We start from the raw sequence: 72089 nt of genomic DNA on the forward strand, positions 1-72089 counted from the left end.
CTACAACAAATTCTTAGGCTAGGAGGATACAAGAAGAATGAGTCTCATTTGAGCATGCAAGGCCCAAGATGAACTTCATATAGGCCAAGGAAGATATAAAGACCTAGCCTAGGACTCTTAGCTTGTAAATACTAGATTAAGATTTATTTTATTGGGCTTTGTATTTTAGGCACAATAGAATAGGGTTTTCTTTTGGGCCATGTATTGGACCTTAGACGAAATTTGGCTTTAGAAATAATTTGGACCAAAAAGAGAATTGGGCCTTGAATTAGGCTTTAGTTGGAGCATATGAGCTAGAGAGATCTAAAAGCTTCAAGCTTGCTCTCCAAGGCTTCAAAGTGAACGTCCCATGGCAAGGAGGGTGTGTCTTGTTTAGGAGGCAAGTCATACCTCCCACATGCTCCTTTTTTGGCTCCAAAAATCAACTTGCTAGACTCCTTTTTCCCTTATCTTTTTGGAGACTCATGTCCAAACTATACCATGAACCAGGTACAAGTACACACAATACATAGTAAGCAGCCACCAAATGTAAGACCTAGGAAATTCATACAAATAATAATTAATAAAGTATAAGAAATGATGGGTCGAGAATACCCTAAGGGAGTTCCTTGATAAACCATAGACAAGAAATATTGTTAGCTTAAGTGGTTTAGAGCACTTGATTATGTTGAGAGGACTTGGATTCAAGTTCTGTGTATGTCATTAGTATGTTTATTTAATTATGTTTTATTTTACAAATATATTGTGAATGCGGAAGCATGATTTAAGCTCGTATGAATGGGTGAATTGACATGAATAATGTGATGGTTTGTTGGTCTGCATGTGTTTGATGGGTTGGAAGGATGTGGGTTCGAATCTTGGCTAAAGAAAGTAGACCCTTTATATTTTTATATTTTGTTAAGTGATGGAAAAATCTAGAAACTGTAGAAATTCCCTAAGAAACCAGAGAGGTGTCAGTTTGGGTGCAGTAATCAAAAGTAATGACCAATAAACTCTAAATTTAAGTTAATTTCGTTTTTATTATTTGTATTATTTATTTTGGGCTGAATTTGTGGGTGAGGGAGAAGAGGGGGTGAGAAAACAAAGAGTCATGGAGTGTGGTAAGTTGGGTGCTGAGAATTGTTATCCAGAGAGGGAATTGGAGTGGAAGCAAGCAAGAATCCATTAGAAATTGGTTGAAGCTAGGAAACCAGGTAAGGGGAGGCTGAACTTTTGTGTTTTGTTTTGTTTGCTTCCGAGTGATCATTGTATGTGTTTGGTAGTGGGCTTCCACGTGTTAATAGTTAAGTGTTTGAGGGTACCTTATGCTTAATGTTCTGTGGTGAATGTTGTTTTCGTTGGTGCTTGCATAATATGTTGTTGTTTTGCAGTCTGCGTGAGGTTTTGATTGAGAAAGAAATTATGCAGAATTCATTTTGGTAGCCTAGCATAATTCACGTGCAGCCTTGTGAGGTGTGCGTGTGTATTGGTATTATCCATGATAAAGTTGGGGAGTTGATTACAAACTTTTTTTACGACGCCATTCGTTGGGGTGGTGTTAACATCTTTCAATAATTTAAAAAGCAAATCAAACATTAGTATTCTTCCTTTCTCCTAATGGTGGTGTGAAGAAAAGAAATAGAGTAGTGTTGATAGCTTTATAAAGTCAGTTTAGACTAGAAAATAATTGTGGTAGTGTTATACAAGAGATGAAATTGTTATACTACTTTTCTGGTGAGATTATTATACATCCAAAATTTTATGTGTACTTTGAAAAAAATTGGAGATATAAAATACCATAATTGTTAGATAGGTGGTCAGGTATAGGAGGCTAAGAATGATTTTATGAAACCATATGATACTAGATGAATATGGTGGAATGATGTAATGGTATATTATTTCAAAATATAATATAGCTTGAAACTTTGTATTGAAATCGGTGCATGTAAATTACGTTTAATAAATGTAAGCTAGAGCAAATATGTAATTGGAGTATTTAGGGTTGTTAAAAGAATAAATTTAGAGGAAGGAAATAAAAGATTTTTTCTTTCAGAAATAGGCAATGGATTACAGTGTTGAGGGCTAGGAACTCTAATTGATAAACTTTTGGAAACAGGTGGATATGCGATCCCATTTAACCAAATATAAAATGTTCATATTAATTGATAAGTGGACTAATTTAAAAGGATTTAATTATAGGTGTTCAGTTTATATAGGATAAAATGGGAAGGGTTTTAATTAGGAAATTAAAGCGTAAAAGTGGATAGAGTTGAGAAATTGGTATGAGTGCAGTGGGATTCTTATTCCAAAGTGCAGTAAATGTTTTTTATATATATTATTTTATAATTGTATAATGTTGATAAAATATTATATAAATATAAAAGTTAAAAGGTTTAATTTATTATTTTAGTGGTTACGGTTATGAATATGATTATTACATGCATTTGGGTATTTAAATACTTTACATGTTTTATTTATCAAGTTTAGGTAGTACGATATAGGTATCTTAAATATCCTAAATATAAAAGGTTGGAGTTTTATTTTGGTTTGACAACTAATGGGTGTATCAATAACCCCTTTACTAAATGGCAAGGAAAGGTCAAGTTATGGTTTTTATGTAAACAAAAAAAAAAGGGAATTGGGGTATAGTTTTTAATTCTATTTCTATTAGCAATATTACATTGATGATATATTAGATAATAATTTATATGGACTTTCAGTAAACTTTTGGTAGTTTACGTATTCTTGGGTTGTTATATTAAAGACAATAAAGTATAAAATTTTGAATTAATATATTATTTTACGATCATATAATAATATAAGGTGATTTAGGTATTGTGGGCTAGGCAGTTGGCAGCCTAATTTTGGCCTGACGGCACTTAGGCAGCGCCAGGCGATAGTGCAGGACATGGGTCCATTGTAAATGAATTTGCATGGATGGGTTTGATGGCTTGGTCAAGGATATGCTGGATTAGTTACGAGCGGGGAGGTTGATAACGGAGATGAGAGATGCGTAATTGATGTGGGCGGGGAGGTCCGTATCTGTTGTACTCTTGTGTGGGGATACGAGTGGGGAGGTTCGTATGTTCCATGCTCACACTTGAGGCTACTATGAGCGAAGAGGTTCATAGTAGGTGTTCACGCATGTTGGACTACGAGCAGGCAGGTTCGTAGAGTTGGACTACGAGCGAGGAGGTCCGTAGAGCTGGACCACGAGCGGGTAGATTTGTGGAAGCATGATAATCCCTAAGGACCAAGGTTGTGAATGGATCTTTCTCATATAGGTTATGAGATTGGGGTGTAATGTTATAAAGAAGTCAATAAACTAAAATTGGCTAAGATAGATTGGGTGAGGGTCAATTCTTATTATTTTATTGATTGTATTATTTTTCTTTCTCAGCTCACCCTTTTTGTTTGTGTTTGGCAATGATCGCGTGACTTGTCACGCAAGAGCAGATGTGAATCCAGGTGAGAACGCAGATGCATAGTGACATAGCGGGGCATTTTTCTCTATATTTTATTTTCATGCACTTTGTAATAAATTTTATAATGCCTTTTCTCTATTATGAACATGTAGAAAAGATGGAATAGTGTGATTGAACTACCGTAAGATAAGTTTTAAATTTTCCCGCACTTGGGGAACTTTATATAATGTTTTAATTCCAAAAGAAATTTTATGATATATGCTTTATCTAGTAATATCCATCTAGGGTGTTACACCAAAAACCTCCAAGGTCGCTTACTCTATGCTAAGGAACCCCTTAGTACACAGTAAGCGACCATCAACAATCTCCAAGGCTGTTTACTCCATACTAAGGAACCCTTTAGTACACAGTAAGTAGCCATCAACAATCTCCAAGGTCGCTTACTCTGTACTAAGGAACCCCTTAGTACATAGTAAGCAGCCATCAACAATCCCCAAGGCCGCTTACTCTATACTAAGGAACCCCTTAGTACACAGTAAGCAACTATCAACAATCCTCAAGGCCGCTTACTCTATACTAAGGAACCCCTTAGTAAACAATAAGTGACCATCAACACTTATATATTATTCACCCTACATTGAGGAATACACCAGTACGCAGTAGGCAGCCTCAAACATCCAACCATATCCAGTCAACTAACTAGGCGGCCCAAGAGTATCTGGCCCTGAAAACCCACATACATGCTTACTGGATACTGTATACATAGGATCTCCCATAAAGTATGATGTATCTTTCCCTATGGACTCGTAAGCTGCCTATTGGCAACCATCGAGGGTTCTTCTTGTAATTTCACCCACTGACACTAAATCCAGAAACAACTAAAAGAGGTATTATGGGCCCAAAAGCCCATTTCAAGTAGGACTCATAGGTAAAAAAGTATAAATAAGACATTCTTCTATATGTTGATTATGCATTAAAATATTCTCTAAATCCCTGACATCACTAGTGCTAACTTAAGTATCAGAGTGTTTTTTGCAGGCAACCCTACGCCATCATCGGAGGTTCACCGGAGTATGAAAAGACTAGTCAACACTGAGTACCAGAGCGACTAAGGAGATTTGGGAACTACAATTTGGTCTTATAAGAACAACTCCTTTGTAACATTTTAGTCTATAAATAGAAGGCTTAAGATATGTAGTTTTCAGCTTGAATTTTAGTAGAGAGTTGGTGCCAAAATGTCTGCACATCTTCTCTCCATTGAGCTCACTCTAGAGTAGCCTCCTTGATAATCTATTCTAGCTTCCTTTCTTGAGAGTTAATCTCACCTCTCTTAAGAATACTTTCACTTACACCTAACCAAACACCTTAAGCTTTCTTCCTTCAAGCTTCCACATCCAACATCAACCATGGAGCCTTCATTCTTCATGCTAGCTTCCATGGAGTCAAGAAGAAGTCATCACCTTCTAGAAAATTTTGATCATTTCTTGCTCTGCAACATGTTTCTTCTCATTTGATAACCCTTTGGGTTCTACTTCTTTATTCTTTATCTTTTTATTAATTAACTATTTAACACTTCACAAAGTAGTAGCATTTATCTCATTGTGTTGTTGCGGCTTGACCTAATCAACCTTTGACTCTTCCTTAATAATACGCATTACTGAAACAAAATTTGCATCCTCCCTTCCTCTTTATTTCTTCTCTTATGAGGTAGAATATACTTATGCCTCACTTTTTCCACTAATGGTATTTTTCGTTGTTGCCTTACAGTTTGCTTAGAATCACAACTCTCTACCTCTTGTCATTCAATATGGAATTTCTTAGGTTGTACTAAATTTGGTTTGACTACATAATATGTTGTGACATTGGATTGTTGTGCTTCCATAGTTTCTACGTTGTAATTATTTTCAACTTCATGCGTTGTCTCTATTTGTTTCACCAAAATAGCCAATGCTTCAACTTGATTTGTCAATGGATTTAATTATCAATTTGCCCTTATTCATCCATAATTTGCACTAGCTGAACTTCAACCATTGGTTGATACTATTGGAAACTTATCAAATATTTTAGAAATCAATTTTGAAGCAGTAGAGGGTATTTAGTTCATCAATGCTCTTCCACTTGATGCACCCACAAACATTTGATCCTTGATTTGCTTACCATCATAAAAACATGGAATTAAGAGAGACTCACTGATTTGATGTTTGGGACAATCCAATAGGTTAAATCCGAACCACTATTGTGATAAGCATTCTTCTGGCAATTGCTCAATGTTGGTGATGTCTTTCCTACCTATAATGACTTTCGATGCTAGAAAACACTAGGAAACAAACCTTTCTTGCAAATAATTCCAACTACTCATAGGAATTTGTTGATGATACAACCATTCTTTACCATAACCACATAATGAAAAGGGGAATAATCTCAAACAAATATCTTCTTCTGAAGTTGTTGGGCCCCTTAAATTTACATAGGAAAAAATTGTAAATTCTTTAAGGTGTAAGTGTGGATTCTCGTGCAACATCACACTAAATTTTGGAAGGAACTAAATCCATCTGGATTTGAGAGTGAAATTGGGAGTATTATTCATATAAGAAACCTAGATCGAAGAAGATTGACTCTTGGACTTTCTTCAACCAACTCCTTTAAAGTTTTCTCCCTTAAATCTACTTGATCAGTCATTATTTCCCTTTACTCACTTACGTTTATGTACCCATCTTGATTGTTGTTTAGTGCTTAATTGTCTACTATTAATGCATTTTCATATATTGGGCTTCATTGGGCTAGTAATTTTGATTTTTGCTAATTGAGTTTTAATTTGTCTAATTTTTATTCTTAATTAATTTCAAGTTTTGTTGTGAAGCATTTTTGGGCTTAGACGTTTATTTAAGTCCCATTTCCACATCACCATTTGGGCCATAATGGCTGTTTTGTAATTTTGTAGCATATAGTGGTAGTTTTTGTAATTCTGCTGACTAGAATGACATTTTTGTAATTCTACACTTGTGTGGTAATGTGACCACACGTTTTCTAGGGTTTTAAGGTTCAGAAACATAAGCTCTTGTTTTCTGCACTTGGTTTTACAATTTTGGAGACTCCCTTAGAGACCCATTGAAGGAACTACCATTTGTTCATGTTTTTCTTCATATTGGAGCACTACTCAACCTAGGGTTTGATATTCTGGTTTGACTATTCTCATTTTTTTAGTTAGTTTTTGACTTTCCATGAAGCTTTTTCGTTATGCATTGCTTTGTTCCTTCATTTCTATGCTTGCTAATTTCTATTAATGACTTTTTGAAGATAATGCAATGAAGCTTGGAGGTTTTTGTTTTTGTAATTGCTATTTTCATTTATGTTATATCTTCACCATTGAATCTGTGTTTTGATTATATGCTCGTTTTGTTTATGCTTAATAATCAAATTCGGTGTATGAGTTCTAGGTTGGGTTGTGTTCATGGTTAATAAATGTAGTTGGAATGTTACACATTAATAGGTGTATGTACTGCTTAATTTTGTATTGAAGCTGGTCGTAATCTTCGCTTAGTGGATTATGTTTTAGTGGATTGAGATTGGAACAAAATGAATTATTTTCTTGACCTACAATAAGTGGATTGTATTTGTTTGAAGAAGTCAATGCGTTTTTTATATACAAAGTTTTGAAAATCTGAAGTTGTTTTTAAATCTACCAAACCAACCCCTCCCCCCCTTTTCTGTTTGCAATCGAAACCTTTGATTGAATACATTGGTCACTAGGAGACGACCTTGGGTTAACTCCTGAGTACTATAGTTAAACTATTCTATTTGGTTCGATACGACCTCGATTACTACCATATTTGGTTCAAAAATTTCAACAACAAAGATGAAAAATAGTTATACAACACAATATAATTCACAAGCAAATTATCTAAAATTGCCATATCCCTAGCAATGACGTCATTTGATAAAGCCTTTTTAGTCTCACGAGACTCTAGTCAAAACCAATATTTCCACTAAAATGTAATATAGAATCAACCTTGACTATCAAACATGGAGACAACAATATGGAGACACAAATGATTGTAAACCAGTTGTAGTTGCGATATAACACTAAACTAAAACACAAAAATCCTAACATTGTTATGCAATAAATGTCTTAAAACTAGAAACTATTAAATTTTGCTTGAAATGATTTAAACAATGAATGGAATGATGGAACTAATGTTTATATTTACTACCAATCACTAGAACACGTAAACTAATACTTAAAATCAATTAACAAGCACTACAATAGAAAGTTGCAAATTGTTCGATAAAATGCATGAATGATGTTGACATGCTCTCTATTTACAATAAAATTGGATGGAACATATCTTAAACACTTAAAGACAACTACAATATGGCTACAAAACTTATTAGGAACTAAAGGAATAAAAAATCACAACGAAACTAGAAAATCATAAGTTTTATGCAAAGATAGTGTAGTATGACATCAAACTTTTAGGGATTAAATAATCACTGCAACATTAGTTTTATTTGTCTTCTATTGAATCTAGAACTATAATTCAAATCATTAGTGTATATTGTGTCTAAAAGTAATAGATAGAATTTGAAATCAAAAATATGTTTTTATTTCCTTCTATATAAATTTCTTATTTTTCTTTTTTAATCTAGTTGTATTTTGGTTAAGTTGTATTTTCTTCCATATAAGTTTCTTCTATTTCTTCTATATAAGTTTTAAAAAGGAGATATGGTTTTCTTGGCAATTTTAACTGCCGTTAAATACTAGATAAAATTTTCTTAAAATTAATTTAAAGATGATTAAAATCGAATCTAATAATTTTAATGACGGTTATTGTAAGGTCCAATTATTTTCTGCCCCTTTTATTTTGAGGGCTATCCCGATCTATTGGACCTAAGAGCTGGCCCAAAGGGGGTTCAGACCTAATCTGCCCTAACCCCACTCACTCCTTCCACTTTTAGAAATCTGCCCCCTTCCTTTCCCCTAAAGCTGCTGAGAACTTGCTCTGCTAGGGTTAGGTTTCCGCCGCTGCTAAGTTCGCCCAAACTCGTTTCGCGCCAAGTAAGTTGTTCCTTAACCCATACTTTTTCTCCTTGGGCTGGTTTTCGTAGTTCCTAGTGGGGGGTTCACAATAGTGACCTCATTTCCATTCCGTGTCACTGTTCACAACTCTCAACACTACTCTCGAAGCGGATGTGTTCGTGGGGTAAGCGTCGAGATCCCTTGCTAGCTTATTTCCAGGTAAGGAAAGCTAGGATTCATGCTTTAAATCACTTTTTGCATGCTTTTGGTTCTGTTACGTGTTTTTAGTGATGGTGTGTTGATTATGATAGTGGGAAAATACTTTGGATGTTGTTATGAATGAGTTACTAGTTGAATATGCGTAGAACAGTGGGGAGAACTAATATACTCGCCCAAGCGAGCTCATCTCGCTCAGGCGAGAATAGCGGGAACTCGCCCAGGTTTCTGCTTGAGCGCTCGCCCAGGCGAGGGGCTGTATTTTTCAGCGACGAACTGTCTCGCCCAGGCGAGACCGCCTCGCTTAAGTGAGAGTTCGCAAATCTTTCCAGGGGTACTGTCGCAGTCTCGCCTAAGCGAGGGTCTGCAGCTTGAGTGAGAGCACTCCTCTCACCTGAGCGAGGACTCCCAGCTTGAGCGAGACCTAGCTTGGGTTATTGCTACTTTTCATTTCATGGATGTTATTTGTTGTTTGATTGGTTGATTCATTGATGTATTATATAAAGGGACTGGATATGCATTACTATGTATGTTATGGGTGGGAACTAATGAGTTGGTAATGAGTTTGGCATGAGATAGAATTGATGGTTGGCTATTTATATGAAATGACATGTTAATGGTATGCATAGAAACTTCATAATTGGTTGATAAGGTATAAGTAAGGTTTGAATAGGACGTAATCCCATGACCCTTGTAGCGGGGGCTCATGGTGGTGCCTTATCATATGGACATAATTCTGTGGGCCCTCTTAGGGGGAGTCCACGGTGGTGCCTCATCCATTGGACTTAATTCCATGAACCTCGAGGTGAGAGTTCATGGTGGTGCCTCAACATCAGGACGAAATTCCACGAGGGTAACGTGGTGGTGCCTCAAGGCCAAGACGTAATTCCACGAAGGCCACGTGGTGCTGCCTCATGTAAGGGTGTAATTCCGCGAAGGCCTCGTGGTGATGCCTCACTGTTAGGACATAATTCCAATGTCTTGTGGTGGTGCCTCCTAATGCGTATCCGGATAGTCTAGTCTTGAAGTTTTGAATGGTTTGCTATATCATGTGTAGTTCCCATTCTTTATGCTTGATTATGTGATTGAATGTTGAGTGTTATGATGTAAAAATCTTATGCACTAGCTTACCCTTTCGCTTGTTGTATGGTTGTGTGGTTTTCCTCCTTTGCGATGATCATCAATTTTATTGATGTGAGCATATGTGAGAACCCGTGGCAGTGGTAATGACAATAGGGATGCTACAACTTGATGGCTATGGACGGGTGTGGGGCTCACTATAGATGCCGCAGCTGAAGGAGTTTTATTATTTAGATTTCTCTGTTCTGGACATAAATTTGTCTTATTATTGATCCATTGTACTTATGTTAGGTAGTGTGGTGCCTCTTTCCTTTTGTTATGAATATGGTTGGGGTACTGTGTACCTTCATATCCAATTTTTCAAATTCTCAAGATAATTATATATGTGGCGTTTTATTAAATTGATTTTATCTATTTAATTGGGACGTTACGGTTATTCCAACGATTATATTAAATCGAAACTATGATACTTTTGTGGCACCAAATTTTATGTCAATGAATTTAACTGCCACTAAACAATCAATTTAAATAATGTTAAAAATTAATTTTTTTTAGTGTTAATTCCTCTTGAAAAAAGGTAACATAATATTGCTGCATGGTATATCCAACAAATTGTTTAAAATTATGATATATAGGACATCCTAATGTCTCATAGCAATTTAAAATATAATATTTCAACTAATCTTAAAAACGCTCTGAACTTTTATTTCAATTTAAATCGAGTTCATGAGATCATTCACATAAACATAGTTTTCTTAATTCTTTTGGGCTTAAATACTAATTTTGTCTTTATGTTTATTGAGCTTATTGAATTTAGTCTCAATACATGTTTTTATTTAATTTGGTCTCAATTTTCGTCAATTAAACAATTAACACTTAGTGACTAGTGTTTGTCACGTGTCAGTTCATGATTTTTTAAATTTTAATAATTTTTTTATATTTTTTTAGTTTAAAAAAATGTCCTCGTGTCAAGCCAACATTGTGTCACATGTTAAGGTCAGGTCACGCGTTAGGGTTAATACTTTATATTGAATTTGATTCCTATATTTGTTATTATTTTTCAATTTAGTCTCGATTACTTTTTTAAATTGGACAAATTTGTCTCTCTCCAAATTGAGACCAAATTTAATTTTTAAATAATTGTTATACTAATACTTTCACTAAAATCACATTTTTATTAAATACTTTTGGTTTAAGGTTTCAGTTGGTTTAAAATTATAATGAAAACTTTAGGAGTGGAGACTAATATCATTGATTTAAAATTTTAATAGGTTAAAAATCACATAAAGTAATGATGTTACTCTCACTTTTTAACCTCTTAAAATTTTAAAAATCACATGTGATTTCTAACATCTTAAAATTTGAAACCAATGGTGATACTCCCCACTTTAAAAATTTTCATTCAAATTTCAAGGCAACTTTATACCTAATAAAAGTTTGAATTTTAATAAAAATATGGGTATACATTTATATAAAAATTAAATGTGATCTCAATTTGGAGAGGGACAAAATTGCTCCGTTTAAAAAAAATGGGACTAAATTGAACAAAAACAACGAGTATATGAACCAAATTGAACATAAAACATTGACCATGAGTGGGACATTGATCCTGACACATGGCACGATGTTGACTTGACAAGTGGACATTTATTTTAAAATTTTAAAAGAATTAAAATTAAATGTAAAAAATTAAAAAATTAAACAAAAAAAAATAAAAAAAGAACATGTGGCAGATATTTTTCACTTTTCATTAATTATTTAAAGGGTGTTACTGAGAAGAATCAAATTAAACAAAATTCACAAAAATTGGGACTAAATTGAAAAAACAATTAAGATTAAATTAAATAAATTTAAGGCTTAATACCTAATTTGGTCCTCTAATTTTATTCGAAATTTAAAAAAGACCCCTAATTTTTTATTTGTTCAATTTAGTCCTACAATGTTTTAAAAATGTTCAATTTGGTTGTTTCCGTTAGATTATGTTAACGCGTCGTGTCCGTACAATTCCACGTGTCATGTTGCTAAAACATGACAGTGCTTGTTTTCGATTTAGTCTCCTTATTTATAATTTTGATTCAATTTGGTCATTTTTTTTTAAATGAAGCAATTTGGTCCCTTTCCAATTTGAAACCAAATTAGTAATCAAACTTAATTACAACTTATATAAACATGTTAAAATATTTTAAAAATTTATATCAAATTACTCCACCTAAATATTCAAATTATTTTAATTCTTATATTTTTACATTAAAAAAATACTTAAATTTATAATTTTTTTAAAATATTAAAAATGTAAATGTAAAGTGACATTTGTAATTTTTAATTGTTTAATGTGCCAAATATTTTTAATGTGACAAGTGTCACTTTATATTTACATTTTTAATAATTTTAAAATATTATAAGTTTAAATAGGAATTTTTTTATGTAAAAATGTAAAAAAATAATAATTTGGATATTTAGATGGAGTGATTTGATATATAATTCTTAAAAAAAATTAACATGTATATATATAAATAAATAAATATATATATATATATATATATTTATATATAAATTGTAATTAAGTTTAATTACTAATTTGATATCGAATTTGAGATGGACCAAATTGCTTCATTTTTTTAAAAAAAGGACCTAATTGAATCAAAATTATAGATAAGGGGACTAAATTGAAAAAAAAAAACACACTGTCAAGTGAGAATAACATAACACGTCACACTGTACTAACACGACTTTAACGCCAATCTAACGGAAAGGACCAAATTGAATAGTTTTAAAAAATTGGAAGACTAAATTGAACAAATAAAAAATTTAGAAGTATTTTTAAAAATTCAAATAAAATTAGAGGACCAAATTAGATATTAAGCTAATTTAATGAAAACAGAGATCAAATTAGTATTTAAGTTTTTTTATTTATTTATTTTACGTGTGTCATTTGTTAGACAAAATATTTGTGATACCGTACATTAAATGTGAACCTCTCTTTTAAAAAGGTTTCGACAGGTTGTAAGAGACTAACCATCCTATTATACCTAACACTTTAAGAATTCCTATTTATAAATATTGAGAAAGATCTACTATACAAGTTATTATCCAATTAACTAAAGCCTAACCAAAACACGAATGCTTTTAAGGGTTATGGGGTTCTTGCTTTCGTAATAGCATATATTAGATCTCTTGGTAGCTTTTGTTTCCCTTGAATGAATGCGGAAAAAAATATAATGCGCTAACAACATATTACATGGGTTCAACTATGTGTGGACTCTTTTCAACCCAACCATAGGTTTCGTGGCCAAAATGTTCAAGCACTAAACTTACTTTTGTTCATGCTATTCTATCTTTAACGAACTCACTTTACTTTTAAGAAGTGAATTATCACCATTCTCCAACCATTAATGCGACGAAATTTTCCCATCAACCTTGGATTTCACGTATCCAAAACAAGTTGGTTTTCAAAACCTTATCGTTGGAACGCACAAACTCAAATTTAGTATACGTATATCAATTATTTTGAATCAATATATGCAACTGAAAAATTTAAACCGAATTAATTAAAATAATTTAATTTTTAATCGAGTATGTTATTGTAGAGACAATAACAAATTATTACCGGACTCAAATTTCATCTTACCTCAATCTTTGAACCTCTCGGATGGATGCTCTTCAGTCCTATTTGTCATGTCTTCGCATCTTGACACATGGTCGAACATTTGGGGATTACCTGCAGAGAAAAGTTTCGACGATCAAGTCAGTAAGGACTCTCAAAGTCAAATCTCAATCTTAAGCACTAATGAAATGTGAACCTTTAATTACTAGTGTTCACTCTTATTTATAGAACATTAATCATATTTTTCTTGGTTTAGGTTATGGGATAGGACTCTATTGGGCTCGCATGGGCCTCATTAAGCCTAGGCCCTACATTCAACACTTTGTCCCGCTGGTTTAACTATTTTATTCAAAGTTAAGGTAGGCGATGCTACCTATTACGGGAAGACCGTGCATTTCACGAATATGTTTGTTATGTAAGTGTTATTGTGACGCTTAGTGTTCTTTTGAGTTTAATGAGTATTTATTAGTTAGTGGTCTTTAGGATTAGCGACTTTGATAGGTTAGCGGTCTTTCCTAAGTTAGAGGTCTGATTTGAATATTATGACATAACGACTAACTTAGGTAAAGGTCCATGGAGGTCGATTTAGCCACTATGGTACATCAGCCCCTAGCCTTTAGCAAGATTTGCTATGCTAAGGGCTTTTTGTAAGTGTTTTCATTTTTGCAAAGAAAAATCCTCTTTCTTTGGTGTACCCTTCTAGGGTATGGTAGCCCCCTAACCTCATGGAGTTGAGGAGACGCACAAGTTATAACAAAGATGGGACAAGAATGCTAGAGGTCACGTTAGGATAACTTAAAAAGACATTTTATTTATGATATTTATGAATGTGCGATGCATGATTTGGGCAAGAAAATCTGGGGTGGAATTTAACTCTATAAATAGGAGTTTGGGCTGATGTGTGGTTCACTTTTCATTTTCTTGATTTGAGAGTTTTTATTGTCTCCGCCAATTTTTTTGTGTCTGACAATTATTAGCATTGTGTCATCATCTGCTTTTTAAGATATGTTTGATATCGATTCTATCTTTGGTACAGGTAGTATGGATAATGATTCGATGAGTGATTTGAGTGGCTCCGTATCTAGTGAGAGGGGGATTCACATGGAGGTTGTCCTAGATGTGAGGGATGATCCTGCGGAAGAGGTTGCTAAGAGTAATTTACCAGCTAAGATGGGATATGATTGGCTGGCTATAAACGTGAGAAATCAATATTCGATATTTAGGTAGTCCCGGCTACTAGAGTCATTGTTTGAGTGGAATATAGCACCTGATATTGTTTCTCTAGAGCGAGTTAGCACCATTGATTGTGTGTGTCATGGACAATAACAAGCTAAGGAAGGATTCTCTTATATGTATATGTGACAATGTTCGTAGTTGCGCGTTCTACTACCCTTTAATGATTGCACTATGGGGGTACTACGCCTTCTCAATGTTGCACCAACCCAACTGCAACCCAATAGTTGTGGGTATCTATAAGCATTTAGACTGTTGTGCTAGTCGCTGTATCTTCAACCCTCTCGTGAGTGTTTCCTCTATTTTTCTGATACTTGATCGAAAAATCTGATCACCTGGCTATCTGTAGTTAGCCGATCGAGTATAAGCATTTTGGACGTTTTCTCGCAATCATTCAGGCATTTCAAAGATAGCTTCTTTAAGGTTGTCGTGAAGTAGTGATGAAGGATTGACCCCAAACAAGGATGGAGGCACATGCTTAGGAAGACTAAGCATGTTTAGAAAGGAACTTCACTCATCCTTCATCCCTTTCATCTGTGTTTTTTATTTTTGATTCCCTAAGTTGACTTAGTTGAATCAAATTTAGTTGACTTGTTGACCTTTGACTAGGTTTGACTTGTTGACTATAGTTGACTTGACTTAAGCCAACATGCTAATCTATGTTTATTTGCTTTGTAGGTTAATTAGGAGTACGAAAGCAATGCTAGGTGGCGCATGGTGATTGGGGAGCATAAATGATGTGGAGGAGAGAGTAAAGCAAAGGCATAAAGCATAAAGAAAAAGGCATAAAGCAAGTGTACCTATGTACCTTTGGTGTCCTTTGATTTTAGCACACTTTGGCCACTTTTTGGAGACATATGAGACACATTCTTTGTCTCCTTTTGTGCTAGAACGAAATTAGCCTTGCACACACCATAGTTATTATCTCTTTTGTCTCTCATTTTTATAACCTTATTTGACCTAGTTTTTAGAAGCTCGGGTTAGGTTTTTGTAGAGAAATCCTTAGGTTTCTTTTATTTGCTTAGAGGCCCCTAAACTCTTCTATATAAGGGGTGCTCCTAGACATGTAAAAGGGTTGAACATTTTGAAGTAAAAACACTCTTGTGTCTCAACCATTTGTGAGAGTTTCCTCCATAGGGAGTGAATACTTTTAAGCCTTATCTTGCATAGCGAGTGGCGGTACACATCCACTCATCTTCAAGGTTGCCATGGCTTCTAGCCTAGCCTTGTAGTGACATACTTCTCACATTTTTACCATTTCTTTCCTTTCCATCTTATGTTCTCTTCTTCCTTTATTTGTTCTTGGTTTTCTATGGTTTATGTGCTTTCCATTTCTTTTTTGTTTTGAATCAATCCATCATCTTCTTCTCTTGAGCTTTGTGAAAGCAAACTTCACATCTAGATAGCTTGCTATCTTAATGTCTAGTGGGGATTTCACTTAGCTTTCTTAATAAACTCACACTATATTCAATCATCTTAAAAAGGAACAAGATAGTCCTTCACCATTTTGTATCTATAGACTAGCTTATCTTGAATATGGTATTTTTCATGTGCTAACCTTGTCTTGTTGTAGCTATCTTTATATGCTTCAAATCCACTTCCATTACACACAAAAACAGTGCTGGCAGAAAACGTGATGATTTTAAAACATTAAACTGCACCAGCTTAGTGGTCCAAAAATTACGTTTTTGGTGTCAAAAGAAAGCTCTTTGAGTCTGGTTTCTAGAAGAAAAAAAAAGAACGAACGCATTTGGGGTTCTGTGGAGAAAGTTATGATCAAATTAGTGAGCAAAGGTCAGATCTATCAAGAATATGTGAATCATCGTTTTCAGGTTCTGGTGTGGCAGTTTGGCTACGGTTTTGGTACCTTTTTAAGCTCCTAAATGTGGTTGGATAACATGTCTTTGGATGCTTAGTCTTTGAGCCTCAAATCCATGAGTTTTTATGAATGATAGCTACATGTTTGTGTCTTTGTGTATGTCATGTTGAGTCTTTAAATGTTCCTAACTTTTGCTTGAGTCATATGTCATATGTTAACTTGAAGTTTTCTTATTCTTGTTTTTCCAAGTATTTGAATCTTGCTTTCACTTTATGTCTTGCTTGATGTATGCTCCGTGAAATTGATTTTGGCCTAAAACTTGAGGAACTAAGTGCCCAAGCCACATAAAACTCTTTCTCACCATTTATGAAACTAGTTGTCAAAGAAGAAAAATTTGTGCCAATTTTTCCCTAAAAACCGAGAGCAACCTTGCTCCTTTGTGAACTAAAAGTGTGTTTTTCACTAGGTGTTATGCTACTAGTTTTCATACTTGAGAATTGGGTGATATTGGCTAATTAGTTCCATGCTTTAACTTGGTTATGATCTTTCTTGGTGTATGCATGATTTAAGACTTGAAGATGCTTGTCAAGTACTTTCCATAGAGTCTTTAAAATGTTCTTTTCTTGTTTTAGTCTTGATAAAAGTTTTGACTCAAACTTTTTGATGAGTGTGTATTTTTGCCCTCATTCAATGTTTAATTCTAGGTATTTAATTGAATTTGTATGCTTAAAGAGTGATTTAATTGACAGTTCTGATAATTAGGCTATTTAAGCTTGTGTGATAAAAATGTCTTAAAAAGTGATTTTTTAGCTGCATAAATTATTTTTGGATATTTTAACGTTTGTTGATGCAGCTGAAGTTAAGATTAAGCTCATTCAAGGTGGGAAAATAAATTTATTGAAGTTACAAAACACCTTTAAATAAGGATAAAATTAGCAAGTTCTAGAAAAATCACTTATGCACCCCAGTTTTTACTTATACACTCTCCTCTTTCTAGATGGGTCTCACTAAAAACCTATTATGCACTCCTAATATGTCTATTTACACCCTTACTACCACTTAAACCCAACTCACTCAGATCATGCCATGTGGCAATCCCCAACTTTTAAATCTCTCCAATTAAAACATTCCACGTGGCAATAATCCTTGCACATGCATGTGAACCAATCAGGGCATGCCATGTCATCATCTTCAACCCTAGCTTCTTCTCTTGGAAACCCTAGTAGCCTCCATCAGGTCAGCCGCGACAGCCGCCACTCTCGTCGGAAGAGACCTGCACCTTCAACACTACAACATCTTCGCAACAACACCATCAGAACAGCGGAACGACAGAAAATGCAGTGCAGTCCACAAAAAACGCGAACATCTCCACTACGCTAAACCATTGTCAGCCATGGATCGTCGCTAGCAGCCACTATGCCATCATCACGCACACATCGCAGCAGTTTTCGCATGGTTCGTCCACACCAAATTGGACCTGCAACAGTGGAGAAGCAGCCACGCCGGAAAACGCTGTTGGAGCGAAGCCACCGTGGTCCACACCATTCTCTCACCTATAGAAAATGCGAAAACAGAGTGTCATCACCATTGCAATGAGAGCAGCACACCACTCACCTGGAAGCATGACAGCCGTCATTCATGACCACAAGCATCTGCGAAACCCTAATTTTGGAGAGGGAAAGGAGCTGCCACGTGTCATCCTGTTAATGGACAGTCAAATAGTCAACTAGTCAAACTCTGATCAAAATTTTCAAATCTGGTCAAAAAGTCAAAGACTGGTCAAAAGAGAGAGGTTTAACTGCAAATATTGATATTTTTGGATGTCTCTGCAAAATTGAACTACAGGATTGAAAATGGACTATTTAGATAATTAATACAAATATTATTTGGTGATAACTTATCAAATATCTTTAAATAATTTATTTATTTAATTATATCATAAATTATTAACCAACTATATTTGTCAATTGTCTATATCTCTCTAGATATCTTTGAATATCTATCTTTATCTTTATTTTAAAAAGATATTTGAGAGGTTTTAGCAACATAAAAGTCCAGTCCAATTCCTATATAAAGAAACCAAGGGGGAAGCAGAAGAGACAAGCTCGACACGTCGGAATTGAGGAACCCTTAGGGGGACCTAATTTCTTTCTCTCTCTTTTCTTCTCTATATTTTTCTCTCTTTATTTTGCATTCATGGAGTTCTAAACTTCTTAATTGGATTCTTAATTGGATTCTGAGGTTAGATCAATTAATTTCTTTGTTCTTTTTATTATTGTTGAGGTTTTCATTCATCTATGTCTTTTATCTTTAAATCACGTAAGAAGTAATGATTTTAAATCTATGCATGTTGGTCATATGAGTCTAAGGGTTTTTAAATTGAATTGAGACTTTACTTTGATTTTATTTAAAAACTTTCATATGATTAAATGAGTTTTTACCAATAATTGAGACTTTACTTTGGTTAAAGGTATTTACTCTAACTACAATTAATTGAGACTTTACTTTGATTAATTAAGCTTTTTATTTGGTGAGAAGAAAAAAGAATAGACATGATTAGGCATAGTAAATTTGATTGAGATTGTACTTTGGTTGAATTTACTGCGGATAATCTAAAAGTTTCCATTTTTAATTGAGACTGTACTTTGGTTAAAAGTGAGAACGCCAACAAATTAATTGAGACTTTACATTGATTAATTTGTAAATCTATAACAATAATTAATTGAGCAATAATCTTTAGATAACCGATGATGAATCTATTTTGAAAAAGCAATGGAATCAATCTATTTTCTTTACTATTGTTTTTATTTCTTTTTATCTTTTAAATTTTATTTCTATCTTTGTTTATCTTAATCCCCTATATTATTTTTATTTTATTTGACTAACTTATTTGTATAGTTTTATAAGAACTAATTTGTTAAAAATCAATTCCGTGTTCGTTAGGAGACGACTTAGGGTTAACTTTACCCTTTCTATTTCCTTAACTAATTTGTTAAAAATCAATTCCGTGTTCGTTAGCAATACTGAAGTTTCTATAGTTTACTATTATTAATTTGATCGCGTCAACGACAACGTTATCACTTTTCTTCTTTAGAGTTTAGCTTTCCTTGTTTTTGTGTTTTTCTTGCTTGTCACTAGATGTTCTTTGTTTTGACTTACTAGTTTTCTTTTCTTGAAACTCTTGGGGTGTTGTGGCCGAATCACTTGTCTTGCATTTGAAAGGTTTTGCACAAGTTTTTAAAAGTGTTTTCCAAATCCTTTGGTGGATTTTGAGTGCTAGCCTTGCCTTGTTACTTTGGAAGTGTGATCTAAACACTTGGGTTACATTTTGGGTTGGAATTGCTCTCGGTTTTCATGTTGTCTAACCCCTAATTCATTCATTTTGTCTTGGCTTTGAGTGTTTTTTTTGTAGGAATCATGGCAAGTTCATCAAATGCACCTACTCCAAACAAAAACAATACATTGATGAGATTGCTTCGGGATTTGAAGTTGTCTAGGAAGGAGTCCTTTGAATAATTGAGAAAAGAAAAGCAGCAAAGTGACCTAAGAATCCAATATCACATTCAAAGGCCTGAAGCTAAAGATCAAGAAAGAGAGGCTAGGAAAAGAGGGCATTATAGGCGAACCCATCATAAGAGAAACAAACTCCAAAGATTCCTAAGTTCTATGGTGGAAGTGATCCCAAAATCTTCCTTGATTGGGAAGCTAAAGTTGATCAAATTTTCAATGAAAATCATGTAAAGGATCAAGCACAAGTTGATTTAGTAGTTTTAGGATTTTTGGAGTATGCTAATACTTGATGGCATAAAGTTTGTAAGAATTTTGACCAAGGGCCACCCGCGACTTCTTGGATGGACATTAAAACTCTTATGCGTGCTAGATTTGTTCATCCCTCCTATAGGAAGGAACTTCTTTTAAAGCTCCAAAGGTTTCACCAAGGTTCTATGAGTGTGAGTGAGTACTTTAAAGAATTAGAGTCCCAAATGCGTAGGGTTGAAATAAAAGAATCTAACAAAGAGAAAATAAAAAGATTTGTTAGTGGTCTTAGGAGAGACATACAAGACCAAGTAGAGTTGTATGAGTACTCCACTCTTGAAAATGTTTTCACACTTGCCCTTGGGATTGAAATTCAATTGATAAGAAAAAGAAGGGCAAAGAAGAGTTACTCACCCAACCACTGCTTTAGTCACTCATGGAAGGGAAAGGATAAAAAGAAACATGATAAGTTCCCGTCTAACTCTCATCAAGAACCACCAAGTAAAAGTAAGTCACCAAGTGATCACATTCACCATTCCACTTCTTAAAGATCAAGTTCCATTAAATGTTTTAAATGTTTGGGTTATAATCACATTGCTTTAAATTGCCCAACCAAGAGGACCATGATCTTAAAGAAGAGTAATGATGTTGAAAGTAAACACTCATCTCCTCGTTCTCTTTCAAAAGAATCTTCTTCCTCTAGTAAAACTAAAATTTTTGAGAAAGACCCTATGTTATTAAGGCGCATGATAGGTCAAGATCAAAGCGAGCTTGAGCAACTCAAAGAGAAAACATTTTTCAATCTAAATGAAAAATTAACAAATGGGTTTGCTCTCTAATTATTGATGGAGGAAGTAGTACCAATGTAGCTAGCACAAGGTTGGTGGAAAAGCTTAGCTTAGAGACCATTCCTCATGCTAAGCCCTACAAGCTTGCTTGGATAAGTAAAGAGGGAGAAATAGATGTCAATAAACAAGTCTTAATTAACTTCTCTATTGGAAGTGATGAAGGATTATCTTGTTCCTTTTTAAGATTATTGAATATGGTGTGAGTTGATTAAGAAAGCTAAGTGAAATCCCCACTGGACATTAAGATAGCAAGCTATCTAGATGTGAAGGTTCCTTTCACAAAGCTCAAGAGAAGAAGATGACAGATTGATTCAAAAGAAAAAGGAAATGGAAAGCACATAAACCATAGAAAACCAAGAACAATTAAAGGAAGAAGAAAACATAAAATGGAAAGGAAAGAAATGGTAAAAGTGTGAGAAACACGCCACTACAAGGCTAGGCTAGAAGCCATGACAACCTTGAAGATGAGTGTATGTGTGGCGCCATTTGCTATGCAAGATAAGGCTTAAAAGTATTCACTCCCAAGGGAGGAAACTCTCACAAATGGTTGATACACAAGAGTGTTTTTACTTCAAAATGTTCAACCCTTTTACATGTCTAGGAGCACCCCTTATATAGAAGAGTTTAGGGGCCTCTAAGTAAATAAAAGATACCTAAGGATGTCTCTACAAAAACCTAACCCTAGCTTCTAGAAACTAGGTCAAATAAGGTTACAAAAATGAGAGACAAAAGACCTAACTATGGTGTGTGCAAGGCTAATTTCGTTCTAGCACAAAAGGAGACAAAGAATGTGTCTCATATGTCTCCAAAAAGTGGCCAAAGTGTGCTAAAAACAAAGGAGACCAAAGGTACATAGGTACATTTGCTTCATGCCTTTTACTTTATGCTTTATGCCTTTGCTTTACTCTCTCCTCCACATCATTTATGCTCCCCAATCACCATGCACCACCTAGCATTGCTTTCTTACTCCTAATTAACCTACAAAGCAAATAAACATAGATTAGCATGTTGGCTTAAGTCAAGTCAACTATAGTCAACAAGTCAAACCTAGTCAAAGGTCAACAAGTCAATTAAAGTTGATTAAACTAAGTCAACTTTGGGAATCAAAAATAACAAATACAAATGAAAGGGATGAAGGATGAGTGAACTTCCTTTCTAAACATGCTTAGTCTTCTTAAGCATGTACCTCTATCCTTTGTTGGGGTCAATCCTTCATCATCCTCCCCTCCTTGGAGAGAACTTGACCACAAATTCTTTAAGCCTTTGTAGATGGAGCTTGACTTGATTTGGGGGAGGATTTGCGCCTCGTTTTTATGAGCTCTTGTTCCATCCTTTCTAAGGGTATTACCCCTAGCTTTGGTTAGGCCATCTTTATTTTCTAGACTACTCTTCCTCTCTTGCTTGTGCTTTGGGCCTTCTTTTTTGGCATGGCAAGAGAATGAAGGGTGATGCACATCTTGCTTTGGAAGATGTTTTTTGTAGGCAAGTAACACCTTGGTGAAAGCTTGCCCCTTTTGTTTTTCTTCTTTATCTTTTCTTATTATATTTCTATCCTTATTAACTTCTTGAGGTGATAGAGGTTGTAAAGTGGTCTTTTTCCTATTTATGAAGAAAATGTATTGATTGGTATGACCATCATGTAAAGTTTGTTTATCAAATTGCCATGGCCTACCTAGTAAGATATGTGTGACTTCCATGGGAACAACATCACATAACACCTCATCTTTGTAGCTTCCTATATAGAAGTTAATTAGGACTTGTTTATTGACATCTATTTCTCCCTCTTTACTTATCCAAGCAAGCTTGTAGGGCTTAACATGAGGAATGGTCTCTAAGCTAAGCTTTTCCACCAACCTTGTGCTAGCTACATTGGTACTACTTCCTCCATCAATAATTAGAGAGCAAACCCATTTGTTAATTTTGCATCTAAATTGAAAAATGTTTTCTCTTTGAGTTGGCTCAAGCTCACTTTGATCTTGACCTATCATGCGCCTTAATAACATAGGGTCTTTCTCAAAAAATTTAGTTTTACTAGAGGAAGAAGATTCTTTTGAAAGAGAATGAGGAGATGAGTGTTCACTTTCAATATCATTACTCTTCTTTAAGATCATGGTCCTTTTGGTTGGGAAATTTAAAGCAATGTGATTATAACCCAAACATTTAAAATATTTAATGGAACTTGATCTTTAAGAAGTGGAATGGTGAATGTGATCACTTGGTGACTTAGTTTTACTTGGTGGTTCTTGATGAGAGTTAGAAGGGAATTTATCATGTTTCTTTTTATCATTTCCCTTCCATGAGTGACTAAAGCAGTGGTTGGGTGAGTAACTCTTCTTTGCCCTTCTTTTTCTTTTCAATTGAATTTCAATCCCAAGGGCAAGTGTGAAAACATTTTCAAGAGTGGAGTACTCATACAACTCTACTTGGTTTTTTATGTCTCTCCTAAGACCACTCACAAATCTTTTTATTTTCTCTTTGTTAGTTTCTTTTATTTCAACCCTACGCATTTGATACTCTAATTCTTTAAAGTACTCAATCACACTCATAGGACCTTGGGGAAGCCTTTGGAGCTTCAAAATAAGTTCCTTCTTATAGGAGGGAGGAATAAATCTAGCGCGCATAAGAGTTTTAATGTCCATCCAAGAAGCCGCGGTTGGCCCTTGGCCATAATTCTTACAAACTTTATGCCACCAAGTATTGACATACTCCAAAAATCCTAAAACTACTAGATCAACTTGTGCTTGATCCTTTACATGATTTTCATTGAAAATTTGCTCAACTTTAGCTTCCCAATCAAGGAAGATTTTGGGATCACTTCCACCATAGAACTTAGGAATCTTTGGAGTTTGCTTCTCTTGTGATGGGTTGCACCTAGAATGTGCTCTTTTCCTAGCTTCTCTTTCTTGCTCTTTAGCTTCAAGCCTTTGAATGTGCTCTTGGATTCTTAGGTCACTTTGCTCCTTGTCTTTCCTTAATTGTTCAAAGGACTCATTCCTAGAGAACTCCAAATCCCGAAGCAATCTCATCAATGTATTGTTTTTGTTTGGAGTAGTTGCATTTGATGAAACTTGCGATGATTCCTACAACAAAACACTCAAAGCTAAAACAAAATAAATGAATTAGGGGTTAGAAAAAATGAAAACCAAGACCAATTCCAACCCAAAATATAACCCAAGTGTTTAGATCACTCTTCCAAAGTAACAAGGCAAGGCTACACTTAAAGCTCCTCCAAGGAGTGAAGAAAACACTTTGTTCAAAAATCCTTTTCTTGCATACACGTGGCTCGGTTCAAACACTCAAGAATTTCAAGAAGACAAATATACTATGACAAAACCAAGAGTACCTAAAGACAAGCAAGAAAAGCACAAAAACAAGAAATGTTAAACTCTAAAACAAGAAAAGCACATTATAAGAATGACATGGAAAATACTTGAACATGCATTCCCTAGTACTAAATCATGCATACACCAAGAAAGATCATAACTAAGTCAAAGAATGGAACTAATTTGCCAATATCACCCATTTCTCAAGCATGAAAACTAGTAGCATAACACTTAGTGACAAAGACACTTTGAGTTCACCAATGAGCAAGTTTGCTCTCGGTTTTTTGACAAATTTTGGTGTAAAAATTTTCTTCTTTTCACAACTAGCTTCATAAAATGGTGAGAAAGAGTTTTAGGTGGCTTGGACACTTAGTTCCTCAAGTTTTAGGCCAAAATCAATTTCATGAGCATACATCAAGCAAGACATAAAGTGAAAGCAAGATTCAAATACTTGGAAAAACAAGAATAAGAAAACTTCAAGTTAACATATGACATATGACTCAAGGAAAAGTTAGACACATTTAAAGACTAACATGACATACACAAAGACACAAACATGTAGCTATCATACATTTAAACTCATGGATTTGAGGCTCAAAGACTAAGTATCCAAAGACATGTTATCCAACAACATTTAGGAGCTTAAAGAGATGCAAAAACCGTAGCCAAACTGCCACAACAAAACCTGAAAACGTTGATTCACATATTCTTGGCAGATCTGACCTTTGCTCACTAATTTAATCATAACTTTCTCCACGGAACTCCAAATGCAATGGTTCTTTTTTTTCTTTTGGAAACTAGACTCAAAGAGCTTTCTTTTGACACCAAAAACGTAATTTTTGGACTGCTGTGTTGGTGCAGTTTAATCTTTTCAAATCATCAAGTTTTCTGCCAGCACTGTTTTTGTGTGTCATGGAAGTGGATTTGAACCATACCAAGATAGCTACAACAAGACAAGGTTAGCACATGAAAAGCACCATATTCAAGATAACCTAGGCTCTAGATACCAAATGATGAAGGATTATCTTGTTCCTTTTTAAGATTATTGAATATGGTGTGAGTTGATTAAGAAAGCTATGTGAAATCCCCACTGGACATTAAGATAACAAGCTATCTAGATGTGAAGGTTCCTTTCACAAAGCTCAAGAGAAGAAGATGATGGATTGATTCAAAAGAAAAAGAAAATGGAAAGTACATAAACCATAGAAAACCAAGAACTATTAAAGGAAGAAGAAAACATAAAATGGAAATGAAAGAAATGGTAAAAATGTGAGAAACACGCCACTACAAGGCTAGGCTAGAAGCCATGGCAACCTTGAGGATGAGTGGATGTGTGCCGCCACTTGCTATGCAAGATAAGGCTTAAAAGTATTCACTCCCAAGGGAGGAAACTCTCACAAATGGTTGAGACACAAGAGTGTTTTTACTTCAAACTGTTCAACCCTTTTACATGTCTAGGAGCACCCCTTATATAGAAGAGTTTAGGGGCCTCTAAGCAAATAAAAGATACCTAAGGATGTCTCTACAAAAACCTAACCCTAGGTTCTAGAAACTAGGTCAAATAAGGTTACAAAAATGAGAGACAAAAGACCTAACTATGGTGTGTGCAAGGCTAATTTCGTTCTAGCACAAAAGGAGACAAAGAATGTCTCTCATATGTCTCCAAAAAGTGGCCAAAGTGTGCTAAAAACAAAGGAGACCAAAGGTACATAGGTACATTTGGTTCATGCCTTTTACTTTATGCTTTATGCCTTTGCTTTACTCTCTCCTCCACACCTTGCATTGCTTTCTTACTCCTAATTAACCTACAAAGCAAATAAACATAGATTAGCATGTTGGCTTAAGTCAAGTCAACTATAGTCAACAAGTCAAACCTAGTTGAAGGTCAACAAGTCAACTAAAGTTGATTCAACTAAGTCAACTTTGGGAATCAAAAATAACTAATACAAATGAAAGGGATGAAGGATTAGTGAACTTCCTTTCTAAACATGCTTAGTCTTCTTAAGCATGTGCCTCCATCCTTTGTTGGGGTCAATCCTTCATCAGGAAGCTACAAAGATGAGGTGTTATGTGATGTTGTTCCTATGGAAGTCACACATGTCTTACTAGGTAGGCCATGGCAATTTGATAAACAAAAAAGTCTTTTAATGTCCGATATTTTCGACCTTTGACGTCTGTCCAAACACCGACGTCGTACTGGGTGACGTTAAAATAACGTCGAAAAACAAAACAGACGTCACTTAACGTCGGGGCAATAGGGGTCCGACGTTATCCAACGTTGGGGCCAAAAGCAGAAGACGTCAATTTTCGCGCTAAATGGAACCAAAAATGAAAGCAATTTGACTTCTGTTGGGCTCTGACAGATGTTAAATAACGTCGACCATAGTAAGCTCAGACATTAAATAACGTATGTCAAAGCACCACCAGACATCAATCTGCTCTGTTTTTTTGTTTAATTTGGTTGTTTTTACAACATTTCCACACCTGAAAATCAGCAAATTCCCAGAACAGTTTCATAATAATTTCAGCACAATTATGGAGTTACAGTTATATCTAATAACACTTAAGTTTCAACATATATTCTAAACTAATATACACAATTCCCATTAATCTTCTTGTTTGTTACACTAAACATTACAAATAAAATAAACACATATCAAAGTCATAAGTTGACATACAAAAATTAATAACTTTAAACTAAATGAGTTATAACCTTTGAATATAATACTTTAAGTTGTTGGCCTCTAGGCTTACTCACAATTCTAATGAAATTTTGGAAACATAAAACATATGTTAGTTTTTATAACTAAGTAGATACATAGGTTATGATTGAAAAAAATTAATACTTACTCTTGTAACATGTTTTTCAAAGCAAATAGAATCTTCCTATGGCATAAATAAAACCATACAACCGTGCATTGTCTTGGAATGATAACACATAGTTGCCAATGATACCTACTGTACCACACCTAGCCTGACTCGACCAAATAAGTAAACAATGCATGTACCAAGGCAGCCAAGCACTCAACCTAGGCCGAGCCAGCCTAACTTATATCGGTTCTAACCTATACATATCGTCAAGGAAGGTAGCCGGCCTAGGCCGGCTACTCCAGCAAACCCGGTAAGATTAAAGCCCGGGCCGGCAACTCCAATAAACTTAGTGAAATAGAAGCCCCCGCGTCCAATGGGTCTTAAGGGCCTAGGTTAGGGCCCAGGCCCACTTATAGCCCAAGCTAGAGCCCAAGTCAAGGCCCAGCCCATGAGGTGATCAGACATCATTAATGCTCTATAAATATGCGTGGACCCCATTAATTAAAGGTACGCATTCATTAATTACTGATTTGTCTCTCTGAGAGCTTTGACTTACTTGAGCTTCGAAGACTCTTTTGCAGGTAACCCCTCCTAGGTTCAAGCTGACATGTATCAACCGGGAAGAGGCCAACTGAAGAGATAGCGGACTATATGGTAAGGTGACACTTGTGCCTAACTTATCTTATTTGTTCTCTGCCAGAAAAAGACACCTCCGCCATATACAATCCATCAACCACATCACCCATTCCTACCATAGACGCCACATGCCTCCTATCGTATTCACAGATGATGACTTCTACGGTCTCGACCACCAACAAGATGACCCCATGGTCATCACTGTTGAAATCGAAAATTATGCTGTTAAGAAAGTCCTTGTTGATCAGGGCAGCTCTGTTGATATCATCTACTGTGCCACTTACCAAAAACTCCAACTTCCTGACACCGCCATGATCCCATACGACGAGCCAATATATGGCTTTTCCGGCGAACAGGTATCCACCAGGGGCTACATTGACCTCCACACCGTCTTTCGGGATGGAACCCAAACCAAAACCATCCCAATCCGCTTCCTTATCGTCGACGTGCCAACATCCTACAACATCCTCCTAGGCCGTCCTTCCCTCAACACCCTTGGCACAGTCGTCTCCACCCCTCACTTAGCCATGAAATTCCCTGCCCCATCCGGCGACATCCTGACCATACACTGCGACCAACGCTTGGCACGTGAATGCTACATGGCCAGCTTGCGACCACAACTCCCAATCCAACAAACCAACCATATCGAACGACCCCCCAGTTCCAGTATAGCCCTATCCGGTGAGGACCTTGACCCCAGAATAGGCCGAGATGTCCGCCTCGAACCAGTTGAGGACACCTCTCCTCTAGAACTTCCCAATGGTCACTCTATTAACCTAGGCACCAGTTTAAACTCTGACGAGCGTGCCACCATCACACCTATCCTCATCAACAACACAAATATTTTTGCTTGGTCGGCCGCCGACCTCCCTGGAGTAGACCCCCAGGTGGCATCCCACAAACTATCCATATATAAAGAAGCCCGCTACGTATCCCAGAAAAAACGCAAGCTTGGTGAAGAGCGTCGGCAAGCAGCCAAGGTCGAAGCCGACAAGCTACTGAGCGCAGGATTTACAAAAGAAGCTCAATACACCACTTGGCTTCTAACGTTGTCTTGGTGAAGAAAGCCAATGGCAAATGGCGGATGTGCGTAGACTACACGGACTTGAACAAGGCTTGCCCTCATGACGCCTACCCCTTACGCAACATTGATCAACTCGTGGACGGCGCGACAGGAAACAAGGTGCTTAGTTTTTTGGATGCGTGTTCAGGGTATAACCAAATCCCCATGGCCGCAGCAGATATGCACAAAACCGCCTTCATCACGGACGATGCCAACTACTTCTATAGGGTCATGCCCTTTGGCCTCAAAAACGCCGGGGCAACTTACCAACGGTTAATGGACAAGGTGTTCAGCCACCTAACGGGGCACTGTGTCAAAGTATACGTCGAAGACATGGTTATTAAGTCCCCAAGTCATCACCAACACGCTGAAGACCTGTCAGCAGTGTTCTCCGCGCTGCGCTAATATAACATCCACCTCAATCCCGACAAATGCGTATTCGGCGTTGACCGGGGTAAATTCCTTGGTTTTATGTTAACCAACGCGGCATAGAGGCTAACCCTGAAAAATGCAAGGCTATCATCAAAATGCGTAGCCCCACTACTGTTAAGGAGGTCCAATGTCTCATTGGCCGTCTCACAGTCATCTCTCGTTTCCTACCCAAACTAGTCCAACAAACCCAACCCATAATCCAACTCCTAAAGAAATCCACCCGGTTCACGTGGACTAATGATTGTGAACAAACCTTCCAAAAACTCAAAACAACCCTAACCTCCCCACCTATCCTCCACAAGTCGGATACCAGTCAACCCCTGCTGGTATACATCACGGCCACCAACTATACCGTTAGCACCGTGCTTGTTCAAGAAATAGAAGGCACACAACATCCTGTGTATTTTGTGAGCAGAACATTGCAAGATCCCGAAACCAGATATCAAATGGTAGAAAAACTGGCCCTATCTCCGATCCATGCGGCACGCCGTCTCCGCCCATAACTGTTAAGACCGACTACCCAATCCAAAAAATATTACAAAAACCAGATCTAGCCGGACGCATGTCATCATGGGCCGTGGAACTGTCAGAATTCAACATCCGCTATGAACCCCACGGCCCCATCAAAGCCCAGTGTCTGTTAGACTTCGTCAACGACCTACAACAAACACCCATAGAGGACCAGTGGACACTTCATGTAGATGGTTCCTCAAATCCAAGGGGTGTCGGCGTTGGCATCGTCTTAGAAGGGCCCAACGACATCCTCATCGAAAAATCCCTTCATTTTGCTTTCAAAACGTCCAATAACCAAGCCGAATACGAAGCTATCCTCGTTGGCCTTTCCCTAGCTCGCGAAGTAGGCGTCAAAAAGTTAACGTGCAAAACCGACTCCAAACTCACTATAGGTCATCTAAATGACGAGTTTCAAATCAAAGACCCCATCCTTCTACAATATTACCATTTGGTCCGTGCAGTCATTCAATCCGCCTTCGAACAAGTCCACGTCGAACACATCCCAAGAACCGACAACGTCAGGGCCGACATCCTCTCCAAATTGGCCAGCACCAAGCTCAAAAGCCGCCACCGATCCTTACTACAGCAAACACTGTCCACACCTTCCATCACACACACTTGCCAAAACTTAACCCACACCCCAGCTAACAACGACACCCCCTCCCAAAGCCAAAACTGGACCACCCCCTACATTCAATACCTCAAAATCGGCAACCCCCCCCTCAACGCAGACAAAACTTGGCTGGCTAAGGCCGCCAGGTACACCATGATAGGCGATGACCTCTACAAACGCAGATATGGCCAACCCCTACTTAAGTGTGTCACGGCAGAGCAAGCCCAATATATCATCAAAGAGCTACACGAAGGAATTTGTCGTTATCATTCCGGTGCACGCACCATGGCTACAAGAGTTCTCAGAGCCGGATACTTCTGGCCTACCATAGAAGCAGACTGCCAGAATCATGTCAGGAAATGCAAGCCATGTCAGAAACATGGCAACCTTATTCACCAGAAACAGGAACAACTACATCACATACTATCCCCATGACCATTTGCTAAATGGGGAATGGACATCCTCGGCCCCTTCTCACCCAGCAAGGGGCAGGTAAAATTTCTAATTGTAGCCATCGATTATTTCACTAAATGGATCGAAGCCAAGCTGCTAACTACCATCACGGCCTAGCAAGTCCAGCAATTCGTGTGGAAGGACAATATATGCAGATATGGTGTACCACATACCATCATCACAGACAATGGCCGACAATTCATTGACAAGGAGTTAGCCAAATTCTACACCGACCTAGGCATCAAGCACATCACAAGTTTTGTAGAACATCCACAAACCAATGGGCAAGCAGAGGCAGCAAAGAAAGTCATCCTCGTAGAGCTGCGCAAGAGATTGGATACCGCCAAAGGCCGATGGCCTGAAGAGTTAATAGAAGTACTATGGGCTTACAGATGCACCCCCCAATCATCAACAAACGAATCCCCATTCAGCTTAGTCTACGGCGCAGACGCCATGATACTAGTAGAAATTGGTGAACCATCCCTACGCCGAGAACTATACGACCCAACCCACAACCACCAAAACATGGCCTTACATCTCGACCTTCTACCCGAACTCAGAGAAAAAGCCTAGATACGCAATTTAGCTGCCAAACAACGAGCTGCCAGGAAATATAATACAAATCTACATCCACGATCATTTGTCATCGGGGACCTAGTATGGAGAATGGCCAGCAGTGCTAGAAAGAAGGATGGCAAGTTCTCCGCCAATTGGGACGACCCATACCGCATACGAGAAGATGTAGGAGGAGGAGCTTATCGCCTAGAACAATTATCTAGGGAAGAGATTCCCAACACTTGGAATGTATCCCATCTCAAATTATACTTCAGCTGAATGTGTATTGTAATCGAACCAATACTTGTAACCTCGGGTGTACTTTTTCCTCACTTGGTCTTTTTCCCTAAGGAGGGTTTTAGCAAAGGAGGTTTTAACGAGGCACCCCTATTCAATAAATAAAAAGAAGGGTTCCCAACTGTACAACTTTCTATGTGTTTTTCATCTTAATTCGTTTAAGTTCCCCACCCTTACCACAAGTAAGCGGCCTGGGTCGAACACCTTTAACTTGTGCTTAATTCGTTTAAGTTCCCCACCCTTACCACAAGTAAGCGGCTTGGGTCGAACACCCTTAACTTGTGCTTAATTCGTTTAAGTTCCCCACCCTTACCACAAGTAAGCGGCCTGGGTCGAAAACCCTTAACTTGTGCTTAATTCGTTTAAGTTCCCCACCCTTACCACAAGTAAATGGCTTGGGTCGAACACCCCTAACATACAATCGATTGCATCACACATACACCACATATCATCAAAACCCGACATATACAATAACATACAGAACCTTAATCGCATTTAAACATAAGTGCAAGAATGTACCAATGTAACGAAATGTACCAAATATTACAGACATAGGCTCATAATATTCTCAAATCAATTAAAACTGAAATCCTATTCTGCTGCATCAGGTGCCACCTCCTCGGCATCGCCCGCCTTCTTCTCGTCCTCTACCACCTTCTCCTACGCCTCCTCATTCCCACTCTCCTCATCCTCCTGGACCAACTTCCCGTCAATAACATCCTTATTTACATCAAACCTCGAGTCTGTTACGTCCACATCTTGATGGAAAAAAGTCGCTTGCCGTAATCCCTTCTCAAAACTATTGATGTGCTCCTGTATGATATCTTCGGCAGCTCGATCAACCCAGCTTCCGGCCCCTTCTCTCCACTAGTCGACCCCGTTCCAAGTAGGGCCGCCCTTACTTTCTTCACATCTTTTCCCTTTCCGGGTCGAGGCGGAAGCTCAGCCTTCCTTTTTGTCCCGCCGTGCACGTGCACCTCCACCACCGATTCTTGTAAGTTGGGAACATCAGTCTTCCCAGCCGCCTTGGCCTTAGCGGCCATTTCTTTCCTCAACGTTTGAAAGAGCGCCAAATTCTTCTTTCCAGACTGCGCCATATGCCCTACAATAACACATCACAACTCGGATCAAAACAACTTAGCATTATTAACACAGCTTAAGTAATAAACAGATACCTTCGATATCTATTATCGGGTGCACCGAATTATAAACCCTAACTAAGCCTTAGTGGGCAACTTATCGACAAACTTCAACAACATCCCCACCACCTCCTTATCACTAGCCGACAACTCCTCCATCCCCATGTCTTTATACCGGGAGGGATTGCTGGTCCAACTAAAGGGAAACTTGGTACTCCCATCCGCATTCAAAAAGTGAGCTTTGCCTCCTTCCTTGACGACAACCTTGAAGTACCCATCCTTGAAGTGCTTGAAAGATTGGGAGAAGGCATCCAGTCTGCTGATGCTAGGACGACTTATCAAAGATAGCCAAGTAGCCGACCGCCGAGGTCTGGTGTCGTAAAAATACAAGAAAGCGTAAGGAGTGGGCTCCAAGTATAAGGACTGGCACAGAATGCGGAAAGCCTGCAAATAGGCCCAACTATTCGGATGTAGCTGTGTAGGTGCCACATTCAACGCCCGCAATATGCCCATAGCAAAATCATCTAACGGCAATCGCACATGAAGTTCAGAAAAGTGGCACATATACATGTAGAAAAACTTTTCGGTAGCCCCCTCCTGCCCATGGCATACCCGGTCGATAGCACTAACCCTCTCCAGAGAAACAATGTCCCCATTAACACCCTTGGAGATAACAGGTGTGCAGTTCAACCAAGAGTTCAGTAGACGGGACCACCTGAACAAAGATGATTGATCACGAACGTCAGCAGCCACCCACCCGTAGCCGCCTTTCGCCGGCCAATTGCTCTCCTCCAACTCTTCGAGGGGATCCTCTCAAACCTCCCTCACAATCTCCATGGGCATCCCACTTGTAACAACCCCAGAACTTGTACCCTCGTCATCAAGTCGCCTATCTTTACTCCTCTCCAACTCGGTACTGTCACTATTACTAGATGTACACATGCTATCACTACTAGACATACCTGGTTTTGTTTTTACGGGAAGATATCGGTTGATTTTGGGAACTAGTCGGACAGTATGATGCGCACAAGATCTTTGAATTCAGAACTCTCACAAATGAAACAAGTAACCCCTAACCCGTTTTCAAACCCATATTTATAGCCCAAGGTCCCAAACGACGAAAACTTTTCCCGCCAAAATAAAACCCCAGACCAATCGACACCATCATTGTGAAAGATACAACTTTTGAAAAACGACGGCGCCAAAATTTCTTGATTGGACCCTTGGTACCCTTCACCTACCTTCTGACGGTTACCACTTTTTAGCCTTAACACTGTTCATCACACTTAAAGGCTGGGAGATTGGTGTACCACACCTAGCCGGTTCCGCTAGCATACCAACACAACCAACACATATCACCCTTGACCCACAACTCCCATCGGACAAGGCTGGGGGACTGGTGTACCACACCTAGCCTGACTCGACCAAATAAGTAAACAATGCATGTACCAAGGCAGCCAAGCACTCAACCTAGGCCGAGCCAGCCTAACTTATATCGGTTCTAACCTATACATATCGTCAAGGAAGGTAGCCGGCCTAGGCCGGCTACTCCAGCAAACCCGGTAAGATTAAAGTCTGGGCCGACAACTCTAATAAACTTAGTGAAATAGAAGCCCCCGCGTCCAATGGGTCTTAAGGGCCTAGGTTAGGGCCCAGGCCCACTTATAGCCCAAGCTAGAGCCCAAGTCAAGGCCCGGCCCATGAGGTGATCAGACATCATTAATGCTCTATAAATACGCGTGGACCCCATTAATTAAAGGTACGCATTCATTAATCACTGATTTGACTCTCTGAGAGCTTTGACTTACTTGAGCTTTATGAGACTCTTCTGCAGGTAACCCCTCCAGGGTTCAAGCTGACATGTATCAACTGGGAAGAGGCCAACTAAAGAGATAGCGGACTATATGGTCAGGTGACACTTGTGCCTAACTTATCTTATTTGTTCTCTGCAGGAACACCTACCGTCAATTACAAGTACTTAGCAGAAATAATTAATAATACTAGAAAAAAAACATACGCATCAATGTATGTCGCAAAGTAGATCTCTCTATTTGACTCAACCATCCATTTTTGCAAATAAAGTTTGATGTGGTCATGTGAGTTTCCCGAAGGTTGAATGGTTTGAGGTTCAATAAATCCATATACGGCAGATCGACCTTGGTCTACAATGACTCTATAATAAATCTGCATACAAAAAATAAAAATTAATGCAACAATAATATTAAAAAATCAAATACAATTAGTCCAATTTTACAAATAACAATAAATATAATTTTATTTCATAATTTTACAAATATTATTATAAAAATTCAAGTAAAAAAAGAAATAGGCCAAAAAAACTAAAAAAAAATAGTCTAAGATAAAAATTATAATTGCAAATAAAAAATACAAGCAATTACATACATACAATGAAAAAGAGATAATAAGCAAAATAATCTCAAAACAATGCAAATGGGGATAAAAACGCATAATACTCGGTTGAAAACGCCTAAAATCAATCCATAATCAAATACCAACTAGTTTGGTGGTGAAAAATGTTCGAAACTCACCTAGAGGAGGTCGGAATAATGATCACCGACGGGAAGGATCGCGAAACACTGCAAATGAGGATGAAAATGGAAAATATTCAGTTCAAAAAGCCTAAAATCAATCCATAATCAAATCCCAACAAGTTTGGTGGTGAAAAACCTTCAAAAATTACCTGGAGGAGCTCGAAATGGTGGTTGCCGACGGAGAAGCTTCGTGAAAAATTGGTGGCGCGTGGTCAGACGTTACTTAACGTCGGTCTAGAGGGGGTCAGACGTTAAATTAAGTTGGGGCAGAGTGGGTCAGACGTTGAATTAAGTCAGGGGCAGAGAGCTCAGACGTTAATTTTTACATAACGTCGGGGTACTGTGGGTCAGACGTTAAATTCGAGCTGCCCATTCCAACATAGATGTCTGCCCATTCCAACATAGACGTAATTTTTAACGTCTGCCCATTCCAACATAGACGTAATTTAACGTCTGACCCACAGTACCCCGACGTTATGTAAAAATTAACGTCTGAGCTCTCTGGCCCCGACTTAATTTAACGTCTGACCCACTCTGCCCCTACTTAATTTAACGTCTGACCCCATCTGCACCGACGTTAAGTAACGTCTGACCACGCGCCACCAATTTTTCGTGAAGCTTCTCCGTCAGCGACCACCATTCTGGGCTCCTCCAGGTAATTTTCGAACGTTTTTCACCACCAAACTTGTTGGGATTTGATTATGGATTGATGTTAGGGGTTTTGAACAAAATATTTTCCGTTTTCATCCCCATTGGATGTGTTTCATGATCCTTCCCGTTAGTGACCATTATTCTGACCTCCTCTAGGTGAGTTTCAAACATTTTTCACCACCAAACTGGTTGGGAATTAATTGTGGGTTGATTTTAGGCGTTTTCAACCGAATATTGTGTGTTTTCATCCCCATTTGCATCGTTTTGAGATTATTTTGCTTGTTATCTCTTTTTCATTATATGTATATAATTGCTTGTATTTTTTATTTGCAATTATAATTTTTATCTTAGACTATTTTTTTTTTAGTTTTTTTGGCCTATTTCTTTTTTTAATTGAATTTTTATAATAATATTTGTAAAATTACGAAATAAAATTATATTTATTGTTATTTGTAAACTTAGACTAATTATATTTGATTTTTTAATATTATTGTTTCATTAATTTTTATTTTATGTATGTAGATTTATTATGGATTCATTGTGGACCAAGGTCGATCTTTTGGCTATGGATTCATTGAACCTCAAACCATTCAACCTTCGGGAAACTCATATGACCACATCAAACTTTATTTGCAAACATGGATGGTTGAGTCAAATAGAGAGATCTACTTTGCGCCATACATTGATGCGTATGTGTTTTCGCTAGTAATATTTTATGAAGTATTATTAATACTTGTGATTGATGGTAGGTATCATTGGCAACTATGTGTCATTATTCCAATACAATGCACGGTTGTATGGTTTTAATTATGCCATAGGAAGATTCCACCTACATTGAAAAACATATTACAAAAGTAAGTATTAATTTTTTTCAATCCTAACCTATGTATCTACTTAGTTATAAAAACTAACATATGTTTTATGTTTCCAAAATTTCATTAGAATTGTGAGTAAGCCTAGAGGCCAACAACTTCAAGTATTATATCTAAAGCTTAGAACTCATTTAGTTTAAAGTTATTAATTTCTGTATGTCAACTTATGACTTTGATATGTGTTTATTTTATTTGTAATGTTTAGTGTAACAAGCAAGAAGATTCATGGAAATTGTGTATATAAGTTTAGAATATATGTTGAAACTTAAGTGTTATTAGATATAACGGTAACTCCAGAATTGTGCTGAAATTATTATGAAACTGTTCTGGGAATTTTCTAATTTTCAGGTTTTGAAATGTTGTAAAAACAACCAAATTTTTTTAAAAAAAATAGAGTAGTTTGACGTCTGGTGGTGCTCTGATAGATGTTATTTAACGTTTGTCAGAGCCCAACAGAAGTCAAATTGCTTTGTTTTTTGGCTCCATTTAGTGCGAAAATTGACGTCTGCTACTTTTGGCCCCGACATTGAATAACGTCAAACCCCTATTGCCCCGACGTTAAGTGACGTCTATTATGTTTTCTGACATTATTTTGACGTCACCCAATACGGCGTCAGTGTTTGGGCAGACGTCAAAGGTCAAAAATATTGGATGTTAAAAGGCTTTTTTGTGTTAATGATTATGTTATTAGTGGATGGAGTGAAAGAAAAATTAGACATTGTAGATGAAAGGTTGCGAGTTGATCAACAATGCAACAACATTAAGCAAGAGTGGTATGAAAATGATCAAATATTATACAACATGATGGAAGATGCAAGTAGCAACAACTTTGTAGAATTACTTGTTATTGTTATTACCACCCTCCAGTGTCATCCAAGATTTCCTAAAACTGCAGAATTTAGAATACTTCTTCATGACATAGAAGATATGCTTCTAAAGTTGGCTATTAAAGTAGAACAAATGTTTAATGATTTAAGTTAGTTAATGAATGACAAAGCTAGAGAGGCCACTTTAGAAAAGATTATTAAGACGATAGTTGAGCGGATGGTTGATAAATTAGCATTAATGTGAAAGAGTACACGATTCAAATGTTAGATCATCCAACACCATAATCATATCACATTGATGTATCTACTGATGGATATATTGATGCAATCATGGATGCTCATACTAATATGTCTATTGGTGGACGAATTAATTTTACTAAGATGTTACTGAAGAAATTGAAGATTCTCACACTAACATATCTATTGATGAATATGATGTTGGTCAATGTGAATATAAAGTTTTATGTGTTAATTATGATATGAGTACAAATGATCTATTTTAGGAGCATGGTTATAAGAATAATACAATATAGGAACCAAGTGCAAATGAAGAATCAACGATATTGGAATATGCATCTAAAGCATCTATTACTACAACTCGCATGGTCAATGATAAAGCAGTAGAGTCAACACCTTTAGGTGAAAATTTTTGCTCACAAAGTGAGATTATGAGGAATAATGATGATCTAAATAACCATCCTAATGCACCTGATGATGCTCAAATAGAGTTGAAGTCACATGCTCCACACATCAAGCTTGTTAATGTGAATGATGCAAATAAATTTTCAGTGGTTATCTTTGTTAACGGGGTTATAGAGAAAGAAGAAAGGTTGTTAAAATACGAAAAGAGGTTAGATTCGAATTCTTTTGAAAACACTGTTAATAAAAAAGTTAAATTGCATGCATATTTATTTTCTATTTTAATAATAAGTAGAAAAAATTTAGAAAATTTTTAAAAATATGTGTTTTTATATTTTATGAAAATAAAAGTGTAAAAATTAAAAAAAAAATTGTACATGCTGACTTATACTTTGAAAAATTAAAGAAAATAAATTTTGATATATGGCTGAATTGAGCCATAAGTCACAATTTTGTCTTCTCCCCAAACTTATGTCCATCAAGGACAATTTTTGAAATAAGTGTGGTGGAGACACCGAAAACCCTAGAAAGTGGTATTTTAAGAGTGGTAGTGGTTTAAAAATAGTGAGACTCAATTAATTTAATATTAAAAGGTTTTAGTATAAATAGAATTGTTATAAAACAATTTCATTATTTTAAAACATAACATCTCTCTAGAAATCACTTTTCTAGAGTTCTCTAACTCCTATCTAGTTATCTGATTGAAACCAAGGCCATATGATTGATCCTCTTGGTGAGCTCTTCAATTTGGACCAATCAATTTTTCCGCTCGTGTAAGTTGAGTTTATGCCCTCTTTTTTGTCTATTTATTGTTTCTATTTCATGTGAATTCTCTTCTACTTACATGCATCTTTTTAATCTCAATATGAGTCTCTAATGATAAATGATCATAATAGTATGTCCTAATCATTATTGTGATGTTTTCATGTGTAGACAGATCATCCTATGGAATTAGAGGTGTTTGGGGTTTATAGAACCATATAAGAAAGATAATAGGTAAGGGAAGCTAATTGCATTATTTTAGTTTACAAGCATGTTGGAATTGTAATTGTATGTTTGTATTGTGACTTTTAATTGTATTTGGATTTTGGAATGATAGGTGATTTTGTGAAATCTATAGAATTCAAGTTTTAATCTATTTGTTTGAGCATGCTTGATGTACTGTATTATAGATTAACTTATGAGATGCCTATAGCCAAAGGACCTACAATAGAGTAGGGTTTTCATTGGTCCATGTATTCGGCCTTAGAGGAAATTTGGCTTTACAAATATTTTGGACCAAAAAGGGAATTGGGCCTTGGATTGGGCTTGGAATGGAGGGCATAATGTAGAGAGATTTAGAAGCTTCAAAGCTTGCTCTCCAACGCTTCAAATGAGTGTCCCATGGCAATGATAATGTGACTTGCATAGGTGGCAAGTCATACCTCCCACATGCTCCCTTTTGGCTACAAAATTCAACTTTCTAGACCCTTTTTTCCCTTTTCTTTTTGGAGACTCCTTGGTCTCATTTTAGGCTATAAGTAAGAGACTTTTCTCATGTATTTTTTTAACTTGAAATTTAGTAAAGAATTGCTGCAAAAAATGTGTGCAAATCTTCTCTCCCATGAGCTCACTCTAGAGTAGCCTCCTTGCTAGTCTACTCTAGCTTTTGCCTTAAGAGTTGGCATCAACTCTCTTAAGAATCCTTTCACCTACACCAAACCAAACACTTCAAGCCTTCTTCCTCCATGCTTCCACGCCCAACATCAACCATGGAGTCTTCCATCTTCACGCAAGCTTCCATGGAGCCAAGAAGAAGCCATCATTAATTTAATTTGATAGTTGTGATAAACTTTTATCTGTGCTTGGTATCTAGGAAGGTTCTTAGGGAAGTTTATAAATGTTTTGGGAATGCATAATTATGCAGAAATCATGTTCTGCAAAATTAGGCAGACTTGTCAGGCGAGCCTCTACTCGTTGGGCGAGTTTCAAAATAAGGGCATACTGACTTGGAAGTCGTTGGGTGAGCATTTACTCTTTGGGTGAGTTTCAAGTCAAGGACTCATTGACTTTGAGGTCACTAGGCGATCGTTTACTCATTGGGCGAGTTTCATGTCAGGGACTCATTGACTTTGAGGTCGTTGGGTGAGCATTTACTTGTTGGGCGACCTAATTGAAATAGTGTCCTTTGGAGCCCCAATGATACACTCGTTAGGTGAGCGATTTGTCATTAGGCGAGCGATTTGTCGCTGGTCGAAAATGTGTTCGCTAAGCCAATGGATCAAAACCTGAATAGAACTTGCCTAATTCATTTTGGAAGCTTTGTATGTTTTCTATATATGAATATTAATGGTATATATATATATATATATATATATATACATGTATATATACATGTATATATATATGTATATACACGACATCACAACAATTTTGAATCTGGACATTATGCTTTCAACTCGTACTTGTTCATGCAACGATTCACCCAAAATATCATTACATAGTAGAATTTCAACATTTTATATCATAAATCACTCTACAAGAACGAAGAAAATATATCCAGAATATCAACATTGCCACAACACCAACAAAAAGCTAAAAACCACAAAAATCATCGTGTGCCGCTTGGCGGCCCAAGAACACCACCAGGCGGTTTCTGGAAAAAACCCAGAAATGGTTATCACAGCTCATGAATCGCCTAGCGGGTCATGAACGTCGCCAAGCGGTTTCTAAGCAAAAATCCAAAAATACGAAAAATAGCGAAAAAGGAAAGAAGAAAAAAGGCATACAAGTTTATAAACACCACGAAAACACATAATTCTTAAATTAAGCACATAGAACAACTCCCCTTACCTAGAATTCCTACTCCAATTGCACTCCTAGCATTCCTATTTGCTTGAAAATCGATCTACCCTTTGCTTCTCCCACTTAGCACACTTTCTAGCCTTTTATGCTCTCTTTAAGTCAGGTTTTTGGTACTCTCACAACTCTCCCTAATAGCCATATGAATTCTCTCCCTCTTCCTCACAAAACAACCTTTCAATTTATTTTTCAGCCCCAAAATAATTTTAATAAAAATAAAAAACGAAATTAAAAGGTTAATGGCCATTCATCTGGTTGGTTTCTACTCAATAATTGCCCTACCTCTACCTCTAATTCTTCTCTGAAGATGGCTAGGGTTTCTAGATCTTCCACCAACGTAGTAAAAATAATAAAGTGTAAAAAGGAACGATTTAGCATTAGCCAAGGTTCAAACTCCCATCCACACAATTATTAAGTATATGCACAACCAACAAGTTGATAACGTTGTCGTTGAGGCGATCAAATTAATACTACTAAACTATAACAACTTCAGTATTGTTAAGAAAGTAGGCAAAAAATTAGTATGGGTTAAGTTAACCTTATGGCGTCTCCCAACGAACACGGAATTGATTTCTAACAAATTAGTTCTTATAAAATTATACAAAAGAGTTAGTAAAATGAAATAATAAAAATATGGAAGGATTAAGATAAAAAGATAAAATGAGATAGAAACAACAGTAAAGAAATATAGGTTGATTTCACTGCTTTTTCAAAATAGGATTCATCATTGGTTTCCTAAATATTATTGTTATTGATTTCTTTTTTAAAACTTCAAATTAATCAATGTAACTTCTCAATTAATTTGTTGGTGTCCTTACTTTCAACTAAAGTAACTTCTCAATCAAAAGCAAGAACTTTGTAGATTAATCTTAGTAAATTTAACCAAAGTAACTTCTCAATTAAATATTACTAATCCTAATCATGTCCATTCTTTTACCACTTATATCTAGTAAAAAGCTAATTAACCAAAGTAATATCTTGATTAATTCTATTCTAAGTTTTCACCTCTAATCAAAGTAACTTCTCAATTATTAGCAAAAACGCATTCAATCATATGAAAGTTTCTAAAATTAATCAAAGTAACTTCTCAATTAAAATTTAAAAAACACTTGGACTCATATTGGTGGAGCTCTTGGTGTGGAATGGATGAAAGCTCCATGAAGTAGACGTGATCCATGGAAGGGAGTGCAAGCAAGTGTTTAAGGCTCTTGCTAAGCATTGGTTTGGACTAAGGTGTTTGAAGGTTTAGCTTAAGAGAAAGATAAGGGAAGGTGATGAGTACGTATTTTTGCCCTCATTTAATGTTTAATTTTGGGTATTTAATTGAATTTGTGTGCCTAAAGAGTGATTTAATTGATAATTTTGATAATTAGGTTGTTTGAGCTTGTGTGATAAAAATGTCTTAAAAAGTGATTTTTAGCTGCATAAATTATTTTTGGATATTTTAACGTTTGTTGATGCAGCTGAAGTTAAGTTTTAAGCTCATTTAGAGGTGTGGAAATAAATTGATTAAAGCTTCATGACACCTTAAAGATAAATCAAAGAATAAGAAATTATCAAAAGCACAAAAATTCAGGCCAAGCATTACATGAAGACGGCAAGAAAAGCTTGAAAAAGTGAAGAAGTTTGGCTAAACCAAGAAGAGAGGAAAGAAAAATTGGACCTTGCGGTTTTCTTTATCTTTATGATAGAAGATAATTTGGGAAAATATATCTTTAGATATTTTATTTGATATTTTTAAATAATTATCTTATTTAATTATATCATAAAATATTAAAAGATAATAACTACCAAATCTTTTTAAATATGACAAGATCTTCTTGAATCTTTTTAGTTCCACAACAAACAAATATATCTTGAAGATATTGGATTATTTAGAAGATAATTTAAGGAGATTGCAAAGGGTTGATTTGGAAAATTAATACAAATACTAATTATTTATTTAATTTTATTAGATATTTATATTATCAACCAATTATATTTGTCAAATAGTCTATATCTCTCAAAATATTTTTAAATATTTATCTTTATCTTTATTTTAAAAGATATTTGAGAGATTTTAGCAACAGAAAATCCCAGTCCTTTGCAATCTAATAATATAAATATCTAATAAAATTAAATAAATAATTAGTATTTGTATTAATTTTCCAAATCAACCCTTTGCAATCTCCTTAAATTACCTTCTAAATAATCCAATATCTTCAAGATATATTTGTTTGTTGTGGAACTAAAAAGATACAAGAAGATCTTGTCATATTTAAAAAGATTTGGTAGTTATTATCTTTTAATATTTTATGATATAATTAAATAAGATAATTATTTAAAAATATCAAATAAAATATCTAAGATATATTTTTCCCAAATTATCTTCTATCATGAAGATAAAGAAAACCGCAAGGTCCAATTTTTTGTTGCTCTCTTCTTGGCTTAGCCAAACTTCTTCACTTTTTCAAGCTTTTCTTGCCATCTTCATGCAATGCTTGGCTTGGATTTTTGTGCTTTTGATAATTTCTTATTCTTGGATTTATCTTTAAGGTGTCATGAAGCTTTAATCAATTTATTTCCACAGCTTCATGAGCTCAACTTAGCTGCAGCTACACTAACACACCTCAAAATATCCAAAGGACATTTATGCAACTAAAAAGCTATTCTTAACATGTTTTTGTATCTCATGCTCAATAAACCCAATAATAGGAAATCCCAATTAAATCAATCTTTAAGCACACAAATTCAATTAAATACCCAGAATTAAACATTAAATGAGGGCAAAAATAGGCACTCATCACAAGTCAATATATATTTCATGACATTTCATGCACATATATGATTATAAGATCACATCATACGACCATGCATGCATGCGAAATTAAATAAATAGTTAAAACATCGAACCCAAGATCTCTCAACACCACCCAACATGCTTAACCACTTGAGCTTCCCTTCTCCTTGTCCTAACTTAACAAACTAATTCTTTTAGTTGTACTTCCATTCCACAATTATTTTTAATTAAATATTTGTTCTTTATTTAATTTTTCCCAGATCTTACATTAAGGGTTATGGGTTTGTTGTCTTGCAGGCTTAAGTATTCAAGTTTAGTAGAGTTTATCTATGAAACCAAAAGTATTAAGAACAAAAAACGTCTTGATAAAGTAATAAGAGTGCACACTCATGACTATTTCAGAGGCTTTTCCCTTTCTTAATTCTAATGGTTTAGGGAAATGGCGCTGATTGACAAAAGGTTTTGTTGTTAGTAGATGATGGAGTTTTGCTTTGTATGTCTTGGTTTTTATCGTTTGCAACTTTGCAGTTTGTGTTTAGTGTCTGTAGTGGTAGAGGAATGTAGATTCAAGGTCAACTTGGTTTGCCTACCTTTACAAGGGTTGGATCAGGCCTCTGAGATAATTTATTGCCTCAAAGATATGGAGTTGTTGTATGATGTTATATTGTTGAGCGAGGAAAGCTAAGTTTTGGGTTAGTAGACTAGGAAAAGATGTTAGAGTTCAGCAATAATGTTTGGACTGAGGGAGCTTCAAGGACAAGCTCGGGATCCGATACCACGAGTTTTCCAAAAGGATTTGAGTGAGAGGTTAAAACAAGGGGAGATATCAGGGTATGCAAGTGTAATGATGTTTAAGAAAAATCAACTTAGTTCTACATCTCGATAGTGTTGAGGTTCTGAGATATACAAATACATGTGGTTCTTGGAGAAGGTGTCATTAGATGTAGTCATATGACAATATCTAGTCATTTTCTTGGATTTGTAAAAGAGAAGTAGTTAGCATATCCTAGGTTGTACAAAGTAGTGAGGTTTTTGGGCATTGAGAAAGCTAAGAAAGGTGGAAAAAATGAATTGTATAAGGATGACATATCTCTAGTGGGAGGCTAAGATAGAGCAAAGCTTGAGGATCAATCTAGTAGGCTAGGGTTTCCTAAGTTGAGGGAAAAACATTATGTGGATGAGAATGAAGTGTCATAAAGGTTTCATACTAGATTCAATAGTCTGAAAAAGATGGTCTTTTCAGTTGGTAACAACGTCAAAGTCAAGAATAACAAGGATGTTTCAAGGAAAGTAGTTCACATGAGAAGAATATTTGACCTTGGGCTAAGGTAGAGGAATTTAAGTGTTGGAAGAATAAGTGTATCGTTAAGTTTGATCTTGTGAGTATGGCAGAAACTATTGAAGAGAGGGCACAATAAAGGAGAAGAAAAGTCTTGAGTAGTTGAAAAGGGTGTTCGTGATAATTGATACTAATATGATTAGCACAAATGGCCTAATTCAAAGATATAGGTTACAAATGTGGAGCTTAGGATATGGGTTTTGGTTTTGTTAGGGATCGTATACCCCTTGATGTCACTAGTATGGTAAATGAGTCATGGTTAACTATAAGGAGGAGTTGGAGTTTGAGCTAGTGGTTTTGCTACAGTTGCAAACAAGTGAATATTTTTTGGTGGATGGTATGTCTCGTGGTAATTACGGGATTCAAATTCAAGTCAACTTGAATTGTTTCCTTTGCAAGGTTTTGAGAATAATCTCAAGGGTCACATGGTTGTTTTCCAAACTCATTCTCTTGGATTGTGGTATCATAGGAATCAATGTTCCTTGTTTTAAGATGGTGAGTGGGTGATTGTACATAAAGTTTGAAACAAGTTGAAAAGTGAAGACAGAGTGTTACATGTATGAGTGTTTATCTAACAAATGTTAGCGAAGAACAGACACAAGGGATCTCAGTGGTGAAGTTTTTTATGTTTTCAAGTAGATACTAGAACTATCACCTAGAAGCAATGAGGTTCACTATTGCATTAGTGTCTGAAGTAGAACTAGTGTTAATGGTTTCTTAATGGATGGTTTCTATTAAAAGTGTGGAGTCGAGACAACAAGTGGATTAGTTGCTAGAAAGGCAGTGGTTTTAATCGCAAAGTGACACCATGAGTAATACAGTTTAATGAATTTGGAAAGAGAACTAGTTGTATGTGAAGATATACGGGCGTAAGCAGTGACAATTCTTAAAAAAAAATCTTGATGAGGCCAATATAGTATATTCAAAATTTATATATTTAATGATTGCCACTAATATAATATAAGTCTATATAATTTAGTATTGAAGTTGTATTTACCTATTTTAAATAAGTTTTTCTAATTTCATCTCTTTCATTGGATATTCCCATATATTTGACAACATTTTTTTGGAATAAATTCCAAAGAATTAATATGAATCTCCATCTCTACTTCTTTGAATCTTAATAAATGGTTCCTCTACTTCAACAATTTGATCCTTAGTATCATGTTTTAAAATGTGTGGAGAAGTATATTTGTCCTCTTTACATCTTCTTAGTATCTTCCATTTTATCTTTTACAAATATCTAGTATTTTATTCTCATCAATGTACGCTATTTGAAAAGAAATATTTATCAAGATCTAATAGAAAATTGGAAGACGTAATTACTAAAACAAATCTATGATAATCAAGTTACAATTAAAAAATGGTTATGAAAAAAATATATAATACATAACTTTTCTTTCTATATTCATAAAAAAAATAAAAAAACTCATGAGATGAAAAAATATTAACTATTAAAATAATATAAAGAGAGAATTGCCTTTTTTATCTTCAAAAAACGAAAAAGCACATATGAAAAATAAGAGCAGAAAGAATAAATTTGTGTTTAACTATTTATTTTTTTCCAAAACAAAAGAAAACACACCAAGAATGAAAGATGAATACAATATATGATAAACATAAAAAAATATCTCAATAAATTTTGTTAATCTTTATTATATTTAATTTTATATTTTACTATTTATTAACATTAAATATTATATTTTATAAAAAAAAATTTATCTAATTTTATTTTATTAATATAATATATTACATATATTAAAAAAAGTTAAAAATTTTGGGGGGGGGGGGCATGGACCCCTTCAGGGACAACGAAGATGTGTCCCTATGCATAAGTATGTTAAAAGGATGTAAATCTTTTAAGATAAATGGTTAAGATAAGCAGAAACATGTTAAGGGGAAGGAAGTTTTGACAGTGACTTTAAAACTACACAAAAGGGGTTAGTGAAATAAATAATAGTTGAAACAAAGAAAATTGGAAGAAAATAGGTTGATTCCATTGTCTTTTCAAAATAGGATTCATCATTGGTTTTCTAAAGATTATTGTTATTGATTTCTTGTATAAGATTTCAACTTAGTCAATGTAATATTTTAATTAATTTGTTGGTGTCCCCACTTTCAACCAAAGTAACTTCTTAATCAAAAGTAAGAACTTTTTAGATTAATCATAATAAATTTAACGAAAGTAACTTCTCAATTAAATATTGTTATGCCTAAACATTTATTTAATAAATGCGGCAGAGAGAATCGCTAAGTTAGAGTACTTGGTGTGTTTAGAGGACTTGCTTGGTAAATGTGTAGTTGTGTGTTCGAACTTTGGCTAGTGTAACCCCTTCTTTATGAACAAAATCAAAAGAAGTTGGAAGAGGTAATAAGTCCAATGGTGTGAGAGGGTTAAAACCATAAACTACCTCAAAGGGTGAGAGTTTGGTGGTGCTATGGACCACTATATTGTAAGCAAATTCAATGTGGGGAAGATACTCATCCCAAGATTTATGATTCCTCTTAAGCAAAACCCTAAGCAATGTGGAAAGGGATCTATTGACTACCTCGGTTTGGCCATCAGTTTGTGGGTGACAAGAGGTAGAGAAAGAAAGTTTTGTTCCTAGCCTCGACCACAAGGTCCTCAAAAAATGGCTTAGGAATTTAGCATCCCTATCAGACACAATTGTTTTGGGTAAACCATGGAGGCGAACCACTTCTCTAAAGAACAACCTTGCTATGTTGCTAGCATCATCTACTTTGTGGCATGGTATAAAATGTGCCATTTTAGAAAAATGGTCCACTACCACAAATATAGAGTCAACACCCCTAGAAGTCCTTGGAAGCCCTAGGACAAAATCCATACTTATATCCTCCCAAGGGGTGGAAGCAACAGGCAAATGAGTATACATCCCTGCAGGCATTGCACTAGACTTAGCATGCAAACAATTCAAACAACTAGCGCAATAGTTTTGTATTTCCCTTTTCATATGGGGCCAAAAGAATTTCTCTTTAAGCATGGCCAAAGTTTTGGCGACCCCAAAGTGACTCATAAGTGCCCCCTCATGCATTTCTTTGATCAAAATTTTTCTATGAAAACATAGAGGAATACATAGGCGGCCTTCTTTGAAAAGATATCCATTTGAGAGATAATATCCGCCTTAGGACTTAGTGAGACAATCATGATAAATGGTAGCAAAGAAGGGATCATGAATATACAATTCATATATGTTGTCAAATCCAAGAATTTGGGACCCAAGCTTGGCTAAGAGAGTATATCTCCTTGATAGTGCATCAGCCACCACATTAGCTTTCCCATTCTTGTACTTGATAACATAAGGGAATTGTTCCAAGTACTCAACCCACTCTGCATGCCTTTTATTCAATTTGTGTTGGCTCTTCAAATACTTGAGAGTTTCATGATCACTATGGATAATAAACTCTTTTGTCACAAGATAATGTTCCCAAGTATGAAGAGCTCGCACAAGAGCATATAGCTCTTTGTCATAGGTGGGATAGTTACGAGAAGGACCATTTAGTTTTTCAGTAAAATAGGCAATTGGATGGCCTTCTTGTAACAAAACCGCACCTATTCCCACCCTAGAAGCATCACATTCTAGCTCAAAAGTTTTCTCAAAGTTTGGAAGAACAAGAATGGGAGCTTGGGTGAGCCTAGTCTTGATATCATCAAAAGCCTTTTGTTATCTTTCACCCCACTCAAAAGATATGTCTTTCTTAACAAGTTCATTGAGGGGTGAAGCAATGGTGGAGAATTTGGGGACAAATCTTCTATAAAAACTTGCTAATCCATGAAAACTTCTAATGTCCCCAACATTCTTTGGCACAGGCCATTCTTGGATGGCCTTGATTTTTGCAGGGTCAACATGCACCCCACTCTTATTGACCACAAATTCCAAAAAGATGACACTCTCTACACAGAAAGTGCACTTGTCAATGTTAGCATAGAGTTGGTGGTATCGGAGAAGAGATAACACAACTCTAAGATGACCCACATGAAGCTTAGAGCTTGTACTATACACCAAGATGTCATCAAAATAGACAACAACAAACTTGCCTATAAAATCTCACAAGACATGATTCATTAGGCGCATGAATGTACTAGGAGCATTGGTTAGACCAAAGGGCATGACTAACCATTCATATAGACCAAATTTTGTTTTGAAAGCAGTTTTCCACTCATCACCTTTTTGAATACGAATTTGGTGATAACCACTTTTGAGGTCTATTTTTGAAAATATTTGTGCTCCATGTAATTCATCCAACATATCATCTAGTCTTGGGATTGGGTGCCTATATTTTATGGTGATGTTGTTGATACAATCACAGCACATACGCCACTTTCCATCTTTCTTGGGCACCAACAACACAGACACAACACAAGGACTTAAACTTTTTTGAACCCATCCCTTGTCCAGCAACTCATTCACTTGAGTTTCTATCTCCTTGGTCTCAATTGGGTTTGTCCTATAGGCGGGTCTATTAGGAAGACTTGCCCCTGAGACAAAATCGATTTGGTGCTCAATCCCTCTAAAAGGTGGAAGACCATGAGGGCAATCCTTTGGAAAAATATCTTGAAATTCATGAAGGAGAGCACAAACGGAAGGAGGTAGATCCTTAAGAGAAGGATGTTCAAGACAAGTAAGGATTGCTTGACAAAGTAAGAGGAAGGGAGGTTGCTCATTATGAAGAGTATGCAAAAGAGTTTTATGAGTTAAAAGAACTTCATGAGCAACATCCTTAGAAGAAGAAAATTCCTCTACCTTTGTCTTGTCCTTAGAATCTTTAGAAGCATTAGAGTTCTTGGAACTCTCTTCCTCTCTCCTAGCTCGCATTTGAACTTGATCACTAGCAACTTGGCTAGGAGTGAGGGGATGCAACACAAAAGTTTTTGAATGATGTTGGAGGGTGATCTCATTGGTGTAGCCATTGTGTAAGGTTTTATGATCAAATTGCCAAGGCCTCCCCAAGAGAATATGGCAAGCTTCCAGTGGGATTATATCACATAAAACTTTATCTTTAAATTTCCCAATGGAGAACTTGACTTTTACTTGATGTTCAACTTTGAGATCCCCATCTTCATTAAGCCAATGAAGTTTGTAAGGTTTGGGATGGGGTAACAAAGTCAAATTCAACTTCTCAACCAATCTTGTGCTACAACAATTGCAACAAGACCCACTATCAATGATCAAAGAACAAGTATTTTTCAAAACCTCACATCTTGTGTGGAAAATATTTTCTCTTTGATCATTGAGAGGAATGGTAGGTTGGTTATTGAGAAGCCTCCTAATCATCAAAAATTTCCCTTCATTTGGATATGAATGTTCTTGAGAATCACTAGAATGAGAAGTGTCGGAGTCACTTGAAGATGACTCCTCTTGGCTAGTGTAGAGGTCTTTGCTCTTAAGCACAATTGTGCATTTGGTAGGGCATTGAGCGGCCACATGACCTCTACCTAGACACTTGAAACATTTGATGTCACTACCTCTTTTGTTGGTGGAGGATTCACCCTTGTCACTTACCTTGGTAAGGCTCTTATGAGTTGACTCTTTTTCTTTTGAAAATCACTTTTAGAAAAAGAGGGAGAATTCTTGCGAGAAGGACGTCTCAAAAGTTGTTGCTCCACCTTGATGCTCATTTGAACAAGGTCATTAAAATTGCGGTAGGGGAGCAACTCAACTTTATCTCTTATGTTGTAATTGAGTCCACTTAAGAACCTAGCAATGGTAAGTTCCTCTTCTTCTTCAATTCCGAATCTCATGATGTAGAGCTCCATCTTTTGTCTATAATCTTCTATAGACATAGATCTTTGTTGGAGCCTTTGGAGCTTGTCCAAGAGCTGCCTTTCGTAGTAGGAGGGAACATGGCGGGCATGAAGGGCTTCCTTAAGATCATTCCAATACTCAATATCATGTAACCCTTTTCTCCTTCTTTGGAGGACTAAGGAAGTCCACCAATTAAGAGCATGCCCTTGAAAGCTAAGAGTAGCTAGAGACACACGCCACTCTTCCTCCACAACATGACTCTTAAATAATTGTTCTACTTTGGCAACCCAATCAAGAAAAACCTCAACATTATCCTTTCCATAGAAATGAGGCAAATCAATTTTGCCTTCCTTTGGGTGAGGAGGTATGCACCTTTGCCTTCTTACACGAGGCGATTGTCTAAAGTTAATGCGCTCATCTTCCTCCTCTTCAAAATCATACTCATGCCTTGAAGGGGCACAAGAAGGCCTAGGAGAGGCACGAGTATTATGGTTGGGAGGGGTAAGTTGATTGGCAATTAATTGAAGATTGGCTTGAATGGATGCCATTTGAATTTTAAGGTCCCTAACCTCTTGAGAGAGATTATTTAGGACTCTAGGATCAACCTCAACCTCCTCATCACCACTTGTGTGGAGGTTGTTTTCATCAACTTGTTGTTGATGTTGGGTACTAGCACGAGTAGCCCTTCTTGTGCTCATGGTGATTGAAAGAACTTAGAACTTTAACAAAATGGTGAAAGAAGAAACCAAGCACAAGTAGACCTCCAGGTTAGGCAAGGTGAGTCTAAAAGACTTCTTAAGTACCAAGGCCAATCCTTGCCAAGATGTACTTGCAAAAGGTTTCAAAGATCACACAATTGTCTAAGGTTAAGTAAGTAGAATCACTTGAGACACTAAGCACAAACAAACACAAACAAGACTCAAAGAAAAGAAAAGACTAACACTAAAAACGGACCCCTAAATGGCAAAAATTTTAGAGACTTTGGTCTCACAAATTAAAACCACTAAGCGTATAATCTATGCGGCCTAAAAGCAAGGTGAGAAAGCACTTAGAACTTTCAACACACTCACTTACTAAAACGTTGCACTATAATATGAAAAAGGTTATACTTAGGAGATGGGATTGGACACCTTTGGTTCCCCAAGACACCTAAGTAGGCCATGGATACAAATGAGAATTTGAAAGCATTTTTGGTTCACTAATTTGGTACTCAAAATGAAGCAACCTCAAGCCACTTAATATCTCAAATTTTGATGCTCAAAAGATGCAATTTCACAATCAAGGAGGCTTCAAAATGGTACCAAATAAGATGTGCCAAAAAGAAGTACAAAGTACAAAGAAATAAAGCCAAAAATAAGAAACAATGCAACTCCAAATGTGCTGCCAAAGTACTGCCAATTTGCACAAAATCAAGAGCCAAGAGCTTGGCTTGTAGCCTTCTTTTGATTTGAACAAAGACCACCACCAAGTAAGGCACTTGTAAGCACCTTAAGCCACCAAAATGAAGTGCAAAACAGCAACTATAGTCTTGGTTTTAAGGCCAAAACAGCCACCAAACCTGCACCAAAAAACAAAACAGCAAAAAAACCTATACCAAGCAATGGAGTTAGCACACACATTCTCAAATGAATACGTCCAAAACTCTCAATAGGTGAGGAAAAGGATAAGTACACAAGCTAAAATTCTACTTCAATATCCACCACCTAAGATGCTACCAAATCATAGAAACCATTCTAAACTTCATAGCATCATCAATCACAACCAATAACCAAGAGTCAAGTATATGAACCCAAACAAAGGAGAAAGCAAGAAAAGCTAATTAGAAATGTTAAACCAAAAGAGAATTGAAATGAAACATGACTAGAAGGAGATTCAAGAAGTGACAAGCAAGAAATTAAAGGTTGGAAAGAAAGGCAAGCACCACAAAAAGGAACCTAAAAATGCACTAGAATAGATGAAAAAAAAACTTAAAACAAAAAAGAAAAAGTTCTCAGAAACAGCCACTATACTCATTGCAATTTTGTGCCAAATTGAGGGAATAAATTCCACTTCTATTGAAGGCAAACTCAAGCCAATATAGAGTACACAATCAAGGAATCAATTAGAATAACAAAGACCACTTAAAAGCACCACAAATTGCACAAAACAGCAGTAAAACATAAAATTCCCAAGACCACTGCGCCAGAAAACGTGAAAATTTGCCTCAACTACGCCGATTTTTGAATGATTCTTTTTTTGTATTTTTCGTCTGGATGTTAGCTAAATGAGGAAAAATTCAGATTAAAATTTGGACCAGGCAGTGAGTCATGAAAAATCTCAAACAGTAGGTGTGCGTGCAGTGAAAACTGGAAAAACAGACTGGAGTAGAATTGCTCACAGAAATTGTAAGATGTTCTATGAAAATTCAAGATGAATGAACTTGATTATGATCTAAAATCAAGTATGAATCATAGAAGAACATCTTAAACACTCAAAAGCACAATCCAATCGGTGAAATGGACAAAAAAATAGTGAGACCATTGCCTTACACATCCACAAGCATCACTTGAAGTTCATAGCTCATTTTATGTGATGTAGGACTTGGTTCTCATCAAGCAAGTGCAGAATTCAGCCTTATGAACGAAAATTAAGATGTATGAAAGTGCTAAAACATGACTTAAGACAAAACACAACATAAGGAACTGAAAATTAAAAGATGCACCGATTAAAATGAAGAAAAACAGCAAGGAAGAAAAGAACAAGTGCTGGAAAATGAAAATGGAACCTAAAATAGATTTGCACCAATGAAGCAAGGAGTACTACAAGATGAATCAATGGAGATTCATGTAGCCTCAATGTCAAACGGTGGAGAGCACAAAAACATGAAAAAAACAGCAACAAAATTGAAGAAAACAGTGGAGAAGAGAGACAAAACGGAAATTGAAAACAAGAGACAAGTGTGGACCAAGAACCTTACCCAAACCAAGAGGATGGATGCACCAAAGGCTTGGATGGCTCTAGAGACCAATTGATGGACGTCCTTGGTGTAGGAGAGGAAGGAGATCCATGGAAAACACCAAAAAGAAGATGAAATGCAGCGGAAATGAAGATAAGAGCAAGAAGAGCTCTAGGCAATGGAGGTTTTTGGTGAAGATGAAGAGTAGAAGTGAAGCTATGGTATGGAAGGTGGCTAGAGGAGATGAAGGAGAAGGTTAGCCATGTGTGCTCTCAAAATAATAGAAGATTGGAGTGATCTCAACACAAACATTCTATTAGAAATTTCAAGAGCTAAAATGTACAAATGGTCTACTTTTGGCTTTTATATGTGAGCCTAAAAGCTAGACTAATTATTGGCCCTTAGATCAAGCTTGGAGGAGAAGCTTTAATCATCACCCTTGGATGGTGGCTTGGATAAGGAGCCATCTTCCTAGCCTTTGGATGAAGACTTGGAAAAGAAGACACTTTCTTAGCCCTTGGATGAAGGAGGCACATGGGTGGAGTGTGGACTTGGCTCCATGGGATGCATGATCCATGAGGTGTAGGAAGGAATGTTGACTTCCACTTAGTCCACCTTTGACCTTTGGTAGCTCATGGCCAAATCTCCTATTGGGCTTAGTCAAGCCCAATTTTATCAATTTAACTACACATTGTTTGACTTATTATTCTAGAAAAACAAGGCCTAAACAATGGCCCAATTTAAATCTATACTACTTCCTTCATGCATCATCTCATATTTTAGAGATTTCTTTAGCACATGTGAATAATGTAAAAAGCCCATGATTGACTTGATCATCTTGTGATAGGCCCATGTGAATCTTTCTCATCATGCTTCTAATGATTGGGCCTTGATGTGGGCTTGGGCTTGTTGATGCACTTGAGCTTGGGCCTGGCGGTTGTGCTTTATCTGCTAGGCGACATGTAACATCCCATCTGAATATTATGAATTTAAAATAATAAAATTGATATCGCTGTCGTTAGGCGATCAAATTACCACTACTTTAGCAACTTCAGTATTGCCAGTTTGTAGTGAAGAAAATAGTTAGGGTTAAGATAACCCTGAGTCGTCTCACAACGAATACGGAATTGATCTCAAATATTTGATTCTCAAAAATGCAATTTAAAACTAGCAACTATAAAAATAGGGGGGGTTTTGTTATGCAAAGAAAATGACACGGAAGATTGTAAACACAGTAATAGTAAATAGGTCAATTCCACTGCTTTTTCTAAATCAGATTCTTCATTGGTTATCTAGAGATTATTGTTAAATTAATTATTGTTGTTGATTTACAAATAAATCAATGTAAAGACTCAATTCATTTGTTGGCATCCTCACTTTTAATCAAAGTACAGTCTCAATCAAAAGTGAGAATTGTTAGATTATCCATAGTAAATTCAATCAAAGTACAGTCTCAATTAATTTTACTATGCCTAATCATGTCTATTCCTTTGTTTCTTTACCAAATAGAAAACTTAATTAATCAAAGTAAAGTCTTGACTAATTTTAGTTAAAGTAATTACCTCTAATCAAATTAAAGTCTCAATTATTGGCAAAAACTTATTTAATCAAATGAAAGTTTCTAAACAAAATCAAAGTAAACTCTCAATTTAATTTAAAAACCTTTTAACTCATATGATTAGCATGCATGTAGATTTAAAATCATTATTTTCTATTCGATTAAGAAGCAAAGGACATAGATAAACAAAAAAAAACACAACAATAATCAAAATAACAAAACATATAAATTCATCTAACCTCAGAATCCATTTAAGAAATTACAGTGGAATCAACCCTTAAAGCTTAGCCCTCCATGGCTTTGATGAAATACATGATGATATGAATGAAAGAAAATAAAAGAAAGAATGAGAGATGTGGTGGAGATGGTATCTGCCAAAACCAGAGAGTTCTAAGTGTCTAAGCTGTTAGCTGTAAATCGTCAGTTCCCCCGTTTCTGCTCCCTTAAGTCTCTTTATATAGGCTTCCACTGGACTTTGGGCTTTATCTGTCAGTTGCTAAAATCATTTATTTTTATTTTTTATTTAATTAATTAGCAACTTAATTTCTGTCCAATTTCCAATTCTGCCCCTCTTATTTAAGCATTTTTACAAAATTGACCAGAATTTGACTGCTGACTTTGACCAGTTGACCAGTTGACCAGTTTGACTGTCCAATAGCAGTGTGACACGTGGCGCGTCTCTCTCCAGAACTAGGGTTTCTCTCTCACACTCTTCCTTGGCTGCGCGGCTGACGGCGGCTGCTGCCGTTTTCCGGCGTGGTGGCGCGACGCGGTGGTGCTGCTGCAGTGGTGGCTGACGCGTTGCTGGTCACGGTGGGTGCTGCTGCGACGGCGGCTGTGTGGAAGACGAAGGCGCGAATGTAGGAAGATGGTGGTGGCGCGCGGTGGCGTTCTGCGCGAGTGGCCGCGGAAATGGAGCACGCGATTTGTGGTGGAACTCCGGCGAGTTGACGGTGGTGGCCGCGGGAGAAGATGGTGGCGCGAAGAAGACGGAGGCGCGGTGGTGGTAGGTGCGGGAACTGTGGCGGCCGGAGATGGCGGCGGCGGCTGCCATGGTGATGGAAGGTGTAGGGAAACTAGGGTTAGGGTTTTGGGAGATGAAGATGATGACGTGGCAGAATCTGATTGGTTAATTTGGTGAGGGTAGGATTATGACACGTGGCTTGTTCTGGTTGGCTAATTTTAAGAGGTGGGGATTGCCACATGGCATGATCTGGTTGAGTGGAGTTTAAGTGGTAGGAGGGGTGCAACTTAGTGAAAACTGGGGGTGCAGAACAGGTTTTTGGTGGTCCACTTTAAAAGGAGTGTGCAAGTAAAAACTGGGGGTGCATTTAGCTCCTGATTTATTCTTTTTCAGAATTTCTTGATTTTGGACTTATTTTGTAACTTTGAACATTTTAAAATCACACTATTAATTGACCAAAAATAAATTTCAGCTGCATTAACAAACGTTAGAATATCCAATAATATTTTATGCAACTAAAATCAATTTTTACGCCACTTTTACCAAACTTACTCAATAAATCCAATAATCACAAATCCTAATTAAATCAATCTTTAAGCACAGAAAATTCAATTAAATCCCCAAATTTAAATATTAAATGAGGGCAAAAATTTGAACTCATCACACACCCACACTTATCCTTTTGCACTCCTGGGCAAAATTGAACAATTTCAAAACTTTATTCTGAGGTCTTTTATTCCATATTTTCAGTGGATTAAAGAAATGAATACCAATGGAAACAGATCAATCTTCTAGAAATCATGTTGTCATGCACAAACAAATGGATAAAATTCTGTTTTTCACACATGAGTTAATCTTTTGAGTTTACAAGATAATCAAATATGAAAGAGAAACACTCAAGTTAAATATATATTTTCTCACCAAGATTCACTCAAGTGTTTTGGCTTGTGTTTTCACTCAAAATACCCATGCAAGTAAACACTCTCAATGCTTAGCAAGACTCTAATATTCACAGCTTTCAGAAAACATGCATTCAAAAATCATGAGGACTTTTAACAGGTTATGATGAGGCCAAGGCAAAGGTAGGAAAAACTTTAGGATTTGTGTGTTTTTTGAAATAGTAAGGAAGAAAGAGTTTTGGAGCACAGTTTCAAAAACAATCTTTACTTCTTCTTCTTTTTTCCTTTTTTTTTCTCTTTTATCCTTTGTTTCTCTTTTTCAGACAGCAATCATTTTTCATTTCAACACTCTGTCATCAACAATTATTTTCCTTTTTGCCATTTTTACAACTTTGTGGGGGAAATACTCACCCCCACACTTTATTCCTCAACCAATCTCAACATAATCCACTAGCTCCTTCTTTCTCCCTAAGGACAAACATGGTCTTTTTCTTTTTAAGGTTTAACAATATGCTCAAAACAAGAAAAAGAGGTTTAAGCTCAAGGGGCTACCAATGGATCAATGTCATGGTTAGCTTATTTGGCCAAGTAGCTAAAAACAAGAAATGCCTCAGTCATATCAAATCATGCATGTTCACCTAAGATGCAAAACAACAGAATCAAGCTAAACATTTGAGTACCAACAAGACATGAGCAAATCACACAAGAAAAATAGGAATGACACATGGTAGTTCATCCTTACAATAAAGCTCAAAACTCACAAGGTCAAAAACTCTTTCACAAAAGATTTATTCCAGAAACTCTCAAATCAACTCAATTAGTAAATCACAGAAACAATCCATTCATAGCACATGACTTTTATTTTCCCAGAATTATGATGGTTCCAATTAGTAAATCAAATCCAAAAATCCAATGTCAATATGTTTTATTGAAACAGAAACTTTTTTTTTTTAATAAAAACAAACAGAAAACAAAATTAGAAAAGGAAAAACAAAACAAATAGAAAACAAAAACAGAAAAGGGGGAAAATCTCCCCACACCCCCACACTTTATCCATGCATTGTCCTCAATGTATTCAATATGTATAAAATGCAAAGAAAAAGTATGAAGTGTACTTACCTCCTCAAGGTGGAAGGTATGAGGGAGAAGTCAAGTTCATCCCATCCATCGTCTTGTTTAGCATATCTTGATTTTCATTGAATATCCGAAGACGATGGATGGGATGAACTTGACTTCTCCCTCATACCTTCCACCTTGAGGAGGTAAGTACACTTCATACTTTTTCTTTGCATTTTATACATATTGAATACATTGAGGACAATGCATGGATAAAGTGTGGGGGTGTGGGGAGATTTTCCCCCTTTTCTGGCTGGGATATTCCTTCCAATCTGGGTTGTACTTGTTGGAGGACAAATCATGGTTGTATTGCTGCCGAGGTGGTCTATTATTGCCATAGATGTTTGCAGCATATGCCTGAGGTTGTTCATTGTCTAACGTCCCTGTCTCTTTTAACATAGAACAAGCCTTTGTAGGATGATTAGTAGAAGCACAAATTCCACATAAAGTAGAAGGGATAGGCTTTTTCTGTAAGTCTGTCAAGGTCCTTACCATGGCTGCTAAGTCATCCAACTTCCCTTCTAATTTCTTGTGATCTGCAACATATGAAGCTTCTACTCCATGGGTTCCCTTCAATAGAGTTATAGAATTACTCCTTGTGGAAAATTGTTGATGGTTCGATGCCATAGTTTCAATCAATTGTCTTGCATTTGTTGGCGTTTTGTCCACCAATGACCCTCCACTTGCAGCATCTATCATTTGTCTATCCATGATACTCAATCCCTCATAAAAGTATTGAATGAGGAGATGCTCGTTTATTTGGTGATGAGGACAGGAAGCACACAACTTTTTGAATCTCTCCCAATACTCGTGAAGACTTTCTCTTTCTTGTTGCCTTATCCCATAAATATCTTTGCGAATAGCAGCAACTCTAGATGCTGGAAAAAACTTTTCCAAAAATAATCTTTTCAGAGTCTCCCAGGTATTGATGGATCCTGGCGGAAGGCAGTATAACCAATTCTTAGCGACATCTTGCAATGAGAATGGAAAAGCCTTAAGCTTGATATGTTCCTCTGTCACTGTTGTAGGTCTCATAGATGAACAAACAACATGAAATTCCTTCAAATGATGGTACGGGTCTTCTCCTGCTAATCCATGGAATTTGGGTAAAAGATGGATTAACCCAGACTTAAGCTCACATTCTCCATCTGGATATTGGATGCACATGTTTTGTGTAATTGCTGCATCCGGTGAAGCCAACTCTTTTATTGTTCTTTCTTCCATTCTATCTTCTTGAATTTCTGGTTCAGGTGATGGATCAGAAGATATGTTAATCACCGGAGGTGATTCTAGCGGTACACTTTCAGTGGTAGGTTCAGATGATGATGGTGCTCCTTCAGTAGAACACCTGAGTTCAAGTCTCCTACGTGATTTACGCAAGTTCCTTTCAAGTTCTGAATCAAGTTGATAAAATTGACCCGGATTGGCCCGAGTCATGCACTGTGCAAGTCCACCTGAAAGTGTTTCCCTGTGTGTGTTTTTTTTTCTTCCTATTCTTGTTTTGGAGAAAGATTTCAAGAAAGAAATGAGTTAAGATGTCGTTGGGTCTACTCCCAGGAAAGAGAGGTGCGTCACAATGGACAACTTAAATACCAAGTCTTTCCTAGACAGAGTTTTCCAAACTAGTCTCAAAAAATTTCTTAAAAGAAATTCTTAATCAAAACAAAAATAGAAATTTGCTTGGAATATATTAACAGAAAACTAGATACTACAAAATAACAAACTATATCAAACGTATATGCGTAAAATAAATAAAAAATAAAAAATAAAATAAAATAAATTAAAATAAAATAAAATAAAATAAATAAAAACAGAATCAAAATAAAAGAAATACTAACCGTATTCCCCGGCAACGGCGCCAAATTTGATATCGCTGTCGTTAGGCGATCAAATTACCACTACTTTAGCAACTTCAGTATTGCCAGTTTGTAGTGAAGAAAATAGTTAGGGTTAAGATAACCCTGAGTCGTCTCACAACGAATACGGAATTGATCTCAAATATTTGATTCTCAAAAATGCAATTTAAAACTAGCAACTATAAAAATAGGGGGGGTTTTGTTATGCAAAGAAAATGACACGGAAGATTGTAAACACAGTAATAGTAAATAGGTCAATTCCACTGCTTTTTCTAAATCGGATTCTTCATTGATTATCTAGAGATTATTGTTAAATTAATTATTGTTGTTGATTTACAAATAAATCAATGTAAAGACTCAATTCATTTGTTGGCATCCTCACTTTTAATCAAAGTACAGTCTCAATCAAAAGTGAGAATTGTTAGATTATCCATAGTAAATTCAATCAAAGTACAGTCTCAATTAATTTTACTATGCCTAATCATGTCTATTCCTTTGTTTCTTTACCAAATAGAAAACTTAATTAATCAAAGTAAAGTCTTGACTAATTTTAGTTAAAGTAATTACCTCTAATCAAATTAAAGTCTCAATTATTGGCAAAAACTTATTTAATCAAATGAAAGTTTCTAAACAAAATCAAAGTAAAGTCTCAGTTTAATTTAAAAACCTTTTAACTCATATGATTAGCATGCATGTAGATTTAAAATCATTATTTTCTATTCGATTAAGAAGCAAAGGACATAGATAAACAAAAAAAAACACAACAATAATCAAAATAACAAAACATATAAATTCATCTAACCTCAGAATCCATTTAAGAAATTACAGTGGAATCAACCCTTAAAGCTTAGCCCTCCATGGCTTTGATGAAATACATGATGATATGAATGAAAGAAAATAAAAGAAAGAATGAGAGATGTGGTGGAGATGGTATCTGCCAAAACCAGAGAGTTCTAAGTGTCTAAGCTGTCAGCTGTAAATCGTCAGTTCCCCCGTTTCTGCTCCCTTAAGTCTCTTTATATAGGCTTCCACTGGACTTTGGGCTTTATCTGTCAGTTGCTAAAATCATTTATTTTTATTTTTTATTTAATTAATTAGCAACTTAATTTCTGTCCAATTTCCAATTCTGCCCCTCTTATTTAAGCATTTTTACAAAATTGACCAGAATTTGACTGCTGACTTTGACCAGTTGACCAGTTGACCAGTTTGACTGTCCAATAGCAGTGTGACACGTGGCGCGTCTCTCTCCAGAACTAGGGTTTCTCTCTCACACTCTTCCTTGGCTGCGCGGCTGACGGCGGCTGCTGCCGTTTTCCGGCGTGGTGGCGCGACACGGTGGTGCTGCTGCAGTGGTGGCTGACGCGTTGCTGGTCACGGTGGGTGCTGCTGCGACGGCGGCTGTGTGGAAGACGAAGGCGCGAATGGAGGAAGATGGTGGTGGCGCGCGGTGGCGTTCTCCGCGAGTGGCCGCGGAAATGGAGCACGCGATTTGTGGTGGAACTCCGGCGAGTTGACGGTGGTGGCCGCGGGAGAAGATGGTGGCGCGAAGAAGACGGAGGCGCGGTGGTGGTAGGTGCGGGAACTGTGGCGGCCGGAGATGGCGGCGGCGGCTGCCATGGTGATGGAAGGTGTAGGGAAACTAGGGTTAGGGTTTTGGGAGATGAAGATGATGACGTGGCAGAATCTGATTGGTTAATTTGGTGAGGGTAGGATTATGACACGTGGCTTGTTCTGGTTGGCTAATTTTAAGAGGTGGGGATTGCCACATGCCATGATCTGGTTGAGTGGAGTTTAAGTGGTAGGAGGGGTGCAACTTAGTGAAAACTGGGGGTGCAGAACAGGTTTTTGGTGGTCCACTTTAAAAGGAGTGTGCAAGTAAAAACTGGGGGTGCATTTAGCTCCTGATTTATTCTTTTTCAGAATTTCTTGATTTTGGACTTATTTTGTAACTTTGAACATTTTAAAATCACACTATTAATTGACCAAAAATAAATTTCAGCTGCATTAACAAACGTTAGAATATCCAATAATATTTTATGCAACTAAAATCAATTTTTACGCCACTTTTACCAAACTTACTCAATAAATCCAATAATCACAAATCCTAATTAAATCAATCTTTAAGCACAGAAAATTCAATTAAATCCCCAAATTTAAATATTAAATGAGGGCAAAAATTTGAACTCATCAAAAATAAATAAATAATAAATAAACATCATTTATTGAAACCACATTTCTCAAAAATGCGCGAAATTAAAACAATACTTCATCGTCAAATACTCTTAAATCCATACTTATAAAATTTCAAATAAAATATTCAACTCTGATAATATAAAAGTTCGCAATGTATTTAAAATCATGATGAAGGCGTGACCACCACCACCACCTCCTTAAAAGCTCCCTCAAGAAGGATCACTAGAAGCATGTCTAGAGGGGAGTCTTCTATTCCATCACCTTTATCTTTGTTTTGCATTACTTTAGTTTGAATTCCCTAAGTTGGTTTCTAGTTGACTTATTTTGGTTGACTTGTTGACTTTGATCCAAAGTTGACCTATGACCAAGATTAGATTAACTTAAACCAACATGCTAATCCTTGTTTGTCTTGTTTTGTAGGTAATTAAAAGAAAGTAGAGCATGTCTAGGTGGCACTTGGTGATTGGAGCACTTGGATGAAGTGGAAGAGAGAGGAATGCAAAAAGCATAAAGCAAAAGCAAAAGTAGACATGTACATTGTCTCCTTTTGCCTTTGTGGTTTATGCCTTAGAAGGTCACTTGGTCTCCTTCCTCTTTTGGCTTAGAATCGTCATGGGAATGCCTCCACCAATCATCTCCCTTCACTTGGACAAGACTCACTCTCACATTAGGTTTAGGGTTTGCTAGTTAATCCTTTTCCATGTTTTTGTATTTGCTAAAGGACCCCTATGAACTCCTATTTAAAGGGTGCTCCTTGTCTTGTAAAAGGGTTGATCATTTTGTTATAAACTTTGTGCATTCAACCACCAATTTTCGTGAGCTCTCCTTCCTAGAAGTGAACTCACCTTTGCCTTATCTTGCTTGCAAGTGGCGGCACCATCACTCATCTATAGGGTTTGGTTGGCTTAGATCCCCCCTATGAGTGGCATGCTTCTTCCATTCTTCATCTTCTATGCTTTTCATTTTTATTGTTTCTTCTTTCATTTTGCCCTTTAAGTGTTGTTATTGCCGTGTGTGTTTAAGCTTGAATCCAACTCTCTTCTTCCTTTCATGAGCTTGAGAAATGAACCTTCACATCTAGATAGCATGCTATCTTAATGTCCAGTGGGAATCTTCAAAAAGCATTCTTAAACAAATTCACCATATTCATAACTCTAAAAGGAAACAAGATAATCCTTCATCATTTGGTATCTAGAGCTTTTGTTGTCCTTGAATATGGTGTTTTCATGTTCTAACCTTGTCTTGTGTAGCTATCTTTGAATGGTCCACATAAAAACAGTGCTGGCAGCAATGTGTGCGTTTTTGAAAAACATACTGCAGCTAGCTCAGTGGTCCAAAAGTAACGTTCTTTATATCAAAAGAAAGCTCTGTGAGTCTAGTTTCCAAAAAAAAAAAGAATTAACGCATTTGGAGGTCTGTGGAGAGAGTTATGATCAAATGAGTGAGCAAAGGTCAGAGCTGCCGAGAATACGAAAAACAACGTTTTCAGGTTATGTTGTGGCAATTTTGGCTTCGGTTTTGTGTGTCTTTTGCTCCTAAATGTGGTTGGATAACATGTCTTTTGATGCTTAGTCTTTGAGCCTCAAATCCTTGAGTTTAAATGCATGATAGCTACATGTTTGTATCTTTGTGTATGTCATGTTGAGTCTTTAAATGTGTCTAACTTTTGCTTGAGTCATATGTCATATGCTTCTTTGAGTTTTCTTGTTCTTGTTTCTAAGTATTTAAGCTATTGCATGAGATCTATGCCTTTTGTTGTTGCATGCTCCTTGAATAAAACACTGGTAAACATTTCCCCTAGACTAGCCCCACTCCAACTTTATGCCTCACCAGATCCACCTACAAAATCATTTGCTATTGTGTAACGCGTACACGATCATCGCCAAATAGAAGCAGATAGGGTGAGCTAACAATTATATAAAACATATACAATTCATATATAATAACACAATTATACCAAAGGAATAATATCCTTTGGTTCTATATCACATGGCCACTACCATGTCACTCATGGTCTACGTCTTTAGACGAATACCTCAAGATGTCTTGCTACCACATCTACCATCCACAACTGGAAGAGCACGTGCGGGAAACCATGCTACAGACCATACTCTGTAACGCTAGGTGGAGTTCCCAATAAGAATATCATTCATAACGTCCCAAGACTACCAAACTCGTTGGTGTCATACTAAGAAGGGCAATCTATCTGGACACGCCGTACGAGCCATAACTCGTACAGTCACACCGACAACACTCGCCAACCTGAGCCACAACTTAAGAGTTCCTCATGTTCATTTGCCATATCGAGCCACAACCCAAGAGGTCCTCATGTTCATCCGCCATCTCGAGCCACAACTCAAGAGATGTCATTCTGAGCCACAACTCAAGGAATGCCACGTGCTTAACCCTCATCCTGAGCCACAACTCAAGGGATACATTCCGAGCCACAACTCGAGGAATACCAGCAAGCCGACCTTTGAGATATCACCAAAGCCTTGTAGACCACGCATATACAAAATAAGCAAAGCACAGTTTTTGCCTCTGCAATATCGCCACGCATATACACTTCTAGACCACCTGGCGGGGGACACGTGCCGCCAAGCGCCAAGCGCCTCAGAACCCACTGATTTGCATACTTCACCTAGCGGGACCACCTTCACCACCAGGCGCTACTCGCTCCAGAACCTCATTTTGTTAGTAGCTATCACTTGGTGGGTCAATCACCACCGCCAGGTGCTACATCAGTACTTGCACAGTACTGGTTTGAGTCTCTTGCAGAACATTTGCACTCATTGTACCCTTATGGCATTAGCATCCTCTAGTCGAAGTTGAGTAATTCAAACCTCTCTGTGGCCCACACTCTAGAATCCACAACTCTATTGCCTAAAGGTAGCAATACACTTATGATCCTTCCAATTAGAATTATTCTCCCACTTTAACCTATGCAAAGTGCAATCCAATCATATAAATCCTTTCATTCTTATTAAAGTGTGATTAAAGCATAGTTTCCCCCACATTACCATAATTTCCCATGATAAATTTTACCTACTACACTTCTAGCCTCAATTAACTGCATTCACTAACTAAGGTATCCAAACAAAGAACATCAAATTCCTATATTCCAATACAACCAAGTTAAGCATCACAACTGATATCTTAACCTTTAGCATGACATTTCTCACAACACATTTCCCATCATTTCAATATACTTAACCCATCTTAATTTTCATATAATTTTAGGTGTTTTCGATTCACTCAACCTTGATCTAGTGACTCCATGCTTCACCATCCTAAAAAAATTATCCACGATAAGCCCCTAAACCCTTAACATCCCTTACAGCCATGCAGAGTGTATTACACTGCGCTAACGACTAGCGGCAGGCCCCGTGCCGCCAAGCGGTCCATCTCATCCTGGAAAAATACCAAAATTTCCCAGCACCCGAGAGCCCTCAGATCACCATCAACCTCATTTCATCCATTCATCAGACCATAACATAATCCGCTGCATCCAAACATTAAATTAAGATAAAATAAACCACTTCCAGTCCAATTCATGTCGACATTAAATCATGAATTCAAAATCCCTAATTACTCAACCCTGAAACAAATTCCTATCCAATTCATTCAATTTCCTCGTATCACTACATAATTTCACCATTAATCCCTTCCCTTTAATCAATCCCTTCCCTGAAATGACACTCCTCACAATGCTCTAAGTTTTCCAGTCTCAAAACTCTTCTCTTCTTCCTTAACTTGCCTCTTTAATTTGGATCTTAATTGTGGTTATGGCCAAAAACGAAAATTGGAATTAACTTTAGCTTAATGGTAATTCAATGGCTATTTCATGATCATTTTCGCAGTCCTACTAGCTGCCCTCTGCCGACTAGGGTTTCTATGACCTTTCCCATCCATGCCAAAAAGAAAATTGGCAAAAAGAGAGTTTAATTTGCGTCTACCAAGGTTCGAACCCATAACTATGCCAATGTCAACTTAATGCACAACCATTCAACCCATTCATGTTTCATGATAATTCCTAAAATTGTAGGATTATATTATCACTCATCACGATCAAGCATTATATTAAAAATAATAATCAATTAAATAATACATAAATGGCATACATAGGACTTGAACCCAAGTCCTCTCACACAATCAAGTACTCTCAAGCACTTGAGCTACTACTTTTCCACATCATATAAATCAACATTAAATGCCATAAATGCTCCCACTACCCACATTTATTAAGTAATTATTTATTTAATTGATTAAATTTTGTGGGTCTTACATTCCCCCCACCTTATAGATGTGAAAGGTTAAAGGGTGTGTACAATAGGGTTGTTGATGGAATTTTCCTTGAAAGCATAATTTTAATGAAAAATGTGTGGAATGGGATATGAGGAATAGGTTAAAAAGGGGAAATGTGTAAGAATTGTTTTGGTGTAGTTTGGGCCTAGAGTAATTATATGCATGAATTGGTTGTTGAGTTTTAATGTTTGTAAGCATGTTTTATTGTTAGTTCAATCTAAGTGTGGGATAGGTTGTGTTGGATAGGTATGTTTACTTAAATGTGAATTATGAATATACATGCATATAATTGATGGGTATTGAATTATAGTATGAGTTGTGTGATTGGGAAATTTAACCAATTCAAGTAGAAGAGTATAAGTAGTGATACTTTGAATTGTGGGGTTTGGGAATTGGGTTCATTCGAACCTGACTTGCCGAAGAAAAACCAGTAGTTGTCACGCTAGTGGTGTGGCGCCTAGCGGTACAAGTTGGCTCGCCAAGCGATAGGCCACAAAGAGATGTCTAGGGCCAAAACCCGAGAGTTGTGCTTAGCGACGTAAAATGGTCTCGCCATACGGTTTTTTGTAAAATTGTGCCTGGATCAAAATCTGATGGGCTTGCGCTTGGCGACGCCAGGTGTCTAGCCAGGCGGTCTGCACCAATTACGCTAGGTGACGTGGGTGTTTGTGGTCTTTTTGGTGGATGTTTTACAAGACTTAGGATAATGTGCTTTGGGTATGAACTTGTTAGGGGCCTATTTTTGAGTTGTAGCTTGTAATGGGGGTTAAACACGTGCGATCCGGGTTGTAGCCTATTGGTATTGGAATTCTAGTGTGAGCATGCAAGTTGTGGCTCATATGGATTGGTTCCACTTGATGGCCCTTCACAGGTAGTGGCCGGTGAGATTGGTAATCTCATGTTGAAAATACAGATTATGGTTTGTATTGCAGAGCTCCACTTTGATTAAGGATTGTGGTTCGTAACTTGATAATTCTTGTGTGTCCTACGGGTGGTGGCCTGTAGAGGTGGAATCACGAGTGGTGGCTCATGGCGGCAAGTATCATCTCAAGGACATTATAAGACTGTGTAGAATATGGATGAACATGGTGGTGGTCGTGAATACTTGTGTCCATGGATGGTAACCCTCAGACGGGGAGTCGAGTTAGTTTAATAAGTTGGGATGTAAGTTTATATTGTGATGATTATGTTTTATTCTTTAAGCTCACCCTTTTTGTGTGTGTTTGGCGATGATCGTGTAACTCGTTATAGGGAACATATCATATTGCAGGTGATGTTGTCGACGAGTAGCATTGGAGTGAGGGATAACTTTGAGGATATTGAATTTTAAACTATGTTTGGATAAATTTTGTAATTTAATTCCAGTTGGTTTGGAACTTAGATGTTATTATGATTTACTTACGGTCTTGTAATTTGGAATTTTGAAACTTGGTGAATTTAATAAAGTATTTAAATTTTCTCGTGCCTTACGAAATGAGTTTTATGAAATGTTGAATTATTAATTATTACTATTATTATTATTATATTTCTTTTAAATTAGTAATATCCGACTAGGATGTTATAATGTCTATTCTTTTAGCTTTTATCTCGAGTAAAAAGCCAATTAATCAGTGTAAATTTTTTATTAATTCGAATTTATTAGCGAAAACTTGTTCAATCATATGAAAGTTTCTAAATCCAACCAAAGTAACTTCTAATTTATTAGCGAAAACTCGTTCTATCATATGAAAGTTTCTAAATCCAACCAAAGTAACTTCTTAATTAAAGTTTAAAAACCTTTGCACTCATACGGTTGTTATTTTATGTAGATTTAACAATGTGCTAACTTGCTACAATGTAAAAACCATTGCTTTTACAAGATTAAGAACCAAAAGACATAAATGAAAATAAATCACAACAAGAATCAAAAGAAAAAACAAATTTATTCATCTAACCTCAAAATCCAATGAAGAAATTATAGTGGAAATAACCCTTGAAGTTTAGCCCTCCATGAAATGCAAAAGTAACATAAAAAAAAAGAAGAAGAGAGGAGGGAGAGAGAGGACGAAATTAGGCCCCCCTACAGGGTTCCTAAACTACAAAGTTCCGAGCTTGTCTTTTTTGCTTCCCCTTGGTCTCTTTGTATAGTACTTAGATTCGGCTTTTCTATTTCTAAAATCTCTAAAATATCTTTAATATAATCGTAAATATAATTTATCTTTATAGTTGTTATGAATATTAAAACATTTTGGAGAGATATAGCTAGTTTTAAAACAATTTGACAAATGTAGTTGGTTAATAATTTTATGATATAATTAAATAAATTAATTACTTAAAGATATCTGATAAATTATCATCAACTAATATTTGCATTAATTTTCCAAATCAGCATTTGCAATCTCCTCCAATTATATTCTAAATAATCCAATATCTTCAAGATATATTTGTTTGTTGTGGAGATCTAAAAATATTTAAGAAGAACTTGCCATATTTAAAAAGATTTGGTAGGTATTATCTCTTGATATTTTATGATATAATTAAATAAGATAATAATTTAAAAATATCAAATAAAATATATAAAGATATATTTTCCCCAAATTATCTTTTATCATACATATTTATTAATTATCAAAGCCCTTTTCTGGAAAAAGATAGAGAAAACTGCAAGGTCCAATTTTTGTTGCTCGTTCTCTCTTCCTAGCGTAACCAAATTTCTTCACTTTTTCAAGCTTTTCTTGCCTTCTTCATGCAATGCTTGTCTTGGATTTTTGTGATTTTGATAATCTTCCATTCTTAGATTTATCTTTAAGGTGTCATGAAACTTTAATCAATTTATTTCCATACCTCCTCCATGAGCTCAACTTAACTACAATTGCACTAACACACCTCAAAATATCCAAAGAACATTTATGCAAATAAAAGTTATTTTTTAACATGTTTTTGTATCTCATGCTCAATGAACCAAATTATAAGAAATCCTAATTAAATCAATATGAACTCATCACAGCGCCACACTTATCCTTTTGAACTCTTAGGCAAAATTGAATAATTTCAAAACTTTGTTCTGAGTTAATTTATTTCATATGTACATTGGATCAAAGGAAAGAACATAACTGGAAACAAATCATTTTTTTAGAAATCAAATAATCATATACATTCAAATGGAAAAGTTATCTTTTTCACACTCAAGTTATTCTTTGTAATTTACCAGAAAATCAAATATGAAAGATATAAGTCAAGTTTAAAATGTATATTTTCTCACCAAAATTTGTTGAAGTTTTTTTACTTGTGCTTTCAGTCAAATACTCATGTAAGTAAACATTTGTGATATTTAAGAATCTAATATTCACAAACTTTCAGAAAACATGCAATCAAATATCATGATGACTTTTTATAGGTTTTAGAGGGACCAAGGCAAAGGTAGGAAAATTTTTAGGATTATTGAGTTTTTGAAATAAAAATATAGAAAGAATAAATGAGCATAATTTCAAAAACAACTCTTTTTCGTCTATTTCTCTTTTTGAGAAAGCACATATTTTGCATTTTTGATGAATATCACCCTACAGGGCTTTTCAGCTTGGGCCAATGGCCTGGCCCATTTAGTTTTTCTTTGTCATTAAATAAATAATCATTTTGGGCCTTATACTTTTATTGGGCCATTCTTTTGTGCTATCTTTAATTGTCTTGATTCTTTTTATGGCTAGGAGAATACAAGAGGAATGGGCCTTAAATGCGCATGCAAGGCCCAAGATGAACTTCACATGGGCCAAGGAAGATGTGAAGACCTAGCCTAGGACACTTTGCTTGTAAATACTAGATTAGGATTTTATTTTGGGCTTTGTATTTTGGGCCCAGTAGAATAGGGTTTTCTTTGGGCCATGTATTGGGCCTTAGAGGAAATTGGGCTTTAGAAGTCATTTTGGACCAAAAAGGGGAATTGGGCCAAATGGGCCAAGAGTAGTGTGCCTACTCTAGAAAATCCTAGAAGCTTCTTAAACTTGCTCTCCAAGGATGAGAGTTAGCTTCCCATGGCAAGACAAGTGTGACTTGCTTAGGTGGCAAGTCACACCTCCCACATGCTACTTTTTGGCTCCAAAATTCAACTTTCTAGACTCCTTTTTCCCTCCACTTTTTCTAGACCATTTGGCTCTCCTTTTCTACTATAAATAAAGAGCTTAGGACCCTTGTATTTTTCATTCATGAATATAGTAGAAAAATTCTGTTGAGATGACTCTAGACTCCTCTCTTTTTGTGAATCAACATAGGCTAGAGTTCTCCTTCTTGGTTTTCTCTAGCCCCCTTCCTTGAGTGTTGGCCCAAACTCACTTGAGAGCTTTTCCAAACACCATTGCTGCATCATTTCTCCTCTCATCTTCTAGCTTTCGCACCTTCATCCTTCTCCATGGAAGCCTCATCAATTCCGCATGGCTTCTCCTTTGCTTCCTTAGTCTTGAAGATGGACTCATCATGTGGTATCTAGAGCCTTGGTTGATCAAGATTGACGTCAAGAGATAAGTTCATCTTCCTTGTGGTTTTTCTTTCAATTTTCGTGTTGTTCATCCATTTTTCTTTGTGTTCTTTCATTTTTTGTGTTGTTCTTCCATTTTCTTTGAGTTTTCTTCAAGTTTCCTTCAAATCAACCGAACATCTTTGAGTCTACATGAATTCTATGGATTCAAATGGTAGATCTCCATGATTTTTGGTTCACATTTGTTCTTAAGTTCCATTTATTTTTCCAGCAACATTTTCTTTGCTTCCTAGTGTGTGTTCTTCATTTTCATTCGGTGGTTTCCATTTATTTTCAGTTTATCATCTTGTGTTTTGTCTTAAGTCATGTTTAAGTGTTTTGTTTCATCTCCATTTTCGTTTCATTTGCTATTTTCTGCATTTTCTTGATGAGAACTAAGTCCTACATCACACAAAAGAGCAAAGAACATCAAAGTGATGCTTGTGGATGTGTAAGGCATGTTCTCACTGTTTTTGATCCATTTCACCGATTGGATTCTTGCTTTTGTGTGTTCTAGATGTTCTTCTATGATTCATGCTTGATTCTGGATCATAATCAAGTTCATTCTACTTGAATTTCATAGAACATCTTCTCAATTTCCGTGAGCAACTATGCTTCAGTCTCTGTTTTCATTTTCACTACACGCACACCTACTGTTCGTGATTTATCCTGAACACATGGTTTGACAAAAGTTTTTTTC

This window comes from Vigna unguiculata, chromosome 11 (genome assembly GCF_004118075.2).
Source record: "Vigna unguiculata cultivar IT97K-499-35 chromosome 11, ASM411807v1, whole genome shotgun sequence".
Lineage (NCBI taxonomy): Eukaryota > Viridiplantae > Streptophyta > Magnoliopsida > Fabales > Fabaceae > Vigna > Vigna unguiculata.